This window comes from Hevea brasiliensis, chromosome 13, assembly GCF_030052815.1.
Source record: "Hevea brasiliensis isolate MT/VB/25A 57/8 chromosome 13, ASM3005281v1, whole genome shotgun sequence".
In the NCBI taxonomy this organism is placed as follows: Eukaryota; Viridiplantae; Streptophyta; class Magnoliopsida; order Malpighiales; family Euphorbiaceae; genus Hevea; species Hevea brasiliensis.
Genome location: NC_079505.1, coordinates 9,822,473 through 9,894,561, shown reverse-complemented (window position 1 = coordinate 9,894,561; position 72,089 = coordinate 9,822,473). Strand labels below are relative to the sequence as shown.

The following is a 72,089-nucleotide window of genomic DNA, read 5'->3' as shown; positions in this document are numbered from 1 at the left end:
ACTCACAGTACCTCGAGATGACTCTGCTCTACTACCACTTCTCCCCCGACTAGGAGCAGGTGCGTGACTCTCTACTTCCTCCTCTATCGGTCCTGGAGGTCCGTGCTCTGAAGGATCAGATGCCATCGATCCTATAAAACAGACAAAGAAACAGATCTGCATTAGTGTCACCTCGACTCTATTTAAAGGCCCATGCATGTGATGCACTCTATCTATTTCTAACTATTTAGGTCTAGGACCGCCTAAACCTCTGCTCTGATACCACTAAATGTGACGCCCCTTACCCATCCACTGTATAGCCGAGCAAGAAGTGCCACATTCGGTGCCGAAGCACCCTATCTTGTTTTATCATATCTATTGTAAGCTTTTAATATCATTTAAAAGTAGTAATCCATGTGTAAATTTTTTTTTTTTCTAACTTATTTCTGTGAAGACCCGGACAGAGCCTCCCCTGTTTTATTAGCATCTGACGGGTTCCACTAATCGCCTGTTAACATGTCCATATTCATTTCACACATTTCCATATCATATTCTCTTGTATCATATCATTTACAATTATTTATGAGATCTAAAATTGAAGTATCATCTATTGCATTCATATAGAAATTCATAGCTAATAAATTACAAGTTTTCATTTCAATCTCAAAGTTTAATTACAAGTCCAAAATGAAATACATCATGACTAGACATAATGAACCAAAATACTAGTCTATACATGGGCCCTATCAAAATATAAAAGACCTGTGAGGTGACTCTGGACAGTGGCAGATCTGGTCAGAGCTCTGTCAGTGCACTACTGGTGCTGCTGCTACGGCTGCTAGGACTGATCTCTAGTACCTATGCGATGGAAAACTAACACGCTAAGCATAAGGCTTAGTGATGCATAATTTATAATAACAATAATTTAACAATTGAAATAATATCTGTAAATCATAATTTCTGGGTCTTTTACATTTTATTGCTCTTTGAAAGCAATTAACATTATCGGGATCTTTTATGATTACTTATTATATTTTAAGTCTTAATTAATTTTTATCAGTGCCCAAGAAACCTATAACAAATTATAAAAGCTGGATGCACAGGTGTATACTGGTTAGATGGCCATATGTCTATCCAGTATACGTCTGTTAGGCACGAGGCCAGCTGTCGGGTACGAGGCCAGCTGTCGGGTACGAGACCAGCTGTCAGACTTGTAAAGCCAGAAATAAAGTAGGCACAATGGCCAGTAAGTAGGCATATAGCTTGTAGAACAATCATATCAGACATATATTGTCAGTTCATGATTTTCTCGATAGGCAGTACTGCTATCTGTAGTCACTAATTGGTATACCAATTTATCCAAACTAAATAAATAAGTCTAGGTATACTATGGGCAATTTAACATTTTTAATTATTTTAGCACTATTCACTATTACTATTTTCTGGTACTGTTCATTGGTACCATTAATTTCATATTAATAAGACATTAGTCCCAATTTATATATTCATATCATTTTTAATATTTAATTATCCTTATGAGTATTTTAATTATCATATATAGCTTTTTTTGCCATGAGCCTTTCTTTAGGTTCATTTTGATGTGTTATCTTTATCTAGGAATTTGACTAGGTTATGATGTCTATTTGATCACACTTCCTTCATAACAAATGCTCCTCTATGTTTAAACTTGAATTTCAGTTTTTGAATAACTAAATTTGGGGTTATAGAACTCAAGTTATGGTCAAAATACCATAACTGGTCCCTTTGCCTCTAAGCTGTCCAGAATTTATAATTTATGGTCAATAAACTTTGACTAGTCATTTGATCATTTAATGGTCCTTTTTAGACTTAGGTTCCTCCATAAGATATGTTCCTCTATGTCTTAGGGACTCCCAGGTATAATTTCATAATTTTTCAAGCTTGGTATAGTGAGTTATAGTCAATGTATTAACCTGGACTCTCAATCCTATAAGGGCAATAATCAACTTCAGGGCAGTATGTTTGACCCTCTTTTTAGGGTCTTTACGCTTAGAATTTGGCAAAGGTGTCTAAATCAATGTTGTAGCCCTAATTATCATGTTTCCAGATCATAATGGCACATCTCAAATGGAATTTCCTAATGGGAGTTATGGCCAAATGAACACACGGGTATCAAATGGCATTCTAGGTTCAACTTAACATTTTCCAGATTTCAATTCCTAAATTTGGCTAATATTTTCCCTAGGATGCAATGGTTTCTAGAACTTGGTCAAAACATAAAAATTTTTGTGCTATGTCTTATAAAACTTTTGGCACTAGCTTCACTCAATTTTCAGCTTTGGAGACCAAGTTATGGCATTTTTGCCAAAACTGGTTAAGCATACCAAAGGAACAGTATTTTAGACAATTTCTGGGTTAGCAGTTTTAGTTACTCAAATTGTGCTAATAATTTGATTTTGTTAAAGGCAAAACTGGGTCAAGTGGTCTTCATGAAAAGTGTAGCCTTATGTCTAAGCTTTCCATTGATATAAATTTTAGGTCATTTGGACCAATATAGAGAGAGTTATGACCAAATGAACACGTACTGTTCATTTAGTCATTTTCTGGGTTTCAGTGTTTAGTCATCCGGGTTTGGGCAGAGAATTGGTAATGATTTTGGCAAAATTTGGGCATGGTATCTGCATGAAAAATGGGCTATTTTGAGTTTATTTTCACCTTAAATTGGCCTTATATCAATTGGAGTCACACATTTTCAGTTATGGGTCAATAAACCCACTAGACTCATTGAGTCCAAACCTACAGAAAATTGAACACTCTCAATATCTCAATTCCTTCAACTTCCTTACTTCAATTTGCATGCAATACACTTCTGTAAGCAACAATCTCAACTCAATAGGTCAATTTCAACATTTACACCAAGTCCTCAAGTATTTACACAAACCCTAGTTTTTAAAGTTTTAAATTTTCACAAACACTACACAATCAAACACCCAAATATTTTAGCTCATCACACATTCTCATGGAACCATTTTTCATCACTTAAAAGCAACAAACATCAAGTTCCATGGCTGCCACAAATTCAAGAGTTCTTTCCTCAAGATTTTTTTTAATGATATTTATGCTTGGCTAAACATGCTTTTCATGTTTAATAAAGAGAAGAAGAGGGATTAGTACACTAACCTTACTTGAGCTTCCCTAACTTCAAATTTCTTGCTTTCAATGGGTGTCTATAGCTTTCTTAGAGTGTGGAGAGTATTTTTTGTGAAGTGGGCTATGGGTTTTAGTGTGTGAAAGCTTGGGAAATCAAGCTTGAAAGCTTGACAACAATGGAGAAAATGAGAGACAATGGTAGACGGCAAAGAGAGAGGGAAAAGATGGAGAAGATGACTTTAGTTGGTGAGTTTTGTCTCTTATGCTTTATATTTATATATTTATATGTGTACTCTATTTTTTTTTTTAAATTTCCCTAAGTCATTTTCTTTTCTTTTCTTTTCTTTTCTTTTCTTTTCTTTTCCTTTCTTTTCTTTTCTTTTCTTTTCTCTTCTCATTTTTCTAATTTATTTCATAAATTTTAATTTATGTAAATTATTTTATTCTCTAAATTTTAATTTGACATTTAGATCAAAATTCACCTCTGAGGGTGAAATGACCAAAATGCCCTTCATAATGCATATCGGGTCATTTTTATTATTTTATACAAATTAATAAATTCTCTAAATTTTTTTTTATTTTTCTCTACATTTTTCCTATATTTTCTTAACATTTATTTCTTCAATTTACGCCTCCTCACTATAGTTTAGGTGTAGTTCTAGACATTTTGACTGTCCGAACAGACATGAGTCGTCGAAACAGTAAAATGTACAGACTACCTATGGTGAGGGCGTTACAGGCGCCTAGGTATATTGCATAACTAGAAACAGGCTTGCCATCTTCTGGATTTGAAGCCCAGTCTGCATCAGCGTAAGCACTAAGTTGAGGAGTGGAAGATTTACGAAGGAACAAACCGTAGTGCTGAGTATGCTTTGAATAACGCATGATGCGTCCAGTGATTTTCAGTTTGCTCATGGAGAAATTGAGAGAGACGGTGGACAGCATAAGAGACATGAGGTCTGGTCAAGGATAAATACTAAATTCCGCCAACTATGGTGCGATATAAATAAGGATCAGTTGCTTGTAAGCGTAACTTGGTTTTGGGACACATTGGAGTAGCGATACCATTGCAATTTGCCATATTTGCTTTTACCAGGAGATCATCAATATATTTACTCTAAGTGAGTAAAAGACCTGATGCCAAATGATGAACTTCTATCCCAAGAAAATAGTCTAACTAGCCCATATCTTTTAACATGTATACAAATTTAATTTCTATTTTGTTACAACTCCATTGATAATTAGAAAAATGTGTGGTTCATTTTTAATTTTCATTGTTATTTCGGCAATTTCTTGTAGTTTCCCTTTAAAGCCACAGCAGACAATTATAGGTTAGATTTTACACATTATCCATAAACTTAGGGTATTGTAACAGTGCAATAGTTGAACTTCAGTTTGCAACAAATAAAAACCATTAAACTTAAATTCAGTGAACTATAAGCTCCTTTTGATCTATTATAATTGGTTTTCCAGTTATCTTTCTGATGTGGCAGAAATTTAGGGAAAAAATAAAATTACTATTTTACCCTCAAATAAAAACCCTCAAATCAAACCTTCTACTACTTACTTGATATTAACTTAGATTCATAACCTTACCTCCCAATACAAAATTATGAATCAAACCATTCAAGTATCAAATATAGAAACTTAAAAGTATTAAGTTCAAATAGCAAGCAAATGCATTAATAAAGAAAATTAAACAAAGTATAAGCTACATTAGATACCCTAGTGAAAGACATTAGTTCCTCATCATCTTAGATTCAAACAAAACCACACTTACATAAAAACCCAAAATCATATTTGCTAATATGTCTAAAATAGTAAAATTAGAAAGAACAAGAGAAGGGAAAGATAAAACTCTAATCGATGAAGAAACTTATGAAAGTCCCAGCTCCAACTCCTCTGCAGATATGAGACACGGAGACTAATGGCAAGGCTACCAAGCAACAAGCAATAGAATTTGAGATAGTTGAAGGCCTTTAACGAGCGGAAACAGGCTTAAATTGGTTGATTTTCTTCTACATCGGGACTATAATTTTCTTCTTCAGTGGGACTATGATTTTCTTCTTCAATGAGACTCTAATCTTTTCAAACAAACGTCGAAGCTTCAAATATGGTGACCACATCAAATTAGGGTGAAAGAATAAGAAACGTGACCAGATTCCGCCAATCATCCACGAGCTTCAATAGTGAATAAAAAATTAGAATCGTGAAAAATTAACAAAATTAAAGTTACATATAAGAAAACTACTTACAAAATTTCCTTTTGAACATCCTCATCATCACTATCATATGAAATGATGAGTCTAAGGAAACTGCAGGTCACCCTTGTCATGGAATAAGTTAGGAAGAAGAAGAAGAAGAAGCTCAATCCAAAGACGCAAACGACATACCCTAAGGATCGTGTTAGAACTGCGTAAGTGCCTGTCACAAATGTAATCATCATTGCTACCATAGCATAGAAAAGGAAGTTGAAGGCAAATCTTATTAACCAATAGCATCTTTCCTGATATCCTATGATCACCAGCATAAGGTGGATAAAGACAGAACAAGTAAATAAAACCAAAGCTATAATATCTGATATCATAAATGCTTTTAAAGACAAAATTTTGCTTAGGATAGGTGTCCCAGCCTTCCCCATGTCTTTTTCATCACTTACACAACCGCCGGGTAAGGTGAAAGCTGCCGCAAAGGTTACTGTTGCTATAAGTGCTGCAGCAACCAAATGAGAGTCCTTGACTTTTTCAAGTTGAAGTATCTTATTTTCTGTTCTCTTTCCTCTTTTTTCTTTCTGAATTTCCCCTATTGGTCCATTGCCAACATCTTTCATCCATTCTAAATTGTCATTCTGCAACGAATATCAGTTACTTGAAAATTAATTAAAAAAAAAATCATTTCTTTTGCATTAGTTCTCAAATTCGAATCATCCCAAATAATATATATATATATATATATATATATATATATATATATATATATATATATATATATATATATATATATTATTTAATTAATATTTAATAAAAATAAAAAAAAATCGATGAATACAATTACTTGGAATATATTCTAGATACAAGGCATGATAAAAAGAAATTTTAAAAGTTAGAATATGCAACTATGGCCAACTGATCTAAACAATATATATACATAAATAATTTGAACAAATAGAATTTATTAATAAAAAAGGTTCTAATTAATTTAGAAGTACTTTTCCAAAAAGTTAGAATGGGATTATTTAAAAAAAGTTGGCAATATTTTATTTTATGTTTTCGAAATTTATAGCTTGATTACATTTTTTTTGAAATTAAAATTTGTAGTATTATAAATAGCATAAAAGATGAAGGGTATTTGCTAATAAGGGCTCAAGTCTTAACAATTTTTACATTTTTTAAGTAGTATTTAATTATTGGCATTCACTAATGTTGTGCAGTTCTAACTATTATAGTATTAAAAGAAGAAAAGAGAAAAACCATATTCTGCTCCAAGATGAGCCAACAAGTAATATATATATATATATATGTTAAGATAGATGTTAGTTGGCTTACCTTCTTTGAGGAAGAGTATCCTGCGATTTGAATTTCTTTGTGCAGTTTTTTCCAGAAGAAGAACATATTAGAATCTCCTTCTATGAAAGAAGGCGAATCGGAATGATAAGCATTATATAGATGGACAGGCGTATTCTCTTTAGCATCTTTCCCATTTAAAAGGTAAATCAATGATGAATGTTGGAGCAATGCTTTTAGTACTTCATCACTTTTGCTAATCACTGCATAGTGAAGAACATTCCAGCCTCTAATATCAGTAAGTTCGCAGCAACCTGGGCATTTAGAAATGATCATTTCCACTCCGTCTTTGAAGTCTCGACAGGCTGCAATGTGAAGAGCAGTTCTCTTCCCATCTTTATCGGCAATATAAGCTGTAGATATATCCTTATCTAATAGCTTTTGGACTGCACGTGTTCTACATTTATACACAGCATAGTGGAGTGGAGTCCAACCTTTGTCATCTGTTTGTTTGGCCAAGCTACTCCATTTGTCCAACAGCGCGTCTATCATACATGGATAACAGTCTACAAAACCAAAATCATAATTTTTAATATCAAGATCCTTAATTTATTATCAAAGTTTTTAAAGATGATGGGAAATTGACAATTAATTATTTCTCTTTATTTTATAAAAAAATTAGAATTTCCACTACAATAAATATTGAATTTAATGATACAACTGTCATGCAAATTTATTTATTTAATGCAAAAGATCAGAAATTTAAAATTAATACTTTTTCATTAAAATTTTTTTCTATATAAAGTAAAAATACATATTATCTTAGCCTGATCACCCCAAGTTAGTAGAAAGTTAAAAAATTAAAGGTTAAATATTACCTTTATAAAGTTTTTTTAATCTTTATAAAGGATAATTATTAACTTAAACCGTCTAAAATTAATATTTAACCTCCCAAAAAAGTATAAATATTAATGAGTTAAAAAATCAACTTAATCTCTTTTAACTATTCAAACAACATTAATAAGGATTAAAAGTTATAAGAATAACAATTATCTTATCAACGCATTCTTACTGTATTTTTTAATCTATTTTTAAAAAAAAATTCAAATATAACAAATAAAAGTGGATGGAAGGAATATCATTTTAATCACAGGTGCACTCTATTGATATGGGAAACATGCATTTATCATTAAAATTAGAGTTTATTATACTAATGGAATGTATTAAATGGATATTAATAGATGCGAAATAAACCTTAATGGGTTTATCATTAATAATATTGATTAAATGGTCGATGTTTCCTACATATTATCTCTATTAAAAAAATTTAAAAAGGAAAAAAAAAAAAGAAGTTGCATAGAAAGATATTCGCAACTCACGTCTTCTTGATATACATGAACTTTTGGAGTAGCGGCGGTGCATTGTTGCCGCATGTAATGCCGTTTTACCATTGGGGCCGCCATACTCCGGTGACTGTGAATTGCTTCTATTCAATAACTCAAGAACTATCTTTTCACATCCATTTTGAGCAGCCAGGTAAAGCGGAGTTTCCCCATAATTATTGGCAGAATATGAATACAAAGGATCTTCATTACTCAATATTGCTTCCACGACACCCAGACTTTTTTCATTTCGTGCAGCTTCATGTAAGGCCGTCTCTCCATTTCTATTTTTCACTCTTAACAACTCCCTTACTGCTACAATTTCCCTCTCTCTTGGCCCTTCTCCGCTCTCTATAGCAATTTCATTATGCATTGAAGCCTTTGCCCATTTGATTAGCTCTTCCGCTACATCAGCATGCCCGTACCTTGCTGCAATGTGCAACGGAGTATCACCGTGGACATTTACATCCCGTAACAGTGACGTACAATTGCGAAGTACCTTTTTTATAAACTTGGTGGATCTTTTATCTGAAGAGGTAAGGTAGATATGCAATATTGTGTTTTTATTTGAGGTGAGTAGGCTAGGAAGAGTCCTTCGATAATCCTTGAATGGTTTAAAATTGCCTTCTGCTGCCGCCTTCTGCAAGTGATCATCAATGTGTGTGTAAACTTCCATATTTGCTGCTGCTGGTGGTGGTTACTGTTATCAGCATTTGACACAAGAAAGTGAATATATAATGTGGAATGTGGTTTCAGGAGAAATTTAATTCGGGAAAGGTCAAAAAAAAAAAAAAGTAGATATACCAACCATAGCCTTGGCTTTTCTGCGATAGCTAGCTGTGAATCAAATTAATTAAAGCGCCCTGAAGATGAGAGAGAAACCCATACGTACGTGACGGATGAGAGCATTTCATTCAAAATGAATGCACTACAACACAGTCAATATTTTTCTCAATATCATGAATTACTTAAATTTTAATTAATAAGTCAAGTTAGTTTTTTAAGATTTGTTAAAATTTATAATTTAATTTATTATTTTCAATTTGAAATAAATGTTTTAAAGTAATAAAAATTAATTAGATTAAATAATTTCACTTGTAAGATTTTGAAGAGAATTTGCTCAAGTAATCAGTTTAGTGAAGCGCAATAATGCCATAGTCATTGTTAATGAGGTGTTTTCTTCTTTTGAACCTCATCAATGTAAATATAATTAAAAGCGAGCGAGATTTTTTTCCTCTTATTCATGATTAAATTAGTAGAGGAAGGTGAGGGTACATGCCTTCAACACATCAATTATTTATTGATACGAAAATGAAAATTAATTAAGTCCAACCTACCAAAGATATAACGCATCAATTATTTTTTATTTAGAATATATATATATATATATTAAAGCTAAGCTTTGAAAAAAAAAACTTTATAAAAGCGTACTACATATATAAATAAATATTCTTGAAAATTTTGAAAGAGCGGAAGCATGAAAAATATAAGTTTAGATCATTGAATTCAAAAATTTTTCTTCTAGGGTCACATGCATCATGCAAGATTCATTTTTATCTATTTGATTTCAATGATAAATAGCATATTAAAACTCTTTTAGTATATTTTTGAATCTACATTTGTTATTTAAGATTTTAGAATTAACATATTGATTCATTAGAACCCTAGATTAGATCAAGAATAAGTGCACTAACCTTTTGATGCACTGCAGTTGTGTTTGGCACCTTTGAGATGTGCCTAGGATACCAGATGTTGTCCCTCTAGCTTATCTATACCAAGATCACCAATGGCAGCCCCTTGAACAGCTTCTAAAACCTTTCCAATCAATTAGAAAATCAGGTTTTGCCTTTTGAGAGATTACAGATGTATACAGGATACTAGAAACGATTTCTAGTATTTGTAATTCAAGAGAATGTTGGCAATTCTCTTTGAATTGATGAGAGATGAAGAAAAAGAGAAGGAAGAGATGTTTTGGGTGGCGGCACCAATGAAACAAATAGCAGCTTGTCTTTTTTTCTTTTCATCATTTCTCTTATATAGTTAGGTCACCACTTAAAACTCTTGCCACATGTCACATTTTGATTGGCTCTAGGTTTAATTGACCCAATCACATTGTGCCAAGTGTCAAACCTAGATTTAATCTTGACTTTGATCATCTTACATTATTAAAAGACAATTGGCAAGCTTATGTGTAGTGCCATGTGTCATTATCTCATTGTGCCACATGTCACCCTGTAAAATAACCAAAATACCCTTGTGTCTTAATTTTGAGTTCTCAACCCAAAATAATTATTTCTCTTCTTCTAATCAATTTATATCAAATATAAATAAATAAATTAATCTCTATTAATTAATTTCTCATAATTAAATTCATATTTAAACACTTTAAATATAAATTTAACTTATACTATACATCCAATAACCTAGATTTGGTTTCAAGCCATGCTAGGGACTTTGCAATCTAATTGCAAACCAAACATATTTAATTAATCAATTAAACTCTTCAATTAATTAATTAAATCACATTTAACTTGGTGATTACTTGTGTATGTGTGTGACTTACTAAGCTCATCACTAATTGGCAATGAGATATGATATAAACTCTTAATATCATCAGAACTCTGTCTTACCATAAATGATTTTTCTAAATCATTTTAGGCAGCTCATAGACTATGGTTAACACTTAGCATAGCATGCCATAGCCACCCAACTAGTAATAAGATTTACCTTAAATGAACCTATAATCATATGTTACCATGCACTAGAATCTCTCGGTTACAAAATCCTAATTCGAGCTGTCTTTTAATTCCAGTTCTTGATTAAAAAGATTTTCTCATCAGAAACTCTTTTCTGATTAAATATATCTGTCCTAACCAGGAACTTGAAACATCAAGAATAATTAAATGAACATAGGATTTTATCCCTATTTACTTAGGGTAACAGATTCCATCTTGATCAATACCTACCTCCATATATAACTAGTAGGAGCCAACACATGCCCATATACCCATACACAATACAAGCATGAAAGCAGTATCAAACTCAAACCACCTATATACAAGATAACTGTGTTATCTAAAGTCTAAAGATTATATGCATTGACAAGAGTAAACTCCATGTGGTTGTCATAAATGTCACTGGTTCGACCTACTTATCATGTATAAGTGCCTATCATGTTTGTTATATGGCATGAGACTCACAATTCCATCTTATTTATATCTCATATAAATAACTTGGGAACAAACATCATTACAATCTTTCTGGATAAGTCATGTCCTTATTGTGAAGTATTCTCAATTGTGAACCAATTTATGATACTCTGTGCTAGAAATACTGTCACTCATATTCTTAACAACTTAAGAATAAAATTTCTAATAAAATATCAATGGACCTTTTCTATTACACATAAATATATTATGTAAACGAAAAAGTGAAAATGCCTTTTATTAATAAAACATGTACAAGATACATACTAAATGATATGCTCTAGGGCATACTACTAACAAAATTATCATGTAACACCTCTTTTAGTATAGAGGGTGCCACATAAGTTAATAAGTATGCTTAAAAAATTATCATATGGCACTTCTTTTATTATCTTTATTTTTAAATTTATTTATAAAAATTAGTTTGCCATGTTAAATATTAGTTTTATCTAAATATTTTAAATCTCAACTATTAAAATTTAAAATTATATTTAGTCTATTTTTTTAAGTATTTTAAAATTTTCTTAAATTTATAACTTCAAACATTATAAAATTATATTCAACGTATTATATGTTTCTAAATAAATTATTTAAAAAATATGAATTACTTTATATATATATATATATATATATATATATATATATATATATATATATATATATATATATATAATTATTCACTAAAAATTGTTTAAAAATGTAAAAATATAATATAATTATAAAAATATAAAATTATATTAAATTATATTATAAAAAATAAAATAGTAAATCTTTCGCACAACATGCATCAACATTACTATAAAAAAATAATCAGTTTTACAATCAGTTATATATTGCAACATATTAAAATTAGTTGCTATTAAAAATTAATTTTGCAATCGATTAATGATTTCATTTTTTTTAAGTAAAATAGTCCATTTTTTAAAAATTTAGCAACTGGTTCAAGAATCAATTGCTAAATCGATTATTATTAACAATCAATTTTATAATTGATGGCTAAAATCGATTATTATTAGCAACTAATTTATAAATGGTTGCTAAGTCAATTATTAATTAATATTAGAAAAACTTTAAATATGAAATTAGCAGAAACCGATTTTAAAATTAATTGCTATTAGCAACTGATTAAGAAATCGATTGCTAAAATTTATTACTAAAATCTATTACTAACAACAATCAAGAATCGATTGCAAATTTTAAAAATTGTTTTAATTTGTTTCAAAATCAGCAGCCGATTGCAAATCGGTTACTAAAATTGATTATTATTTGTAATCGATTCCTTATCAATTGCTAATAGCAACCGATTTTTGCAACTAATTATAAATCAATTGCCACATTTTTTCTTATAAAAATTTTTGCTCAATTTTTTTTATTTGCAACCAATTTGGGAATTAGCTAATAACAATTAATTTTTATAACCGATTTTATTTCCCCAAAAAAATTCCCCCTAATTTTTTTTTAATTTACAATTAATTTGTAAATCAATTGCTGTTAACAACTAATTTTTGAAACTGATTAAAATTGGTTATTAATAGTAATCAATTTTACAATCGATTTTTTCATCTCCAAAATTTCTCAACCATTTTTTGTAACCTATTAAAATTGGTTAACGCATGCTCCCTCTATACAAAATCATGCATCGTATTCCTTATTAACATGAAAAAAAATATATATTATGTCTGAAAGAGCATTAAAATCCGATATATTCCATAATATGCTTGTTATCATTACTAACATTTCACAATATTTGTGCAACTCAAGGATACGAAAATGACAATTAATTAAGTGCAATATGCTAAAGATATAATGCATCAATTATTTTTACTTAGAATAAATTATTATTTAATTCTTATACCTTATTATAATTAATGAGTCAATTTCCGTGATTTGTAGTTTGAATTAATTAATATTTAACTGAATATTTAATTTTATTGTAACGGTCGGGCTCTAACAATTAGAGGAATTGTCTGCTTTGACCATAAGCCTCACGGTTTTGTCCCATAGATGGAATGGAGAACTTCTCAGGAGGTCACCCATCCTAGGATTTCTCTCAAGCGAGCACGCTTAACCCTGGAGTTCTTCCAACTCTCCAAGTCATTCCACAAAAAGGCACCTCTAGTGATTAGTTCCCCCATTTTATATATCATTACTTTTTGAACCCAAAACTATCTCCGTGCTTTGCCGATGTGGAATTTGCCTAAGGGACCATTCCCCCCCCCCCCTTTCGGGACTCAGCATCCTCGCTGAAGTTTGCCCCACCATCGCCCAAGAAGACACACGAGCGGCTCTGATAGCAACAGATGATACTTCATTTTGAGATCTCATAAATAGTTGTGAATGATATGATAAAAGAGAATATGATATGAAAATATGTGAGATGACTATGAATATGTTAACAGGTGATAGTGGAACCCCAGATGCTAATAAAACAGGGGAGGCTCTGTCCGGGTCTTCATAGAAATAAGTCATAAAAAAAAAAAAATTCTACACATAGAATACATGTTTTAAATGACATCAAAAGTTTACAATAGATATGATAAAACAAGATAAGGTGCTCCGACACTGGATGTGGCACTTTTTGCTCGGCTATACAGTAGACAGGTAAGGGGCATCACATTTATAGATTATTTGAATTTTAATCATTTTAAATTCTTTATGAAATAAAATAGATTATGAATTCATTTCAATTAAATGAGTTCAAATCAGATAAAAATTAATAAATTATAAACTCAATTCAAAATAAACAAAGCCTTTAATCTTACATATGCGAGTCTTTCTCTCTAATGGCTACACTTCTTTTTCATTTGCTAGGTTCTTTTCCTCACATACTTAATCTTTAATTTTTAAAATTTTTTAAGGTAATATTGCAGTATAATGTGGTACTTCATTATCATTTAGTGGCATTCTTAAAAATTGAGCTGGCTCAAGAGGAAAGGAATGCCCAGGGACATATAAGGGGGCACATTACCCTATCACAAACCAATGTGAGATCTTAACACACCTTTCTCGTGCCTAAGACCAAGCACTCGAAGTGTGAAACACTTATGGGAGACCCAAACATTGGTTAGGGAGTCTCAAAAACCATTAATAATTTAATTGATTTTTTTATCAATTTTATATTTGGAATGAAATAATTTAATTTTTTTAAAATTATAAAATTTTTATTTAAAAAAAATAAATATAATTATATAAAATTTTAATTAAATTCCTTTGATGCAAATGATTTATTTCAAATGAAATCAATACTCTCAACTGTTCATAGGTATTTAGCCCGTTCCACTTGCTTATACTGAGTAAAAATGCAAATGTAATGTACTCATAAATTCCAAAAAATTTGCATGTCTTGTTAATTATATGACCCAACAGCCAACAATTGTTGCATGCCTAACAATTGTGTGACCCAACTACATCATAAATTTTATGAATAAATAATTATAAATCTTCATCTTTATTTTTTCGACTTTCAAACCTATTTATATTTTATCAATTTCCAAGTCTCTTTAGGTTGCTAATCATCACCAATTTGCCATGGATAATGAGAAGGGAGAAATCAGTGTCGGAGGTAATGGCACGCAGAAGATAATGTCCGAAGACGAAGCTAAAGCTCTAAAAAAGTGTTGGGAGGAAAATAAAGGAGACCATAATAAATGCAAGTCCAAGATTGATTCTTTCCATTCTTCCTCTTCTCTTTCCCGTCCAAGAGAACAATGGCCACCTTTAAGGCTCAGGAGTGGTTTATTGACTGACATCTGAAGCAAGTAGTGGTAACAATTTTCATTTTTTTCTTTAAATGTTTCTATTAATCTATGAAATGATGTTACTGATGATATCTGAAGCAAGTAGTAGTGGTTCTCTTTTATCTCTATGGGTCAGATTTTTTTTTTTTTTAATTTTTATTTTGAAGTATGACAAAATTGTTAAACTCAGCCTTTATAAAATCATATAAAGAACAAATTGCATATGTCACTGAATTAATATATGCGCATCACACATCTCCCACCTAAAAAGAAAAATTAGAAATGGAATATTTTAAAAAATGAATTAGTAGTGGAAAATTTTTATTTCTAATTTGGTATTAATGATGACTATAAAATGATTTTTTTTTCTTTTTTAAAATAGAAATGAAAAAAATTCGTTTCTAATTAGGAAAAAAAATAAAAATAAAATAATTCTGCTTTTAATGAGAGGAAGAGATTAGTCGGTTTCGAATTAGAGGTTAACTTTTTTTTATTTTTAATAATAAGGAAATTTTTAAACATAAATTATATTTAAATATAGATTTTTTTTTTGTGTGTGTTTCTAAGTCAAGGCAAAAAAAGAATAAATGTTATTCAGTATAAAATCATTTAGAAATGGAAAAAGTAAATTTTGAATAAAATAATAAATTACAAATAAAAATTAATTACTACTAAAAAGTACTATAGAAATATTTTTACCGATACCTTAAAAAATAAATATAAAAATATTAAAAACAAACTACTATAAAAAAAATTACTAATAAAAAATTATCATTAATCTATTATAATAAAAAATAAATCAATAAATAGTATTATTAATAAATTAATAACAAAATAATTTAATAATAGAAAATAATATAAAATTATTATTAAAAACAAATTACTAATAAAAATAAATTAACCAAAAAATTACCATAAATATAATATAATAAAAAATTACTAATGGGACTAAAATGGAAGAAAGTATTAAAAAAAAGAAAAAGATATGAGGAAAATAAAAAGAAACATATAAGAAAGAAAATAAAAAAAAATGGAAGAAAGAGTGAAATGAGAGAAAAATGAAATAAAAAATATATATTAATAAAAAAAAGATGAGAGGAAAATGAAATGAAAAGAAAATATATTAATAAAAAAAGATGAGAGGAAAATGAAATGAAATACAAAATGAATAAAATGAAAGGGAATAGAAAAAAAAAGACTAAAATGAGAGAAAAGAAAATGAAAAAATGAGCGAAAAAAGAAAAGAGAAGGCTTTTTATATTCGATTTAGAAATAGATTGCAGAGCCTGATTCTAATAGAAAAAATATAGAACTTATACCTACATAAATTAAAAACAGAATTTTGAATCTGATTCTAAATTAGAGATAGATTTTCATATTTATTTTTAATTTTTTTTTATAAAAAAGTAGAATATTTTCCTCATAATTTTTAAGATCTATGGTTTAGAAATAGATATCAAAATCCATTTCTAAACTTAATAGTTCGTTTCTAAATTAAAAAAGGCAAGCTATTTGTCTTCACAATTTTTAACCTTTACAGTTTATAAACTGATTCCAGTCCATTTCTAAATTTTGAATTTTATATTTTTGAATTCCATAGTTTTAAAATGGAATCAGTGCCCATTTCTAATTTATAAACAAATTTTGGAATCTATTTTTAAATTTTAAGGCTTTTCTTTTTTTTTTTTAATTCCACAATTTAAAATGTGACTCCAAGTTTGTTTCTAATTTAAAGATTTTTGAGTCTATATATTGTGGAGCCTCTTTCTAATGAAATTCAATTTCATTTCTAATTAGCTTCTAAATTTAGAAATGAATTTCAATCCATTACTAAATTGTGGAGCTTGAGAAAAAAGCCCCACAATATAGAGATTTGGCGCATAAATTGGAAATGAAATTGTTTTTTGTTACTAATTTTCATTTTAAATTTACGCTAAAATTAGCAACAAATTTTAATTTCTATTATGTTTTAACTCCTTTTGTGAATTAGAAACAATCGCAGATCATTTTTAATTTCTATTGCTATTTTAGCAATTTCTTACAGTTTCCCTTCTAAAGCCATAGCAGACAATTATAGGACCATGATTTCAAGGGTTAAATTTTACATGTTGTCCTTGGGCAATGTAACAATACTTGAACTTTAATTTGTAACATATAAAACCTCTTAAACTTTAATTCAGTGAAGAATAAACTCCTTATGACTTATTATGATTAGTTTTTCAACTATCTTTTTGATGTGACGGAAATTTAAAAAAAAAAATTACTATCTTACCTTCGAATAAAAATCCCAACAATTACAAGTTAGGGAGATTGAGAGAGATAGAGAGAGAAGGAGAGGGAGGAAGATACAAAGAAATAATTATAGAGACAGTGTTTCGAAAAGAGATACAAAGAAAGTATTAACAAAATTAAAGTTATATATAAGAAAACTACTTACAAATTTCCTTTTGAACATCCCTGTTAGAGATTTGGGGAGCTCAAAGCACTTTGGGAAAATCCTTATGGATGGATCTTATGAAAGAACACACTCATGATCTTGATACCATATCCAACTCAAAACCTTAAGGCAATGAGTCAATGGGTCCTTCTCACTTATATGTCTCTCACTCATCCCATCTTTTTCCTATGTGGAAATTCTACACTTATATATTCCCAACAATCTCCCCCTCAAGTGTGAATTTCTTCTACATTGGGCTTACTGGGCCTGCTCCCCCTTAAATGAAAGCCTTTTTTTCTTAACTCAAGTATTACTGTATCACCAAGAGCCTCAATTACTCCACCAAACCTACTCGAGCATGCACCTCTAAGAGACATGCCAGAGCCATCACATGTTCCACCATCACGTGTACCGAGAGTTCCCACTCCATCGACCTGCTCTTCTTCAGAAGAGTGCCCTCCTGCTCCATTAGGCCTACTAGGAGTCACCTGACTCTTTCATCCACGTGTCAGAGCATCACGAGAATCAATGACCACCGATTTTATACTCGTCCCTTGCCAAACCAAGGCTCTAATACTAGTTTGTTATAATAGGCACACAAATCTAAGGTAAACACACAAATCGTATAATCACATAGTATAGAAAAGAGAAGAAAAATAACACAAGATTTAACGTGATTCAACCGTAAGGTTTACGTCTACGGGCAAAACAAGAGAAAATGTTCCTTTATGATGAAAAGAGCAAGATATAATCACTCAGACTCTCAAAACTTAACCCCAGTGTGTTTTTCGAATATCTCACAACTCTATCGCAAAGGGTAGAATATTATAATATTTATACTGGTCTATACCGGGGGGGGGGGGGGGATCGGCCCAAGCCCGAAGCCCACCATTGATCTCACTTTTTATCCTAATTGAATCACAGCACGAAACTTTCAAGTCAGGTTACAATTTGGATTCATAAAAATATATCCAAAATTCAAGCCAGATAAAAAAAAATAACAATTCTTCCCCTTGGCTTGAATTCCCTCAATCATTAACAAAATAATTACAAAACACTCTGTCTTGCCATATGCCTTCGCAAGGGCATTACTGAGCACTACAAACACTAACCAAGTCTAGGCAATACCTAAACTTGCTGATTGGGCCTGCCTTGATCATAATATCTGTTGGATTATCATGTGTAGAGACTTTCTGCACAACTACAGTCCCGTGAGATACAATGTCTCGAATGAAGTGATATCTGACATCAATGTGCTTAGTTCGCTCATGGTACATTTAATTCTTTATGAGATGTATTGTACTCTGGCTGTCACAAAACACTGTAGCTTGCAGTATTGCCTTCCAACTGATAGCACTTCTAAAGAGAGTAAACAAATAGCCTGTCAATGATCTCCTTTTGTTTAAGTCCCCTGCAAAATTTGAATCCACATAGCCAATAATTGAATCACTCATCTTGGCCCTGTCAAATGTCAGACTAACATCTGTAGTACCCTTCAAATACCTTAGAATCCATTTCACTGCCTGCCAATGCCCTTTCCTAGGACACGCCATGTATCTACTTACAACACTAACTGCATGTGAAATGTCAGGTCGGGTGCATACCATAGCATACATGATGCTACCAACAGCACTTGAATAGGGAACACTGGACATGTGCTCCATCTCCTCATCTATTTTTGGTAACATGTTTATAGATAACTTTAAATGGGCAGCAAACGGAACAGTCACAGGCTTAACATTATTCATGTTGAAACGGTTGAGCACTTTCTCAACATAAGCCTGTTGAGATAAGAAAAACTTCCCAACACTTCTATTCCTAGTAATTTCTATTCTCAATATCTTCTTTGCAACACACAAATCCTTCATCTCAAACTCCTCACTCAACTATTTTTTCATAATGTTAATTTGTGACATGCTTTTAGCAGCAATAAGCATGTCATCCACATACAACAGCAAATAAACAAAGGAATCATTTGAAAGCTTCTTATGATACACACAACTATCATATGAACTACGATTAAAGCCATTACAAACCATGAATATATCAAATCTTTTGTACTACTGCCTAGGAGATTGTTTCAGACCATATAAAGATTTCTTAAGCAAGCAAACATGGTTTTCCATACCTGGAATGACAAATCCCTCAGGCTGACTCATATAAATTTGCTCTAACTCACCATGCAAAAATACTGTCTTCACATCTATTTGCTCAAGCTCTAGATCATAAAGAGCAACCATAGCAAGTAAGACTCTGATAAAACTGTGCTTCACAACAGGAAAAAACACTTTATTAAAGTCAATCCCCTCCCTTTGAGTAAAGCCTTTTGCTACCAACTATACCTTATATCGAGGTGCTTTAACCCCTGGAGTGCCTTCCTTTTTCTTGAACACCCATTTACACCCTACCACTTTCTGTCCATTAGGCAATGTTACAAGCTTCTAAGTCTGATTCTTGTGAAGAGATTCAATTTTTTCACTCATAGCACCGACCCACTGATCTGCATCTGAATAAGAAATAACTTCTCTATAATTGCTGGGTTCATGCACATCAGCTATCTCAGCAACTGACAAGGCAAATGCAACTAGATCTGCATATGCATATCTCTGTAGTGGTCTAATCTATCTTCTCTCTCTAGCAATTACAATGCTATATGGTTTCTATTGCTGTTGCTCAGGTGCATCCTCTTGTTGATCAGGATCTTGCACCTCATCCTCTGAATCACTGGACTGAACTGCTGAAGTATCAATATCAAGCTCCACTTATTCTCTGACACCGTGATCTGATTCTGCTATTGACTTCTCCCTATAACTATCTAATGAAGCAGACTCATTAAATGTCACATCCCTGCTGATAATTAATCCTAGAGACTTTGGATTATTGAACCATAACCTATAGCCTTTTACTCTAGATACATACCTTAGAAATATGCATTTTCTTGCCCTTGGCTCAAGCTTACCATCTCTCACATAAGCACAAGCAGGGCAACCAAACACTTTCAAGTGAGAGTAATTAACAGCTGAACCAAACCAGATCTCAAAATGAGTTTTGCACTCAATAGCTATAGATGGAGATCTATTAACTAAAAAATAAGCTGTATTAATTGCTTCAGCCCAGAAATCCTTTCCCAATCCTAAATGTAAGAGCATGCTTCATGCTTTGTCACAAAGCGTTCTGTTCATGCATTCTGCAATACCATTCTATTGTGGTGTCCTTGCACAAGTCCGGTGTCTCACTATACCTTTATTACTACAGAATGCATCGAACTCACGATTGCAAAATTCCAACCCGTTATCAGTTCTAAGATGCTTGACCTTCTTTTCTGTCTGCTTCTCAATCATCGTCTTTCACTTTACAAAGGTTGAAAATGCCTCATCTTTTGTTTTTAGAAAATACACCCACACCATCCAAAAGTAATCATCAATCAAAGTCATGAAGTACCTGGCACCGCTCTTGAAAGGGATTTTGTTAGGATCCCATAGATCTGAGTGGATATAATCCACCATTCCTCTGGTCTTGTGCACTGCCTTTTTATCAAACTTCACCCTGGTCTGTTTGCTAAACACATAGTGTTCACAAAAGTCCACAGATTCTATTTTCTGCCCGTTCAACAAATCCCGTTTGCTTAACACAGATAATCCTCTTTCACTCATATGACCAAAACGCAGATGCCACAATTGAGTCTGATTCTGATTATTGCTTCCGGATGCTACTGTAGCTTCCCCGAACTGCATTAGCTCAAGAAAATACAACACTGAAACCAATTGCTTTTCATGAGTACCATAGAGCCCTTACACATTTTGAGAACTCCATTCTCTGTATGGTATCTAAATCCATGAGAGTCAAGTGTCCCAAGAGAAATCAGGTTCCTCTTTAGTCCTGGAACATTCCAACACTCTATAGTTCTGACGACACCATCAAACATCCTCAATCTAATGTTACCAATTCCTTCCACAGATAATGCATGATCATTGCCTAGAAACACCTTGCCACTCATCTGTTTGTAAGTGACAAATTAATTTCTGTGTGGACACATGTTGTAACACCCTCACTGTAGCAACTCCGTACATTCTACTATTCCGGTGACCGGTGTCGGTCCGGACAGCTAGAACGTCCGGAAAAATATTTAAACTAAAGTCAGGAACTATAATTAACTCAAATATTAATAAGAAAAATTTAGTAAAAATTTTAGAAATAAAATACAACCAAGTTAAGCAGTAGGTGCCTAGCGAGGGGTAACTCAGAGGGAAGTTGCGGTTCTCGCAACGAGGAGCCCTAGACCCGGGGAAAAATTCATAAAATAATTTTTGGGACTCCAGAGAAGGGTCATTGAGGTTCCTATGGCATTAGAATGCCAAGAAAATATTTAGAAAAAATTTTCAATCGGTACAGACAATTTTGACCCGTTAAGCCAAACGGAGGGCATTTTGGTCATTTCGCCTTCAGAGGCAATTTTTGGCCGACTTGTCCAGTTGAGTAAATAATTATTATGACATAAAATATGAATTAATGTTGATGAAAAATTAATTCAAAGTTAGTAGAAAAGAAAAGAAAAGAAATCAAGGTAAATTTGATTTATTAAGTAAGCATGAGGTCATAAAAAAACTCTAGGCCAATCATAAAGCAACAAGGCTCATTATAAAAGTTAAAAAGGGATTTAATTAACCTAAATTCTGCTCCTTCTCCTTTGTTTCTCACCATGGCCGAATTCCCTTCACCATGCTCCTCCATTTTTGGTTCTTGAAAGCTTCAAATTTCCATGCTTTCCTCACCCTAAAACCCATAAGTCCCTTCATCAAAAATTAATCCCACACCTAGACAAAGCAATTGACAGCCAAGAAAAGAGGAAACAAGGAGGTTTTCACAAGTCCAAGAAGTGTCCCTTAAAGGTTAGTGCACTAAAACCTTTTCTTTCAATTTTAGGTGTAGTATGCATGCCAAATTAAGTGGGAAATTCAAGAAATTGAAAGAATTAGTTAAGGAATTAAACATCCCTAATTCAGCAACCTTGGGAACCTTATGGGGTTTGATGAATTCCTGCATATATACATGATTAGTGATGATGATTGATGAGGTTATATGCATGAGAAGTGATAGGAATTTAATTGATTAAGTTTTGAAATTTGAAATTAGGGTTTTGGGAGTGAAGAATTGGACTTGGTTTATGAAGTGATAAATGGACATTTTAATGGTCAATTAGTGACCATTTAAGGTAAGTTAATCATAATTTGAAGTGAGTTAATGCATGGCAAATTGAAATGGGAAGGCTGCCTAAAGACAGCAGAAATGAGGCTGTGAGTCCAGCCTGTTTGGACTGCCATATCCTTGGCTGTGTAGGTCCAATTGGTGTTTGGCCAATTGGTCATGAAACTAGACTTATAATGGCACATTTTTGCTGAAGAAACCATGCCCAAAAGACCAAAGCAAGTGGACCAAAAGTTGGCCCCAATCCGGATACCCTGCAAACAGCCCCTGCAGAAATGACCAAATGAACAGTAAGCCATAACTCACTGTAGAATGGTCAAATTGACCTGAAATTTTTACAGTAACAAGATATGATATAGACAAACAACTTTCATGAAGAACATCACCCAAATTATGCCATTAACCCATTCAAATTATTGAGCAAAGTTAAGTTATCAAACCTGCAACTCTGCAGATTTTCATTTGAGCAGTAATGTTTGGATGACTATAACTCCCTCTAGAAAACTCGGATTTAGGCGATTCTTGAACCGATGGAAACCTAAGGTATGGTAGAGCATTTCATATGAAGAAAGTTAGACCAAATTATGAACTTAACTTGATCAAATTACTGACCCAAGTTGGACCAAAAATCTGCCAGACCCAAAATTTCAGCATGAACAGTACACGTGAATAGTAAACTTATTTTGGCCATAACTTGAGCTACAAAACTCCAAATGGAGTGATTCAAAAAAAGAAATTCAACTAGACAAAATAAGGAACAACTTTCATGTTTACCATTTCCTCAAATTCCCACTGTAACAGTACTTAATGGAATAGTAAAGTTAAGTTTCAAAAACTGAAAATTTTGTTTCCCTTGGTTTAAGCCTAGAAATGGTAATGGTGAACACTTCCAACAAGTTTTAAATGAAAAATGTGGTATGTTTGAAGTGCCAAAGTCAATGTACCTACTTTCTATGCAAAAGTCAACTTTTTGTTGACCAATGAAATGAATAGTGACACAAAAAGTTGAAATTCAAAGATTAAAGAATTTTAAAGTATCAAATGCCCTAGTATACCTAACAAGATTGGTTTGGATAGTTTGGCATGCCAATAGGGTATTGTTTTAGCAGTACTGCGAAAGGCTTTATGCCTGTATTCATGGCTTTTATGCCCGTATTCATGGCTTTTATGCCCGTATGCATGGCTTTTATGCCCGATTATGTGATATCATGGCTTTTAGCCATACCGATCGCATACATGGTTGGCGTTCTGCGTCCCATGGTATGATGACCGAGACACCGCGGTGTCGGTGCCAACGACCCGTTATCGATCGATCGTCCAAAGATAGGTTACTTGGGCATGGAAAAGTATAACTGTAATTGAACTGATTGTTAAAGAAAATACGAAAATTAAATATCAGGAATGATTATGATAGAATACAAAGAAACTCAAGATCATGAAGAAAATAATTAACAAAATGCATGAAGAAGTTAATATCATAAAACGTAATTAGCCCTCGACTAAACATTAAGTTGGTAATTATTCAGTTCTTATGAACACAATGGCTAAGAAATTATGATTTTTATTTGCATATTATTTCTTTCTATTTTATTATTTGCACCACTAAGCTTTATGCTTAGCGCCGCTTTGCAACGCGTGAGGTATCAAGATCTTGATCGAGAGCCGTGAGACCACAGATTAGGTAAGTCCATCCTGCAGCTCTGCATAGTGTCCGTGTCACCTCACCTTCTACACTGCATTGGTAGGACACTAGGCTTCATTTTGGTATTTTGTAATTGATTTTTATTTTCCTTTGTGTAAATGAAACTTATGTAATGTATTTGGATATTCATGTAAATAATGAGAATTGTGGTTGTAAATGGAAAAGTGAATGTTTATCTGTGATTTATGTATGACATCACATGATATGAAAGATTGAGAAATGGAATTGAAAAATGTTGAGATTTTGAGAAATAGAGTTGTGATGATTGAATATAATCATAGGAAGTGTTTTTCACAGGTTCCGAAGAACTGCTTTCTCCATTTTTAGCCGGTACTCTGCCGGATTTTCTATAAAATTTTCGGAACCTCAAATAAATAATAATTTCAATAAATGGCTTAAATATATTATATTTCACAAGTTATATTCAAAACTACGATAAAAATGAATTAAGATAAAATAGAGTGCTCCGGCACACTGAGTGGCATAACTTGCTCGGCTACACTGTAGCCGGGTAAGGGGTGTCACACATGTTATAAGTAGCACCAGTATCAAGAATCCAGAAATTTTGTCCATGATCTGAACTCACAGATAAAATTTCCCCAGTACTATCATCACCATCAAAATCGATAAAACTATTAACTACATTCGCAGAACTTTTTGGTTGCTTTCCCTTTTATTTTTCAACTTGGGACAGTCTCTCCTGTAGTGACCTTGCTCCTCGCACTTAAAATAGTTGGCCTTTTTCATTCTTAACTTAGATCTGGGCTTAGATTTCTTTCTGCTGGAAGAACCCTCTCTTGAATGTGTTCTTCTCCTACTAATCAAACCTTCCCCCTCAAATATTTCTCTATTATCTGGAAAATTCTTTTTCAACTCCTTCAATTTTAGAGAATTACTAAAATCGTCTAGTGAAATACTATCTTACCCATACAACAGAGTATCAACAAAAGTCTCATAAGAGGGTGGCAAAGAACATAACACAATAAGGGCCTGATCCTCACTATCTATATCAATATCAATATTCTTTAGGTCCATAATGATTGAATTAAATTCATCCAGATATTCTTTAATGGGCGTACCTTTACTAATTCTCAGATTGTAAAGTCTTTTCTTCAGCTATAGGCGTTTGGTCAGTTTCACCAGCAATCTCGCATAGGACATTATAAGTTACGTAAACTTCTCCATCTCATACTTCCTTGAAAACGATGTCATCTGTAAACCCTTGATTTTGTGCACAAAGCTCTGATACCACTTGTTAGAGATATGGGGAGCCCAAAGCACATGGGGAGAATCCTTCTTGATGGGTCTTATGAAAGAACACACTCATGGGCTTGATACCATATCCAACCCAAAACCTTAAGGCAATGAGTCTATGGGCCCTTCCCACTTATATGTCTCTCACTCATCCCATCTTTTTTCGATGTGGGAATTCCTCACTTGTATATTCCTAACAATCCCCATCATCACTATCACATGAAATGATGAGTCTAAGGAAACTCCATGTAACCCTTGTGATGGAATAAGTGAGGAAGAAGAAGAATAAGCTCAATCCAAAGACACAAATGACATACCCTAAGGATGGTGCTAGAAATGCATAAGTGCCTGTCACAAATATAATCATCATTGCTACATAGCATAGAAAAGGAAGTTGAAGGCAAATCTTATTAAATAATAGTATCTTTCATGATATCCTATGATCACCAGCATAAGGTGGATAAAGACAGAACAAGTAAATAAAACCAAAGCTATAATATCTGATATCATAAATGCTTTTAAAGACAAAATTTTGCCTAGGATAGGAGTCCCAGCCTTCTTCATGTCATTTTCATCACTTACATAATCGTCGGGCAAAGGTTACCATTGCTGTAAGTGCTGCAACTACCAAATGAAAGTCTTTGAACACTGCCAACATCCTTCATTCATTCTACATTGTCTTTCTGCACATTTAAAATATTAGTTACTTTGAAAATTAATTTTAAAAAAATATATCATTTCTTTTATATATATATACACACCTATGGCCATCTGATCTAAACAATATATTTACATAAATAAATTTGAACCGATAGAATTTATTAATAAAAAGGTTCTACTTAATTTATAAGTATTTTTCCAAAAAGTTGGAATGGGATTATTTAAAAAAAAAAAAGTGAATAGAATTTTTTTTCCTCTTATTTTCACGTTGGCAATATTTTTATTTTATGTTTTTGAAATTTATAGCTTGATTACATTTTGTTTTGAAATTAAAATTTCTAGTATTATAAATAGCATAAAAGATGAAGGATATTTTGTTTCTTTCCCTCTTAAAGAAACAGTTTGTAAAGATTACAGGATTACAATAATTTTTTATACGGACTACAATTACCTAGGACTTGGGGCTCTCACTCTCTCTGAGTTTGTATTATTTCAGGCAGAACAAAGTGCTGGAAGTTTGAAGGAAGAACTTCAAAGAATTCTACCACAACTTGAGGAGATGCAGAAGAGGAAACTAGATAAAAGAAATCAGTTCCTTGAAGTTTTAGAGGAGATACAGAATATTTTGAATGAGATATGTGGGTCTGTTGCTAATATATTTGTTGATGAAACTGATTTGTCATTGAAAAAACTTGAAGAGTTGCATAGACAGCTGCATGCACTTCAAAAAGAGGAGGTTTGGGTTTGTTTTCCTTTCTTCTCTGCATTCTACTTTAATTTATTACTTTTAACAATCACTAATTGATCTTTTTCTTTTTGCAGAGTGATCGCTTGAAGCTGGTTCAGGAGCATCTTGATACTTTAAACTCACTTTGCTTAGTGCTTGGTATGGATTTCAAGCACACAATTACTGAATTTCATCTAAGTTTTGGTGATACTGAAGGATCAAGGAACATAAATAATGATACAATTTAGCATTTGGCTACTGCAATACTCAAATTGCGAGAGATTAAAATAAAAAGAATACAAAAGGTAATATTTGTGTAAATATGAGTTTACTTTTCATCTAAAAAGTTTTGTTATTGATCAACATTTTGCCATAAGTGATGACAGCTCCAAGATCTTGCAACTATAATTTTGGAGCTATGGAATTTGATGGATACTCCAATGGAAGAATAACAAATGTTCCAGAATGTCACCTGTAACATAGTTACTTTAGAATATGAAATCATTGAGCCAAACACCCTATTTGAATTGTTTTTTCCTCTGATTAGTATTATTGCCATTTTAATCTTAGTTTGAGTTCTCATAGAAGTTATTTACAAGAATTTAAATTGCAGGTTGAGGCAGAAGTCTCTTGATTGGAAGAGTTGAAATCAAGCAAGATGAAAGATCTTGTTATGAAGAAGAGGTCAGAGTTGGAAGAGATATGTAGAAAGATGCATACTATTCCAGAAGTAAATACTGTAATAGATTATGCCATGGAAGCCATAAAGTCTGGTATTTGTCTTGATGAAATTATATCATTATAAATTTTAAGGCTAGAAGAATTTTAGCACTTATTATCCATACTATTGCAGAAAATGTGGACCCTGCTATCTTCCTTGAGCAGATTGAACTTCATATAGGTAATGTCAAGGAATAAGCCTTTAGCAGGAAGGAAATCCTTGAAAAGGTTGAGAAACGGTTGACTGCATGTGAGGAAGAGTGCTAGCTTGAGGAGTATAACAGGTTAAGTGTCCAAATCATCTCTTTATATGCTTACTTCATATCATAATTTCTTAATTTCATTGCGTAATTGTCACTTGGTGGCATTATGCAGAATGACAACTGATACAATGCTAGAAAGGAACTCATCTTACTCTAAAGCGTGCTAAAAATGCTTATTTTTCGGTTAATAAATTCCAGGTAAATGCCCTTCCTGTAGTTGACAAACTACTTCTGAAAAATATAATAGAATCAGCTAGCTTTTATTTTGAGACATTAGACTTGGCTTATGTTGGGAATATACAAGTGTGGAATTCCCACATCAGAAAAAAGATGGGATGAGTGAGAGACATATAAGTATAAAGGACCCATAGACTCATTGCCTTAAGGTTTTGGGTTGGATGTGGTGTCAAGCCCATGAGTGTGTTCTTTCACAAGACCCATCATGAAGGATTCTTTCTAGGTGCTTTAGGCTTCCTAGATCTCTAACAAGTGGTATCAGAGCCTTGGTTTGGTAAGGGACGAGTATGAAAACGGTGGTCATTGATTCTCGTGATGCTCTGACATGTGGATGAAAGAGTCAGGTGACTCCTGGTAGGCCCAATGGAGTAGGAAGACACTCTTCTAGAGAAAAGCATATCGATGGGGTGGGAACTCTTCAGTACACGTGATGGTGGAACACGTGATGGCTCTAGCATGGCTCTTAGAGGTGCATACTCGAGTGGATTTGGTAGAGTAATTGGGACTCTTGGTGATACCGTAATACTTGAGTTAAGAAAAAAGACTTTCGTTTAAGGGGGAGCAGGCCCAGTAAGTCCAATGTAGAATAAATTCACACTTGAGGGGGAGATTGTTGGGAATATACAATTGTGGAATTCCCACATCGAAAAAAGATAGGATGAGTGAGAGACATATAAGTAGGAAGGACCCATAGACTTATTGCCTTAAGGTTTTGGGTTAGATGTGGTGTCAAGCCTATGAGTGTGTTCTTTCATAAGACCCATCATGAAGGATTCTCTTAGGTGCTTCGGGCTCCCTAGATCTCTGACAGCTTCATTTATCAAATTTTCATCCTTAAACTTTTGTATTGGTTGCTTTTACATTTAATATGTTTTACCAGGATTAGATACAATTGAGCTTCTATTGATTTGATTGTTGTGGCCCTCTCATTAAAGAGCTTTCTATACCTTGCAACACCATCATCATGATCATTATTTTATATAGTTTGATTCACAATTCATAGTAAGTTGCTCTTTCCATGTGTTACAGGTATGGTGGAGGCATTAGCTTCAAAAACGATAGCATGGGAAAAGGAAAGGGGCATTGAGTTCTTTTATGATGGTGCAAGTTACTTTCTCAACTTTTAGATCATGGTTGCTGGGTTTCACCCATTTCTCTTGTGCATATAGTCACTTGCTTTTATGCAGAAATTTTGGCTAATCACTTGCTAATAAATTTTCGAGATTCGCTTTCTTTGACAGTTTCAGAAAGAAAGAAACTTATTAATATTGCAAAGATTGGATATTTGGCAGGATGGTTACTGGTAACAAGGATGTCTGCTATTTGTTAGGCATGCTTTAAGTTTATATATATTTTATGTCATTTTCTTTTGGCTGTTAAATAGGTAGGAGAGTGTTGGATATTATTGGTCTTCTTGCAAAAATAAATTCCTTCAGAACTTCAAATGCTCATGAACCAGATTCACCAATGCTGCGGAAATGTTTCTCACCTATTTCTTCCACAGGATCATCAAAAGCCAACATCTTAGAAAATGAGATCACAGAACATACTGAGACGTGTGAGAGGACACTTGCAGCTAATGACTGTCCTTTACTGTTGCTACCCCTTCAAAAACTTATGTTGCAGATGAAGAGAGTAGGACTCCTAAGGCATTGTCAATCTCTATGCCAACAACCCCTTCAACATTATCTGTTCCTATGCAGACAGTTATGACCCCAGCCCCTCAGCCAGTTTCATATGGTGCTAGTCCAGTAGAAGAGGTTCCTAAACAAATCGAGTATTCTTTCGAGGATGTTGTTATGTCTCAGGAACTAATTGCATTTTTTTATTGCTAAAGTTGAGTCCTGGTCTTTAGGAAATTTGTTTTATTTTTCCATTATGAAAATAAATATTATGGTTGTTGCTATTTCTCAGTAATGTTAGCATATTTTTAGCATTTTATTTTGGAATTTAGTTCTCCTGCACTTGTATTTATTTGAAGTTGAAGTTCGATAAAACTAGACTTTTCCTAGTCAATTTTCTTGCTTCTAGTATTTTAAAACAACATTGGTATCAAAGCCCTTTTTTCTTAAGGGACTTGTGAGAGACTTGTGAGGTTATTTAACTGAGTGTTCACCAAAAAAAAAAATAAATAAAGCAACCAAAACTGCTTCTGCAAAAGACCATTAAAACAATGGAAGGTGAAAGTTCTTTTTCAGTTATGGCTCCGCTAGTGTTTGATGGAGAAAACTACCAAGTCTAGACAGTGAGAATGGAAGCTTATTTGGATGCGTGTGATTTGTGGGAGGCTGTAGAGGAAGATTATGAAGTACCTCCTTTACCAGGAAATCCAACCATGGCTCAGATCAAAACCCACAAGGAAAAGAAGATAAGAAAATCCAAAGCTAAGGCCTGCCTCTTTGCTGCAGTTTCTCCAACCATTTTCAGTAGAATCATGACATGTAGCTAAACTAAAACCATATGAGATTTCCTCAAGAATGAGTATCAAGGAGATGAAAGAATCAAAGGAATGAAGGTGCTAAATTTGGTTAGAGAATTTGAAATGCAGCATGTGAAGGAATCAGAAACTATAAAAGATTACTCAGATAGATTGATTGGCATTGCAAATAATGTAAGAATACTTGGAACTGAGCTCACTAACAGTAGAATAATTCAAAAAATACTTGTATCCTTACCTGAGAGATTTGAGGCAACTATTGCTTCTTTGGAAAATTCTAAAGATCTGTCAAAGATTAGTTTGGTAGAATTGTTAAGTGCACTGCAGGCATAGGAACAAATAAGGATGATAAGACAAGAGGGAACTACTGAAGGAGCTTTGCAAGCCAAGTTGCAGCTGAATTCTGGAGGTAGAAGCAAGAAATGGAAAGGAAAGAAAGGGAGTGCTAGCAACTCTGAAACTACAAGAACTGAGAATAACACCAACACTATAAGTAGCAACAAAGGGGGAAAATATCCTCCTTGTCAACATTATGGTAAGAAGAATCATCCTCACTACAAGTGTTGGAGAAAGCCTGATATGAGATGTAGAAGATGTCAAAAACTTGGGCATGCATAAATTATTTATAAGGAAAAGGAGCCACAACAGCTCTTTGTTACAAATCAACAAGAGGCAGAATAGCTCTTTGTTGCATCATACTTTGCATCGAGTATCCCAAGTGACAGCTGGCTCATTGATAGTGGTTGTACAAACCACATGACCAATGATGAAAAGCTCTTTAGAGAGCTTGACAGATCAGCAACATCAAGGGTCAGAATTGGAAATGGAAACTACATCTCAGTAAAAGGAAAGGGGACTGTAGCCATTGAGAGTTTTGCAGGTACAAAACTAATTTATGAGGTTTTGTATGTTCCTGAAATTGATCAAAATTTGCTAAGTGTTGGACAATTGCTAGAAAAAGAGTTCAAATTATTATTTGAAGACAAAATATGTTGATCATTAATCCCAGTGGTCAGGAATTATTCAAAATTAAGATGCAGGGCAAAAGTTTTTCTTTGAATCCATTAGAGGCGGAGTAGGTGGCATTTCCTAGTCAACTCATCATTGTAAAAACTTGGCACAAGAGGCTAGGACACTTTCATCACAAAGCTCTGCTATTTATGCAAAGAAATGAAATGGTAAAAGGTCTACCAGACTTGGATGAGCATCTCTCAAGCTGCAAGGCTTGTCTACTTGGCAAGCGAACCTGATTTCCATTCAAAAGGTCTATATGGAGAGCTACAGAGAAGTTACAATTGATCCATACTGATCTTTGTGGTCCACAGTCGATTCCATCGTTAAATGGCAACAGGTATTATATAGTTTTCATTGATGATCTAATAAGAATTTGTTGGATTTATTTTATGAGATTTAAGTAATAATTGCTGGAGTTTTCTTGAAGTTCAAAAATTGGATTAAAAATCAGAGTGGTTGCAAGATTCAGGTCATTGGATCAGATAATGGAACTGAATATACATCAGACAAATTTAACTCCTTTTGTGAAGAAGCTAGAATTGAGCACCAGCTCACTGTCCCTTACTCTCCACAGCAAAATGGGGTCAGTGAGAGGAAGAATAAAACAATTATAGTGATGACTAGATGTTTGCTGCATGAGAAAAATCTACCAAAGAAATTCTAGGCAGAAGCAACAAACACAATTGTTTTCTTACTGAATAGACTACCTACAAAGGCTGTGAAAAAGAAGACTCCATATAAGGCCTGACATGGTGTTAAACATACTTTAAAAAATCTCAAAACATTTGGATGTTTATGTTTTTCTTATGTTCCATAAGTTAAAAGAGACAAGCTAGATGAGAAGGCTAAACCGGGGATTTTTATTGGCTACAGTTTGGTTTCTAAAGCTTATAGAATTTTTCAACCTTAGTCAAGGAAGATAGTGACAAGCAGAGATGTTCAATTCCTTGAACATAAGCAATGGGACTGGAATGAGGAGTCTCAAGTTAAACATCAGATTGTGCCACTAGATCCTAATGAATTAGAAGACAAACAGCCTATCAGGGGAACAAGATCACTCTCAGATATTTATCAAAGATGCAATTTTGCTGTTTTTAAACCTGCAGGATATGAGGAAACAAAAGCAGATCAAAGATGGATAGATGCAATGAAGGAGGAGTTGGCCATGACAGAAAAGAACCAGACCTGGAAGCTAGTAGAGAGGCCCCAAGATAGAAAAGTAATTGGGGTTAAATGGGTTTTCAGGACAAAGCTAAATCCTGATGGCTCAATGAACAAGCACAAAGCTAGATTAGTGGTGAAAGGCTATGCACAAGTTTGGGGAGTAGATTTCTCTGAGATTTTTGCCCCAGTAGCCAGATTGGATACAATTAAAATGCTTTTGTTTTGGTAGCACATAAAGGGTGGAAGATTTTTCAAATGGATGTGAAGTCTGCCTTCTTGAATGGTTTACTACAAGAAGAAATTTTTGTTGAGCAGCCAGAGGGTTTCAGCATACCAGGACATGAAGAAAAAGTCTATTTATTGAAGAAAGCTCTCTATGGATTGAAGTAAGATCCTAGAGCTTGGTACAGCAAGATGGATGAACATTTGCTAAACTTAGGCTTTGAGAAAAGCTTAAGTGAATCAACTCTTTATGTTAAGAAAGTTGGCTCTAACATTGTTATCATTTCTCTTTATGTGGATGATTTACTTATGACAGGAAATAATGCTGTGCAGATTGAAGAATTCAAGAAGGAGATGATAAAGGTCTTTGAGATGACAGACCTTGGTGAGATGACTTATTTTCTAGAAATGGAGATTAAGCAAACTCATAATGAAGTCTTTATCTACCAAAAGAAATATTTGAAGGAAATTCTAAAAAGTTTTTGAATGGAAGAATGCAAGAGTGTGAGTACTCCAATGAATCAAAAAGAAAAGCTACAGAAAGAGGATGGAGCTAAACTAGTTGATGGAGCGTATAGAAGCTTAATTGGATGTTTGATGTATCTCACAGCAACAAGGCCTGACATCTTGTTTCCTGTGAGTGTTTTATCCAGATTTTTAAATTGTGCTAGTGAGTTACACGTGATGGCTACCAAAAGAGTGGTTAGATATCTTAAAGGAACTCTAACTTATGGCATCAAATTCAGCAAATGTCAGAATTTCAAGCTCTATGGATATTCTGACAGTGATTGGGCCAAGCCAATTAATGATATGAAAAGCACTTCTGGATAATGTTTCACTTTTGAATCCTGTTTCACTTTTGAATCTGGGTGTTTTTCATGGTGCTCAAAGAAACAAGAAGTGGTGGCACAATCAATTGCTGAAGTAGAGTTTGTAGCAGCAACAACTGCTATTAGTCAAGCATTGTGGCTAAGGAAAATTATGTTAGATCTGCAGCTAGAGCAAGAAGAAAGCACTGAGATTTTTGTGGACAATCAAGCTTCCATACCTACTATATCTCAAAATCTAGTGTTTCATGAAAAAACTAAGCATTTTAATATCGAGTTTTATTTCTTGAGAGAAGTGTAGAAAAATGGTGAAGTGATGTTAGTTTACTACAAAACAGAAAACCGGGTGGCAGACATTTTTACTAAATCATTTCATGTTAATATATTTGAATTTCACATAGTAAAGTTGGGAGCTTGCAGCTCCTGATCCAGGAGGAGATGTTGCTATATCTCAGGAGCTGATTGTATTTTTTTGTTGTTAAAGTTGAGTCCTGATTTTTAGGAAATTTATTTTATTTTTCTATTATGAAAATAGCTATTATGGTTGTTGCTATTTTTGAGTCATGTTAGCATATTTTTAGTATTTTATTTTGAAAATTAGTTACGCTGCACTTGTATTTATTTGAAGTTGAAATTCAATAAAAATCAGACTTTTCTTAGTCAATTTTCTTGCTTCTAGTATTTTAAAACAACAGAGGAAATGAGAGCTAAACATTGCATATAGATTGTTAAAATTATGCATTTGAAATGAACATAATTTTGAATGTGTTTCAAGTAGAAAATTATAAAATGTTTAATAAACCATTAAATTTAAATATTTCTCTAATCCATACACTTTTAAGGTCTAGGAAAACCAATAAGACTATCTTGATTGGCTTAATTGAAATAGTATTGATATGCTCTTTCATAATAATTACAAATAATTTGAAGTTTTTAGTATTATTTCCGCTTATAAAAAATATATATATATAAGTCAAATAGTATTAAACATTATTTTAAACTAATTTTAATATATTTTAATTATAATAATTTAAAATAATTACATATATTATTATTATTTTTTAAAATAATTTTTTACACAAATTTTATTGAAAATTATTGTTTTTCGAACTCTATTGAAAATTAATCAATGTATAAAAATTAAAATTTTTTTGACGGATATAAAAATTTAAATTAGATAGAATTCTAAATGATATATAAAGAAAAGATTTACATAAACACTCCAGTTTTTGGATTTGCGGGTTGTAATGGAGAAAGAAGCAGCAGCGACGAATGAAAACACCTCTCTGTTCCCTTTGTTTGCGGCCTCCACCGGCACTCAGCAAATTTCCTCGACCACCGCCGCCACCACTACCACAGTTTCTCCCCCCGAGTGGCTTTGCAACACCAGCTTCACCACCAACCTCTCTGTCATTAACGATACGGTTTCCTCTCTCCAAAAGGACCACACCCGAACAGAATCAGACCAAGAAGAAGATGATTCAAGTCCACAAAGGCCCCAACTAAAGCCGCCACCATCATCCGCTTCTTATGAGTTACTTGAAGAAGAAGAAGAAGAAGTATATTCTCATTCCGATTCTGATGTTGATAGTGGTAGTGAGAGAAAGACGAAGAAGAGAAAGGAAAAACCCTACAAGAAAAAGAAAAATAGGAGGAAGAGATCCAGAGGTGAGGATGCTGATGTTCATGTCGGTTCCAGAAAGTCGAATGTTAGGGCTTGGGCCGATTCCCATACTAAACCTGCTAAAGATTATTACTTTGATTCTCATGGAGATGCTGATAATTTGGTCTACGGCTCTCTTTACAGGTAACTTGTTTTCTCGCTTTGTGCTTGTCTATAATCAAGTTAAATAGCTTCGATACGATCACTCGAGTGGATTTGTTTTTTTTCTTGAATTTCAATTAAATCCTAGGTTTGTCATTTCTGTTTTAGAATTTACAATCCTCTTATTTTGTTCCTTGAATACGATGCAGAATGGATGTTCCCCGCTATAAACCTTATAATCACACAAAACTATCTGCTATGGATTTTCATGGTCTGTACCGGTTCAATAGGAGGAGTGCTATGTTCGATAGAGATGATGATATTGATGCATTGGACGTTAAACTAAAATCAAATGGTCGTTATTGGTCTGGAAAGTATGCAGCTCTGGAATTCCAAAAGAACTTAAAGCGCCTTCGGCTTGTTGCACCCAAGCAGCATGTGCTCGATGGTTCGGATGATTACATTCCTTTTTCAGATACCAAATTATCCCAAGAAGGTGTTCATCGTGGTTCAATCTCAAAAGCTTCACTTGTTGAAGAATCTTGGGAAGATGAAGTGCTACGCAAGAGCCGGGAGTTTAACCAGTTAACCAGGGAGAACCCTCATGATGAAAAAGTGTGGTTAGATTTTGCAGAGTTTCAAGACAGGGTTGCAAAAATGCAACCCCAGAAAGGTGCTCGCTTGCAGATGCTTGAGAAGAAGATTAGCATATTGGAAAAGGCTGTTGAGCTTAACCCGGATAATGAGGAACTGTTACTTTGCCTTCTGAAGGCTTACCAGAGCAGGGACAGCACTGATATGCTAATTGGCCGATGGGAAAAGGTACTTATGGGTCATTCAGGCAGTTCCAAGTTGTGGAAGGAGTATTTGCATGTTGTTCAAGGGGAATTCTCCAGATTTAAGGTTTCAAATATGAGAAAAATTTATGCACATGCAATTCAAGCTCTATCAACTGCATGCAGCAAGCAGTTTAGGCAGGTTCTAATTCAATTTACCTTGTAGTGTTGGCGACTGTGATCATCTTTATTTGATTTAAGGCAATAGCATCTTATTTCCACTTACATTTGCAAATTGTTTAAAATTCACAGTTTCTTTATTTTGACTTTTACCTACATTTTTAAATATCATGGCATTGAACATCTTTAATATCAAAACTTGTACATTCGGGTGTCTTCTGGATTCTGTGACTCAATTAAAACGGGTTTAAAAATCCAACTATCAAATACATATGGTTTACCATCTTAAAAGAGGTTTAATATATTAGATAGTACTGAACAGAAGTTTGACAAAAGAACCATTAATCTTTGCCTTTTTGTCTTATTTTCATTTATCTGACATGGATATGGATTTAAATGTGTACATGTTATTTCAATAATATGCTTTAACTTCTTATTTATTTATTTATTTATTTATTTTTTAATACAGGTTTATCAAAATGCAAAAGCTTCTTCTCTGGATCCTGCTATAGTTCAGCTAGAACTGGGTCTGGTTGATGTATTTCTTAGTCTTTGTAGGTTTGAATGGCAGGCTGGATACCAGGAGTTGGCCACTGCTTTATTTCAGGCTGAAATTGAATTTAGTTTGTTTTGTCCTTCATTACTACTAAGTGAACATAGTAAACTGAGATTGTTTGAGCACTTTTGGAATGGCAATGGCCCAAGGGTTGGAGAAGAAGGGGCTGTTGGTTGGTCCTCTTGGTTGGAGAAAGAGGAAGAAACTAGGCAAAAGACACTGAAAGAGGAGGAGACTTTGCATGACGATGAGAGAGGTGGTTGGACTGGCTGGTCTGAACCACTGCCGAAATTCACCGAAACTGATAAAAGCCCAGCAAATGCAACTGATGATAATGTAGCCTCTGAGGAATTGCAAGATGAATTTGAGAACGAAGAAATAAAGCAGGAAGATGACACTGAGGCATTGCTAAAACAACTTGGCATTGATGTGGACACTGGGCCTAACAGTGATATTAAAAACACTTCAACCTGGATTAGATGGTCTGAAGAAGAGTCCTTGCGAGATTGTAAACAATGGATGCCTGTTCACGGAGAATCTGGTGTTTTCTCTTTCTCTGTGTTTGTGTTTGTTTGTGATGTGTGTTTTTGTGTTTCTAGCAAAATCTTACTCTTTTAAGGTGTGATTGTAGTTAAAAATTGTGAATGTGCTAACAAAAATTGTAGTTTATGCAATTTTGCTATTTTTGATATCTTGTCACTCATGCAGCTAACAACAATTGTCTAAACAGATGGGATATCTCAGAGTATTGGGACACCAGATAGAGAAGACGATGAACAATTTTTGAGAGTCATATTATTTGAAGATGTCAGTGAATACCTGTTTTCATTAAGATCAGAAGAGGCGCGCTTATCTCTAATATGTCAGTTTATTGAATTCTTTGGTGGGGACGTGTCCAAGTGGTAAGCTTTTCTGAAAACTGCTCTAGCCAGATCATCTGTTTGTGCTAAAGCTATCTATTTTATTTCTTATTCTAAGCAAAAGAGGCTGACTTCAATTATATGGGATTACAAATTATGTGAAACAAATTGTCATTTATCTGGCTCTTACGTTTTATGATTTTGAAGTTTATTGGTTTGGATCTGACATGATTCGATTAGCTTGTGGGACTAATTATTCAATTTTAATTTTGGATTGATTTGAGAGAGACAAACTTATTAATTGTGGCTTTTAGTTATTCTTGCTAATAAAATCTAGTTTGATACCTAAGGAAACAGCACTTGTGTCAGTATCAAACTGGACTTATTAGCAAGAATAGCTAGATGCCATAGTTGTTAAAAGCAGAAGCCTCTACCAGGTAAAGGCAGGCGACCTGTAGAATACAGTGAAAATGAAATGGTAAAATAAACGTGAATATTCATTTTTTATTGGATTTGAGATTAGCATAAGCTAAGAATAGTACTGTATGCTTAATAAAAGATATATTGATGCCATAAATTGACTGTTTTAAATTATAAGAATCAAGAAGATCAGGAGATATACTAAAAATGACCTTGTGAGCGGAATTGAGATAAATGTAATCATTTAATAATTAAAAACAATTAAAATGAAATAAAATTTTAAAGTTAGGTATTGCAAAAAAAAAAAGATAAAAATTGAAAGGGTTCAACTAATTGAAATAAGGAAAAAAAAAAAAAGAATAAAAACACATAATAAAAATTTTACAATATTGTTGTTGGAATGGTAACGCAAAATTGAGTTTTAATATATATATGTGTGTGTGTGTGTGTGTGTGTGTGTGTGTGTGTGTTACATATTATAGAAAAGGAGAAGGAATGTTAATAAGTAGTAGTGTTAGTTTTGGGTCGTTGGGTAGTTGGAGAGGAAAGTTGTGTAACTTCTTTTGGAGGGAAATACCTAAAATAGTTCAAGTCTGTTAGAGTAAGTTTTAGATATCTAATCTGTTAGAGAGCAGTTACTACTATGTGTATAAAGGGTGGGTTCATACCTGTATGGATTCATTTAAAATTCAATTCAATAATATACTCTCCTCTTCTTTGAATCTCTATTCTCTTCTCATCCCATTTCTCTATTCTTTTCTCATCTCATCTCATCTCATCTTTCTTCTCTGTTCTGAGATCTAATCTCTGTTCCAGAGATTGTATCAGATCTGATGCATAACAGTGTGTATGAAATTAATTCTATAATACTATAATTTGCACTATTTTTTAATGAAAATAGTATAAATTATTTTTAGTTTATTGTCAATTAAAAAAATTATATTTTATAAATTCATATTTTGATGTATTAATTTATGAAAAAAATTAAAAATGCCTTGTACATTCAATTTATAATTCAATTGTTAAAATTACATATTATTCTGAATTTTTTTTTAGAAAGTTCTTTTAAAAAAAATTAATATAAAATTTCCTAAAATTTCATTAAAAAGCTCATGATGAATGGTTAAGGGGGAAAAAAGTTATTTGTTAAATTTTTTATGCCAGATAACCTACACTGACACTGGGACTGGATGTCATTTTTCAAAGAATTTTGGATTTAAAAAAAGAAAGAAAGAAAGAAGTGGCTTTTTGCTTTTGACACTTGACATAGACTTTAGTTGTAGAATTTGAACATCATGTCTCATTGAAGTGTGTGTGGGACTGTGATTCTCAAAGGAGCAGAATACAGCACGGATATGGGTCTACCAGATTGCTATACCACTCACTGACACACATTAGGAATATGCAAAGAAGTGAAAGAAGGGCAAGTTAGTATTTTTACTATTCTTAGGAATAGGAAAAGTACGCTCTGTTTTAGTAATATATAATAATGAATTAAGAATTTATATAGATTTAAAAATTTTAAGAATTGAAATTAATCCTTATCCATATTATAAAATTTAATTAATAATTGGTGCATTGGGTCACTGTTAATGTTTTCTAATCCAATTAAAATTTTCACCCTCATAATGCATCTTGGCTAGTATGGGATGCATGGTGAAGGCATACTTGTTGAGTAATATAAGGAATAGTAATTAGATGGATTGATGTTTTTATTGAGCTTAGAAGAGTTTAGGCTTGGCATGCTTATATTTAATTAGAGTTGAGCATGTCTCGTTTATCAAGTTTGTGAGCTCGCCTCTCATTTAGCTCATTTACCAAGCTTCCGAGCTTAATTAGCCAAATTACTCAAAAAATGTTTTATTAGTTATTATCTTAAATGCATTTAATGATATGCCCAATAAATCATAATGATTAAATTAATAATTATAATGACACCATTAGTTAATTATAATGGCTGTAAATTGTATATTATATAGTTACATTATTTTGTAAGTTAATTATCCTATAATTGTTTAGTGCTTGAATTTTGAATTTTTTTCTTTTTGATTTGAAGTCAAATTTCTTTGTTTCCTGACAACCATAAAGTTAGTGGGAGATATCCCTAAGCTCATCACAACTACAACTTTTATTTGAGACCAAAGGTTGATTGCCTAAAAGGTTACTTTGTTGACTGTGTAGCCACAACGCATGAACTATTGTCAATAATATGCATCTAGTAGCATAAACAATTGATGTAGATAATCGTACTAGTAATTTAACTGGAGTAGCTCTTGGTGATAAAACTGAAAAAAAAAAGTTAAAAACTTAAAAGACCTAATTGCAAAAATTAGAACTTTGGGATAGAATTGAAAAACCTGCCTATGTTTGAGATTTTTTTTTTTTTTGAAACTATCCTTGTTGATCTAGTTATTAAAGGCGCACCTCAAGTTCAAGGCTCACTAGATTTCAATCCTAGCGCCTCCACAGAAGAAAGGCGGGTGATATTCACCAGGCCCTCGCCTTATACGCCTAAGTATGCACCTTGTTCCAAGCATAAGGCTCTAGAAAGGCGCACCTTCTTTATTTTTACCTTTGGCGAGCACTTTCATTGTCAAAAAATATTATCACTCAACTTGAAATTTGTCAATATACTAAAATCCAATATTGACGCGCTAGGAAGTTTTTGAAATTAGTATTGCCAGTGATAACTAGTCGTCAAAATCTCGTCAAAATCTCATCAAACCACTACACCTAAGATCACAAACCTCTCACATTTCTATTTTCAATACTATCACTCTCGTATTATCTTTTCCAAAAACAAAAATGTTACATCTACACTTATTTCAAGATCTATGCCAAAAGAAAAAGGAAACAATATCAACTAACGTGAGAACTAAATAATACTCCTTTAGTTCTTAAAGATGAGGAAGATGATGATGATATTGATTTTGAAGATGAGTATTAAGAGGATGAAGGTGTAGAAGAAGATTATGATGCTACTCTTGATGAAGATTGAAGAGTAGTTATTCTATAATTGCTTGACTTTAGTTTTGAGACATTAAAAGATTATTCAAGTTTTAATATATTAGTATTTGAATATTTATTAGTTAATGTTATTCTTACTTTTATGTTATTTGAAGTTTGATGGAATATTTAAATTTATTTGACTTTTATTTATTATTATTATTATTATTATTATTTTGGCCTCACCTCGCTCTGCGCCTTGCGTGTAGGCTCTAGGACCCCTTGGTACCTTAGTACGCCTTGAGCCTTTAATAACTATGCTTTTCAGTTATTTTATTAAAAATTCAACTCAACTCAATTAAACTTTTATCCCCAAAATTTATTTGGGGTCGACTATATGGATTCTCTTTTTCCACCCTAAACGATTTTGGGTTAAATCCTAGGAAATGTGTAACGCTTCTAGGTCATATTGTACTACTCTCCTCCAAGTCAGTTTGAGTCTACCCCTTCTTTTCTTTCTATCCTCTAACCCAATGTGCTGTATTTGTCTAACTGGAGCCTCTGTATGTCTACGCTTCACATAACCAAATCACTTCAATTTTCCCTCTCTCAACTTATCCTCAATTGGCACCACTCTTACATTTTCTCTAATACTCTTATTACGGACTTTATCTAGTCTAGTATGGCCACTCATCCACCTTAACATTCTCATCGTCGCAACTCTTATCTTAGACACATATGGCTCATTTATTGCCTAACACTCATTACCATATAACATGGCCGGTCGTATCGCTGTACGGTAAAATTTTTCTTTCAACTTATTGGCAATCTTGCGATCATATAAAACTCCCGTGGCACGTCTCCATTTTAACCATCCGGCTTTAATCCTATGACTAACATCCTCCTCACATCCTCCATCTACTTGAAGAATTGAGCCGAGATATTTAAAGTGATTACTTTGAGGCAATATTACTCCATTCAAACTAACTTCTTCCCTATCACCAATTCGGCCTTCACTGAACTTGCAATGCATGTATTCTGTCTTCGTTCTACTTAACTTAAAGCCATTTGACTCTAGAGTACTTCTCCAAAATTCTAGCTTTCTATTGACTTGTTCTCTTGTCTTATCTATCAGAACTATATTATCCGCAAACATCATGTACCAAGGGATATTCTTTTGTATATGTTTCGTCAATTCATTTAGAACTAATGTAAAATGGTAAGGGCTCACAGCTGAATCTTGGTATAATCCAACTGAGATAGGAAAATCTCGTGTACCTTCCCACTGTGTGCATAATAGTAGTTGCTTCTTCATACATATTTTTCAACACTTGTATGTACCTAATAGATATCCTCTTTTGTTCTAACACTCTCCATAAGACATCTCTTAGAATACTATCATAAGCCTTCTCCAAATCGATAAAAACCATATGTAGATTTTTCTTCACATCTCTATATTTCTCCATTAAGTTTCTAATGAGAAAGATTGCTTCTATAGTTGAACGACGGGGCATGAAGCCAAATTGATTGGGAGAGATAGAAGTGTTATGACGTAGTCGATATTCCACAACTCTCTCCTACAACTTCATAGTATGGCTCATGAGTTTAATTCCCCTATACTTTGAGCAACTCTGTATGTCTTCCTTGTTTTTAAAAATACATACTAAAATACTCCTCCTCTATTCATCAGGTAATTTTTTTTAATTTAGAATCTTACTAAACAATTTAGTTAACTATGCTACTCCCACATCTCTCAAATACTTCCACACTTAATTGGTATTCCATCGGGTTCACAGGCTTTACCCACTTTCATTCTCTTAAGTGCTTCCTTTACTTCTGAAGATCTAATCCTTCTAGTGTAATTCACATTCTTTTCTATTGTTCTATAGTATATATTCACGTTATAACCACTTTGACTATTATTAAAGAGATTATCAAAATAATTTTTCTATCTTTCTTTAATGTTCTCATCTTTTATCAACACTTTTCCTTTTGTTCTTAATGCACCTAACTTGATTGAGATTTTGACATTTTTTTTCTCTTTTCCTTGCTAATCTATAAATATCTTCTCCCCTTCTAAGTTTCAAGTTTCTCATGTAACTTTTCAAAGGCTTGCGCTCTTACTTGATTAACCGCCTTTTTTGCCTCTTTTTTTGCTATGTTGTACTGTTCATAAGCCTCATTATTATCACACTTACATAATTTCTTATACCATTCCATTTTTCTCTTCACTGCCTTTTGTACTTCCTCATTCCATCACCATCTCTCTTTTGAGGGTGGTTCATGTTCTCTAGACTCTCTAAGTACTTTTCTAACTACTTCTCTATTATTTGATGCCATCTGTATCCACATACCATTGGCCTTCACATCCAGTTTTCATATTTTGGACTCGAGAAGCTCATTTTTGAACTTCACTTGCTTTACTCCTTTGAACTCCCACCATTTTGTTCAAGCTACAATATTTTTTCTAGCCTTACTTGAATTGTTCCTAAACTTGACATCCAAGACCACTAACAGATGTTGACTTGTTAAAGCCTCTCCGGAATAACCTTGCAATCCTTGCATAGACCTTTATTGGTCTTTCTGGTTAAGGGGAAGTTAATTTAGCTTCTATGTTGTTTACTTTTGAAAGTCACTAAATGTTACTCCCTTTTTATAAAGTAGTTATTTGTTAGTATTAGGTCATACATCATGGCAAAGTCCGGGATGCTTTTCCCCTCCTCATTTTGGCTACCAAAACCAAAACTTCCATGAATATTCTCATAACCTTGCTCGTCATGTCTTACATGTTCATTCAAATCTCCACCGATAAGAACATTCTCTTCATTCGGTACGCTTTGCATTAGATCATCCATATGTTCTCAAAACCTTTGTTTACTCTCACTATCTAGTCCTATTTGTGGTGCATAAGCACTAACTACATTTGTTGTTTCTCTTTCTAGTACTAACTTTACTAGTATAATTCTATCTCCTACTCTTTTCACAGCTATTACGGCATCTTTCAATCTTTTCAGTTATTTTATCAATCATGTAATTTTTTTCTCTGTTCAAATATTGTTCTCACCATCTGTAATTTTTTACATATTATATTTATATAGATTATGGCTATGGATATACTCTTAAGAACTAAGGTGTTTCCTTTTCTTTTTCATTTTTTAGATGAACAACCAAGTGTTCTAGTCCTTAAAGAAGCTTCTGGCTAACCTGTGAGAGCTACTTACTAACCAGTTTGTGCATAAAACTCCAAAATGGCTCAAATGTCTTTTAAACTGGAGATAAATTGTCAAGCCTGATAAATGCAACCTAACCAAGGTTCCTACCTTTGCTTTACTAAAAAAACTGATGGTCCGCATACATTTTTTTTTTATTCCGGACGTTTTGCTCCACTATGAATCTAATTACCACATATATGTTGTATTGATATGTGTTATCTGTTGCTTCTTGTTTGGTTATTGGTAGATGTATGATCTAAGGGCGTTATGATTTGCTTTATACATATGCAGTTACTTGCTGGCAATTTTTGCTTAATGTTCACTTAACTGTTGTGATTAACATGCTCTTTGTGTGTTATTTTAGTATATGTTGTTATCTATTAAATAAATTAATCCTTTTTCGTTTGTTTTCCTTTTAGGATTTGCACAAACAGTTCAAGTTGTACTGAGCAAATCCTTAGCATGGAAGTGTTGCCAAATTCAATAGTTCGGAATCTGAGTTTAACTGGTAATGGTTTGGTCTTCCTTTTGGGCAACACTAGTGACCATTCCAAGCAGACTGATGTTATGAAGTTTCTTCGCAATGCTATCTTGCTTTGCTTAACTGCTTTTCCTCGGAACCACATATTGGAAGAAGCTGCTCTTGTTGCTGAAGAGTTATCTGTTACGAGAATGGATTCTTCTACTCCATGTCGAGCTCTGGCAAAGTATCTCTTAAAAAGTGATAGACAGGTAGTACTCTTTGTATTTTACTTGTAATGGCACAAGATTCGTATTCTATTTTTATGGTTTGTGCAATGTGTTTCTTTTATATAAAATTTTGCTATGTGTTTTAATTTTCTGACGCTAACAGGGAGTCAAAGAAGCAGCAAATTTCTAAATTATGTTTTCAGTTTTTCATTGAAATTGCATATGTTGAAACTACACCGTTAACAATAATGGAGTGTCATGTTTTAAGGATGTAAACATATTGTTGATAAGTACTTCATATCACGTGATAGTATGAATGTAATTTAAATTCAAGTTTTAAAAAAATTTATTCTCGATTTTTATATCACATATTCTATTTTAACACCAAGAAATGAAGTGGTTTCTAGAGAAGTCTTTTGTTAAATTCATTTGTAAAGAGTCGAGCCTTTCATTGCCAAAAAATTTCTGTCATACCTAAATTTAGAATTTTTTTTTTCCCATTGCTACAATTAGGGCTCTAATAGGATCTGGAATGGAAAAAAGGTACAGAATGAGAAAAAGTGGGATGATCCTGAATTCTTGCATTTGTACAATAATTCAATATGGCATTAACATGAATTAGTTTTGTTTTATCACATTATGAGTTTAATGTTTTGTAAGAAAATGTGAGACTCGTAAATTAGTTTAATGACTTTTTCGTCAAATTAAGCATTTGAGTAAAAAAAAAAAAAATCTTATAATTAGATTTCAAGACTAATAATCTTTGTATGGATAATGAGAAACATTATTTTAAGGTGTAATGATAAAAGAATTCCAATGATTACATGCCTTTTCAAACCCAATGGGATGGTACGGTGTTGATAGTCTTTGGCTTTTTCTATTACTGGGTGATCATGTAAATCCTAGTTGTATTAGGAACCCTGAATGTATAAGGATCAGGTCAATATAAACTAGGCTGTATTATTCTCATTCTCAAATCTCAATAGTGAAAAAGCAAGCGATGTAGGCACACTTGCTGAACTATGTAAAATTCTTGTGTTCGTTTTTCTCTCTTTATTCCTTATCTGCGCATGTGTGTGTTCAATGGTGTTTTCCGTGAACACTTGTAATATTCTCCTTAATACCAAAAAACTACAAGTGGCTCTTTGTGGATGTAAACACATTTTGTGTATTTTATTTATTTTTTACTTTCTGTGATCATTTAATTTTTCAGCGCTTTCATGATAGAAAAAAACAATTGTATTCATATAATTGTAACAAAAACCATCATTAATTGCTGTTTATGAGAACTATTTGATCATTTTCAAACACATGGCCAATTCACGTAAAATTATTGTTGTTTTTGTTGTTGTTGTTATTATTATTATTATTTTAACTTTTTATGATCGTTATTCCGTGTGTTGCAAGAAATTTTTCAACACTTTCATGATAAAATTAAAACAATTATATTCACATAATTGTAACAAAATCATCATTAATGGCCATTTACAAGAACTATTCAATCATTTTCACAAAAATTGAGTTCTCTTCACTACTGCCATACAAAATGTGAATTTTTGTCCGTGTTTGCTAAGCAATATTAATATTAGGATGCATATAATATGTGTTATGTATAAAATATACTAATCAAAGTGCAAATAGATATAACTAAACATTTTATCTTAAAAACTTAACTAACATATTGAATGGGCTGCAAATAATATTCTTAAATGGACATATGAAAATGTTCTAATCAGTTAAGCCCAATATTCAAATAGGTCATTATTAAAAAAATAGAAGTGCTTTTGTTGTTTTGATTTTCTAGTAATAGAGAAGAATGAATGCAAGTATAACATTCTTCATATTATTAGCAACTATCATGGAAAAAGTATGGAACATTTGGACTTATGTTTGTCCATTAGTCAGATTTTAGGCAGCTGAATGCCTGTTAAGGATACATGCTGTGATCAATGTTAACTTTCTCTAAAAAGAATATGTGATTTCTGAGTTCTATGTTAGGAAACTATTGGATGTTCTTGGATTTTCATAAGGACCAAGAAAGAGAAGGAGCTTCTAACGTTGATCTAATTTGTGCTTTTTATAGGATTTGTTGCTATGTGGAGTTTATGCACAACGAGAAGCTGCTTCTGGTAATATTGACCATGCAAGAAGAGTTTTTGATATGGCATTGTCATCAATTGATGGGCTTCCATTGGTAAATCTCTATATTTTATTGAGATATGTTCTCCATTTAATCAAATTAAGTGCCAAAATTTGGTGACACTAATAAGTGTGCATTTCTGCTCATGTATGTTCTCTTATTTTGCTTCAATTCTTGTGAATCATCTTTCATGTATATCATTATTCTTTATTTTCATTTTATTTTGGTCCCATAATGAATTATTCACTAAAATTAACAGGACTTTACTTTGTAAAAATGTGTTTTTAAGGATGCAACATTTTATTTTCAATGTGTTTTCTTAACAGAGCATATCTTTCTACTAAGAAGATCAATTGAAATTTATTGGGAGAGGAAGAAGGATCTCCATATGATATTCAATGATCTAGAGAAGACGTATGATAAAGTATAGAGACAAGTTCTTTGGTGGATGCTAGAGAAGATAGGAGTCCATCTCAAATATATAAATTTCATTAAAGACATATATGAGGGGTGGTCACAAGTGTAAGAACAGTGGGAGGGGATACAAATGAGTTTCCTGTAATGATGGGTTTACATCAGTGATCAGTGTTGAGTTCATACCCATTTACCTTAGTTATAGATGGGCTAACCAATCACATTCAAGATGATGTCTCATGATGCATGTTATTTGTAAAGGGTGTTGTCTTGGTGTATAAAACTAGTTAAGGAGTAAAGCAAAAGTTGGAGTTGTGAAGAATAACTCTTGAGAGTAAGGGTTATATACTAAGTAGAAGTAAGACAAAATACATGTATTATGAGTTAACCTCTTATAGAAAAAATTGAAGGGAGGTTCGATTAGATAGAGTTTTAGTGCCAAAATGTAACCAATTCAAGTCTTTAGGTTTTATCAACAAGAATAATGGAGTAATAAATGAGGATGTAATACATATGGTCAAAACAAGATGGACAAAATGGATGAACGCAACGGGTGTTCCATGCGATTGGAGGATCCCTAACAAAATGAAAGGTAAGTTCTATAGAACTGTAGTCTAACCAGCTATGTTGTATGGGATGAATGTTAGGGATGAAAGGCAAAACATACCTATAAAATGAGTGGTAGAAATGTGGATATTAAGATGGATGTCCGGTAACATAATAATGGACAAAATTAGGATGACGTGCACGTAGCACACATTGAGAATAAAATGATAGAATGTCCCATTAAGGAGTGTGAGGAGTTAGTGATAGTAGGAGTGAGAAAGCTAAGGGACATCTAAAATGACATGGAGGGAAATATTATCAAAAAATTTACAATTTTTAGATATTTACACAAAATTATTTTCAAATAGAGTTGAATAGCAAAAAGATCCATATAGCCAATCCCAACTAGTTTGGGATTAAGGCTTAGTTGTTATTGTTGTATTTTGCTTGTATTTGATGAGGATGACTGATACTTGAATGTACAGAAATTTAAAATGAGAATTTGTTTAATTAAGTCTTTCCCTTGAGTTTTTGTTTTCATTTGTGTCTGTTGGTGTTTGTGGCATCAGGATATCATATTAAATTTGATTTGTTAGTGCTTGCAGTATCAGGATATTTGCTGGACTTTTATAGGTTTCTGTGAATTTGGGCAGCATTATCATTTGTTGCATTTGCTGGGCTTTTATAAGTGTCTCTGAATTTGGGTAGCGGTTCTGACCAGCGGTCCAACCACCTCTCTCATCGTCATGCGAAGTCTCCTCTTTCAGAGTCCTTTGCCTAGTTTGTTCCTCTTTCTCCAACCAAGATGACCAACTGATAGCCCCTTCTCTCCAACCCTTGGGTCATTGCCATTCCAAAAGTGCTCAAACAATCTCAGTTGACTATGTTCACTTAGTAGTAGTGAAGGACAAAACAAACTAAATTCAATTTCAGCCTGAAATAAAGCAGTGGCCAACTCCTGGTATCCAGCCTCCCATTCAAACCTACAAAGACTAAGAAATACATCAACCAGACCAAGTTCTAGCTGAACTACAGCAGCATCTAGAAAAATTTAAAATGAGAATTTGTTTAATCAAGTCTTTCCCTTGAGTTTTTGTTTTGATTTGTCTGTTGGTGTTTGTGGCATCAGGATATCATATTAAATTTGATTTTTCAGTGCTTGCGGTATCAGGATATCATATTAACTTATTTTGTTTTATCCTGCAGCATTTACAATCTAATGCTCCCCTTTTATATTTCTGGTATGCTGAGGCAGAACTTGCCAACAGTTATGGGAATACTCAAGAATCGTCACCTAGAGCATTGCACATTCTATCCTGCTTAGGAACTGGACCAAAGTATTATCCATTTGAGCACAAACCATCAGGCCTGCAATTACTGAGAGCACACCAAGGGTTTAAAGAAAAAATGAGAACAGTTCAATCAGCATGGGTACGTGGTGTTGTGGATGATCAGTCTATTGCTCTAATTTGTTCAGCAGCTTTATTTGAAGAGTTGACAACCGGGTGGGCTGCAGGCATTGGAGTTGTAGATGAAGCATTGACTATGGTGCTTCCAGGTTCATAAGCCTTTACATGATTTTCCTTTGCTTCCTCTTTTTTTTCTATTGCATTTTATTTTGGGGGGTGCAAAGGTGTTTCATTGACAAGCTAATCCTTTTAGATTGAATTAATGAAATAATTATGGCTCTTGTAGTATCAGAGTCAGCATTCATCTTTGTAATTCTAGAGAAATGTTTCATTTATTACTATTTGTGTGGTCCGTGAGAAGTACAAACTGAAACGTAAAACAGGGACACAAATATGGAGATTCATGATGGTTGCATGACAGTGGGAAGGGATTTTGTTTGTCTATTTCAATTGCATATCTTTTTAGTTCACATTTTAGTTTAATTATCTTGGTGAAGGCAGTGATTGTGGTTCTCTTAGCTTTGTTTAGATATAAGAAAGAGATATTTTGGGGTCTTCTATTTTGGGGTCTTCCTTGTCTCATTTTTTTGTTCATCTGTGCAATTCAGAATTGATGAAGCATTTATTATTGCTATGAATGTTTTTCTTTGTCAACTGACCATTCATGTATGAACTGGTTAGGCAAAAAACCTAGAAGGGAAGTTCTTATTCAGTGGACAGGGCACAAGGGTCGAGGCGTTTTACAATGTTAATTGATTCATTTTTAGTTGTTCTTGTGACATACAATGTTTCTAATCTGCAGAAAGGAGGCGGCACAGTTACCAACTTGAATTTTTGTTCAATTATTATATGAGGATGCTTTTAAGACATCATAAGCAATCAAGCTCATCGAAACTCTGGGAGTCCATCTCTCAGGGGCTGCAAGTATATCCTTGCAGTCCTGAACTCTTCAGGGCCTTAGTGGAGATCAGCCATCGTTATGCAACACCCAATAAATTGCGGTGGATGTTCGATGATTACTGTTACAAGTAAGATGATCATTTGTCTCTCTTTACAGTAATTAGTATCAGCATGTATGATTGTTTTTTAAATTTGTATGTGCATGTGCTGATTAATTTGGATGATTATGCTTTTGATGTTCTCAGGAAACCTTCTGTTATTGTTTGGATTTTTGCATTGTCTTTTGAGATGAGCAGAGGAGGCTCCCATCACAGAATCCATAGGTTATTTGAAAGAGCATTGGCAAATGAGAGCTTGCGTAAATCGGTCATACTTTGGCGTACTTACATTGCTTATGAAATTGACATAGCATGCAATCCTTCTGCTGCTAGGCGAATTTTCTTCCGAGCTATTCATGCCTGTCCATGGTAAGAGATTGATGATGACATGATGTTATGGATGTAGACTTTTTTTTGTTTTTCAAAACTTCTTTTTAATTAGTCGAAGAAGGCAGCCAATGCTGCTATATTTCTTGTTTACTTTTTCATCTGTTCAAATTTTAAATGGTAATTTACTAAAAGAGTGACCTGAATTTGCTAATGCGATAATGCACTGAATCCTGGATAACTAAGGTTCCATTTGGTTAGCTTGTTTCTTACTTCCTAAAATGTTATCCATATGAATTTTTATTTTGCTTGAAACAAAAAAAAAAGTAATACTTAAAATAAATAAGTATACTTGATAAATATATGAATTTTGCTTTAAGTAATTACAATAAGGAATTAAAATTTGTTTTTCATGAGATGTAACTTTTTTTGCCTTTGAAATACTGTTTTCTTTGTCTAGCCAGGCATTGCATTTTACTTTTCGCATTCAAAATAGCAAAATGCGAAGTAAATTAGCCAAATTTTAATGCAGTAAAATTTTTTCATTTGAAATTGTACTGTATTTAAAATTTTTTCATTTGAAATTGTACTGTATTTCTTCTGATATTTGTCATTTAGAAATGAATTTCTAACAAAGCCTTGCATGAGGTATGAGGTTTAGGTGGAAAAGACGTGATAATTATAGTAGTTTATATTGTAATTAAGAATTTAATCAAGATAATTTCTAAAATTCTTTCTCTTGGTGGTCTACAATCTACATCATAATAACTAATATAACATACTAAAAATAATTAAAGTTTTGAAGTAACTCAATAAAAATTATTAGATATATGCATTTATATATCTGGAATGCTGAAATAGGCTGGTATTGAAATATCTTTTATTAGTATATTCAGATTAGGCAGTGAAACAATATTGGGTCAGCTACAAGAAAACCCCTATTATGGAGTTGATTATGTATACCCCATTGTTTAGAACTATTAGTTTCTGACTAGTAAGTTGGTAGGTTTAATGGCTCAATCATGTCAAGAATGCATCACTCTTTTTGGGGGTTGAATAAGTAAAACTGCTGGAATTTTTATAACTTACTCATTCTTGGTTCTTTTCAATTGAAATGTTGCATTGATTTGTTTTCACTGCTAGTGGACCCTAATTCTAATTGGACTCTAGATAAGATGTTTCTAAAACATGTAAGAATTCGTACTTTTCTCAAAGAAGAAATTTTCTAAGTAGAATAAGCAAAATTTGAAAAAGAAAAAAAGGATATCCTAAAGAAAATTATTAAAAGCCAATAATTAGATGAGGAGGAAAGCTAAATCTTTTTTACTTATCTGTATCACAATCACTGACCTGTCTGCAACTGAATGGCTTGGATTGAACTTTATGTTTTGTCTCAGTGATTACTGATTTCAAACTGAGAATTGGTTGGGTGTATACTGGGTGCTTAAGGACTTCCACATTCTATCTTGAGTCACTTGTTAATTTAATCAACTGGCTTGACCTCATTTTCTTCAAAAATTTCAGGTCCAAAAAACTGTGGCTTGATGGTTTTTTAAAATTGAATTCCGTCCTATCTGCGAAGGAGCTGTCTGATCTCCAAGAAGTAATGCGGGATAAGGAATTGAATCTGAGGACAGATATTTATGAGATTCTCTTGCAAGATGAGCTTGTATCATGATAATTGCTGTTACATTTAACTGAATAGAATTTGATTATGCTTGTAAAGGCATCAATCAGAATTGTAGATATTGCCGTTGGAGATGTACAATTGGTGTGAAATGACTTCGTTTGGTGGAGGAGCTTGCGTGCTAGTAATGAGAAAGGTATTGCTATGCATAGCTTGTCAACTATGAAGGTAAAATTAGGAATGGTTGAATCCATATAGAAGTTTCACCCTGCTCCATCCTGCTAAAGCGCATGGTTCTCGGCTTCTCTGTTTTGTGAAGATTTTAGTTTTCTAGTGATATACATGTGCAAAGGAGATGTTTGTTGTGATAACGTGTATTGGGGATGGTTACTTGGCTCATTCATAAGTTTTCCCGAAAGTCATACAACTGTTTATTAAAGTTTAGAATGGTTTATTTCAGTATAACATTTTACTATTTTGCATTTTGAGCCACTTCGAAATCTAGATTTGCATGTTGCAGGAAAAAAGATTTGCAAATGAGAAGCAAAGAAAAATTTGTATAGGCCATAAGTTGTTCCAAACGTTATTTAATATCCCAAGTTAGCACTTCTGTTAATTGAAATAACCGAAGAATTATATTTATGTTGACCCAATAAAAAGGTTACTTTTGAGAGGCAGAAATTTCAAATGAAAAGATTATGGCATTCCAAGACATAACATAAGAAGAGTGTATTTTGGTTCTGTTCATGTTGGAGTTATGTTAAAATTGCAGGTTTGTGGTCTCTGCCGCAGTTATTTGAACAGCATGTACAGCGTTGTAGCTTCCTTTTGCTGAATTATGTATGTACTGGAAAGAGAATGATGCGCATTGAATGCTGATTCGACTTTTATGAAGACGAGGTCCAACTACTCACTAAAACATAGAAGCTTATATTCCTGCAAATTGTTCGAAACAATTTCAAGTTAAAATGACTTTCTTGACAGGTGATCAGCTTCTTTCTTGCCACTGGTCTTGGTGCTGGTTTTGCTGTCAGTTTTGAGTTTTGAAGTCCCTTCTCAATTATTTATTTGCTGCTATTGAAGACCCCACTGTTCCAGAGATACAAGAATCCAAAGCTAGTTATAATAAATACCTGAACAAAGGATTATTGCTACTGCTGTTTTATCTCTGGGATTCCTTTGCATGGCTATGGTTTCAGTACTTTCATCCATCAACCGGACTGTAAGAAAGGTTTTCTTCAACTGATCTTTTCAGAAACCATACTGATCTTTTCAGAAACCATACAAATACATGTATCTTTACATCCATTACTAATTACTTCACAGTTCATTTCGTCACACCAAACATGGCGTTAGAGTGCTCATTGGTTTCTCCTTCCCAAGAATTCACTGGATGAAGATGATTTCCCTGATTTTCTCTTTGGTCTTGAATTTAATCTTGTAGTATGTTCTACCTCAGGATAAAAAAGCAAGAGTTGAGAGACATTTTCTATGGATTTTCTATTTCACCCACAACAATTAAGATAATTACACCAAAATAAAGTGCATATTGATTATCTTCAAAATATAGTGCATATTCACTTTCAGCAACTACAACCATGAAATTAATTATACACAACATGATATATTTCCTCACATTGATGATATTACAAACAAGTTGACCTTACTATTGCAAACGACAAGAACAGAAGTCCTTATTAGATGCCTAGCACACTCCAATTCTCTTGCCATCCGCAAGTCGCCTCCAATACCGAGTGATCTCTTCCTGCATCTCCCTCTCACTCTTTTTAACTACCTTCTTTCCTTCAGTGTTCTCCAGTTCTTCCCTAACAGTAGCAGTTGTGGTGGAAACATGGACAGGAAGAGAGTCCATTTCCTTCAAAACTTGCTCGATATGCGAGACGAGTCTTTCTGCCAGACTGCGGCTGAAATCCTCCCTGACCACAACCCGAAGAACAGCAATGTGCTGGGCATCTGCCGGCATTGTGTATGCTGGAATAATCCAGCCAAACCTTCTCAAATTCTCAGATATATCAAACACACTGTATTTACTGCTGTCTTTGAAAGAGAAGGCAACAAGAGGCACACCAACATCTTTGGAGACAATGTCAAATCGCCCTGTTTTCTCTAGTCCTTCTTTCAGCACCCTTGTATTTTTCATACAGTTTTCAATGACTCTCTTATAACCCTTGTACAAGACCAAAGTAAAATCAGAACAAAAAAAAGAAAAAAAAAAAAAAGAGAGAAAGAAAGATGAAGCACCCTAAATTGCAAATGCATTTCATAAAAGCAGCATTTCCTCTCTCTCTCTCTTTATTTGCATAGTCTTTGCCCAAAGCATCTTCTTCAAATGGATGGTTTTCAAGATTTCAATTTACAGGCCATTTGCAGCAATAAAAGATAACATGCCGCAAGACAATGTGAGAGAATTGAAGCCATCACAGCTATTAGTTGATTGATATTACTCCTTATGTTCAACATACTCGAAAGAAAGATTTAATCAAGAGATCTTACATAACAAAATCTTGATTATCTGAAGGAATAAAGTGATATCAAATGATCAATATTTCTGCTATCAGAAAATAACCCCTCGGTCCCCAAGAAAATAGGCTTATTTAGTTTTTTCCTAATATACCTCCGTTCATATTGCTCCATTAAAAATCAAATAACTTATGTTACTAAATTATTTTTGGAATTAATAGATTTTACATTTTCAATGCTTATTAAATAAGGGCATATTAATAAACTAATAAATAAATTATTTTTTTTCAAAAAAAAAAAGAAAAGTGGGCTAAAATTTGAGACAAATAATTAAAAAAAAAAAAAGAAAGTGAGCCTATCGGGACAGAGGGAGTATAAAATATGTAAGTTTTGATCTTGAAAAATCCTCTTATGCACAAACATAGCCCTCAGCCTCTGAATCATCATCCACACCCCCCACCCCCCCAACCCCTTCTCCCCCCCCGCCCCCCCCCCCCCCCCTCTCTCTCTCCACTTGCTCAACAGTGAGACTAAATATAGACCTATCACTTGATTGTGTTGATCTAATTTGTATAAATATTGTTCCTACGTACGGTAATGTAGCATACTGATATATCTTTGCATTAGCAATTATTAAAAATTGAAGGAAAAAGAAAAGGAAAGAAAATATTAAAAATTGTAATAGATGCTACAGATGTTGACACACACACATCTACTTTTTAATAAATACTTAAAGACACATGTTTGTTTTTAAGTCACAGAACATGTTAATGTGTCGGGTGTCTAAATAAAAGTTGAATGCAAAAGATAGCTAAACAAACTTGACATCAATGCCTTAAAGTTGAGGATATAATTGGTATAATTGACAAGATTGGCTAAGATCTCCATAATTTTTGTGTTTTTTTAAGCTGATTGGCCAACTTAAATTATTAGGTGAGAGTACATGGAGTAGATTTTCATATCTAACTAAACATCTTTCCAAGTGTACCGACTTCTAGGATGAATTTAGTTTTACAATATGTTTGAGGGAAGTGTATTTACTTGATTGATGCTACTCAATATATGTTCTTCGCACAATGTGCCATCCATAATATCAACAACACGCATTGTATTCCGTATCTGTTTTTAGGATTTAAATCTCCCATCTTAAAATGGGAATCAAACTGCATTGCTAGATACCTGCTATTTTTCATCTTGAACAAGTGGGAAAATATAATGGGATCTTGGAAAGTAAAAAATGCAGATCAATTTGCATACAAATGATATTAAAAAAATAAAAATAAATAATACAATTAGATTTGAGTCAACTCTGAACTTGTATCTCTTTTCAGGTATAATATTAAGAGTTTACCTCAAAACCAAGCCTTATAAACTGATAATATTGAGCAATAATTTGACTAGAGCCTGCCAAAATGAGGAAACCAAAATGGAGTTAATAAAATGAAAAAGCTACTAAAAGAACAAAGGCACAAATGGTTCATCTTTTAGAAAAAGAGGAGAGGGACACCCAGAAGAAGTGAGAGAAAACCTTAGTTAATGAAGGCCAGGGGGAAGATGAGCTTATCTAATTTCAATAATGCAAGTAAAACATGAATCTAGAAGACGATTCAATAAGCTTATCTAATTTCAATAATGCAAGTAAAACATGAATCTAGAAGACGATTCAATAAAAGATGCGACATATATATAACATCTTAAATGAAGTTCTAGGCAGGCCAGGCCACTATTCAAGGCTATATCTCTAACCAAATCCATCCCCATATAATAAAAACATATCAATATTTTACTAATCAGGTAGTCTGAAACAGGTCAGGACTTATAAATGCACATCTCAAGCCTGCCTACCTTAGGAAGCCCTCAAATCAGGAAAAGAAAAACTTTGTTGGCAGCAAAATATTGGAAAGATAAACCACAGGCACTTCATGAAAGCAGTCATATAGAAAAAGGAAAGATATCACTTATGATCTATGACTGATTAAGCTCTAATTAGTTTTGTTGGTTTACATATTAGGGGGAGAGGAACTCGACCTGGGACATTACCCTAGCTGAGAGATTCACCTAGTATCAAGCTAAGCTTGTGGGTGTATCATGCTCTAATTTCAGTTCTTATAGTCAATATCTCACTTTTAAAACCAGAAGGAAATCAAGAATGTGGAACAAACTTAAACCAAAAGACAAGCACAAATGTGGTAAGCTTATTCTTTTTCTTTCCCCTTTATTTTTCTGAATCGTTTTTCCTCTCATGCTTACCAAATACCTTTTGAGAAGTTGAGAGTGAAAGTGGGTTGATCAGATCCAAGGTAGTTAATGTGAAATATAAGCTCCTCCGGCAAGTCTTCTTTAGCTCTCCAGATGACCCAACCAACACCAGCATAAACAAGGCCATACTTATGCCCACTTACATTAATACTCTTCACCAATGGCAAACGGAAGTCCCATAGAAGATCTGGGCAAACAAAAGGAGCAATGAAGCCTCCACTGGCAGCATCAACATGAATTGGGGTGTTCCATCCGGTCTCCTTATTCTTTTTAGTGAGTAGTTCGTTAAGAAGCTTCACATCTTCAAACTCTCCTGTCAGGGTTGATCCCAAAATGGCTGCAACACAGATTGTATTCTCATCCACCATCTCAACTGCCTTCACAGGGTCCATCACATAATATCCCTCTGTCAGCTTCACCTCCTTCAGTTCAACTTCAAAGTACCTTGCAAATTTCTCCCAGCAGACCTGTGTAACATAATTTGTGGAGCATTTAACAAAATGCGACAAATGACTGAAATTCTAAATAAAAATCAATAGCTACAATAAGTAAAATGGCAATAAAGTTCACGCTAGGGTGATCCCCCATTCACCCTTCTCTACCAGAGTAAAGTTAGAAAAGTAGGAGAACAAAATAGATTTTTTTTAACCTTTATAGATTAATTGAAGAGGTTTTTGACTATTTAAAGTGGACGTATCAAATCCAAAATAGAATGGTAACCATTTAATCTTGTGTATCATACAAAACTTGGAAGCACACAAAGATTCCAATATCATCACAAAGAAACAAGTGAGGGAAGTATTGGAATGCCAAGCTCCAATAGCAAATTTTGGAGCCAAACTAGTAATAAAGCTGTAGCAGAAATGCTGCTGTTCTTCGCTTTAGTGGATTAATGAGCACAAGCACACAAATCTAAAACATACACAATAAAGAGAAACGAAGAAGAATGGATACAAGATTTATGTGATTTCACAGGTAAGATAAAAGAAAAAGTTTCACTATGATAACTTTCATACCCTAGTGAAAGGAAGAAATTACAATATATTTGCTTTAGAATTTACCAAGACATGCTCAAGAAGAAAATGACTCAGTTCCTAGTACCACATGCAAGGAGTTTGGTTTTCCAAATTTTAAATAGCTCAGTGAGGTCAACAAAAAAAAAATGATGTCGCAAAGTAGAGTCAACAACTCCAAATGATTGAGCCACATACAATTCCTCAAATATAGTTAGAATGTTAGATGACCACATTGTTCACATTTAAGCGGCTCGTGAAATAAAGCATTAAGTGGAGATTTGAGATGCCATAGAAAATCAAAAACACAATTGATTAGATAGATTATTGCTTGAAATGCAAAAGAAAAAAAAAAGGGAGAGAAGCATGATGAAGTAACATTAAGCTGTTTCAACAATGTGCTTGTCTTTTCTCTACCATCACACAGTGTCTAGCGAAATCAGAAATTACATGCTTGGATAAAAAAGTTTCAACTTTAATGTATCCCCTGACAAATTAAATAGAGATAAAAGGCGTATTGAAGTATGTTATTGCTTTGAGAATGTAGGAGATAGGACTAAAATACCTAATTTATTCTCATAGGATAGAGGAGATATACTTGGTAAAATGTTGGATGAAATATATTCTGAGATTCAAAAGAAAATATAGGAGTAGGAGTGGGACCCCAGATTAAATGAAGAAACTAATGTTGTAATAGGACCCCAGTTTTTTGAACCAGATGAAGTGAAGTTTAGTAGAAAAATGGTGAACCTAATGGTAGACATAAAGGTAAACATTACAAAATGGAAACACTGAAATGAGCTCACCAAGAAAATATTTTATGTTGCTTGCAGGAAAAAATGCTACTGGTAGCATCACTACTGCAATATATGGAAAAACCTGTCAATCAATGTCTTAACTTCAAAACTCTCTCTCTCTTTCTCTCTCTCTCTCTCTCTCTCTATGCATAACCAGATTGCACTTCTAAAACTAAGCAGAATAACAAGTCGAAAAACAATTTAAAACTCACTTGCACATTAGCTCCAGTCACAATGTTGGGCTTATCATATGGTTTGCCCTCTGCCTTTCTCTTGTTCTGCCACTTCCTTTTAAAAGCTAATCCAGCCAGCATTATTGCCTCTGATGATCCCACAGTCCCCACGCCGATTGCAGTTTCATCATCTCCAACAGGAGCATGGAGCAGGTGAGCTATCATATTCACACACCGATTCTGCAGGGCCAAAATTACAATGCGACGAACAGATCTCGTATCTTCAAAGAAATTAAGCCTTGCCCATAAAATTACTAATTGCAATAAAATTTATCACATAATGAAAACTCAGAAAGAAGAAATTTTGCCAGAATTACTTTTGTTGGATTAAGGCCCTGCCACCGTTTCTCTTTTCTCAGACTGTGTATTACCCCATAACTATAGGTATATCAACTTCTTTAAATAACCAAAAAAATAAGGGATTGTGACCATGGCTATTACAAAGCTGGCAACAATTCTTTACACAAATGGCATGATCTTTGTCATAGATATTTCAGATTAAACACATGCATACACAAGGAGTAGGGGGAAGGAACATTTACATTACACAGAAACCAAAACTTCCCAAATAGATATTCTCAATTACATAATTTACAAGTAAAAATAGTAGTGAACGTGTTTCGACTGAGACATGTGCAGAACTCCAATCATATTTGCAAAGTGAAACTCAAGTTTGCAACAAACAAAGCAATAAGCCAATAGAACTTTAGTTTAAATATAGGAAAACATTTGTACACAAAATACACATGCTTCATTTTCATTTATTCTTATTTGATTGTTGGTTTGGCTACTGGAGTTGATTCTTGGGCAGCTTGACCCATTTCACTTTCACACAACAAAAAGAAAAAAAATTTCTATACTGTTTAGTGTACATAATAAATAATTACAGAATGAATAAAAAAAGGTCTAAATAAATAAACCTGGAGCTCAGTGGTAACAGGGTACTCATCCATATCAACATAATTCTTGTTCATAGAAGCCATAATAAGATCATTGCACTCAGGCTCCATCCAAGTGGTGACAAAAGAAGCCAAGTTAAGCCTTGGATTCCCATCCAGCATCAGCTCATCATTGATCACCTGATACGCTGCTTCCTTGGGCATCGACTTCTCTGGCATCTTAAACCTGCATATATATTATAAGACTGAGAAGAGGAAATTATTGGAAGGAAGAAAGTGAAAATAATGAAGGGTACCTTGGAACAGGAGCGCGAACATATCTGGAAGCAAAAGTGGAGTGCAGAAGCGCATCGGAGTCGGCAGCAATGGTGCTAGCGATGACCATCCTTGTTGAGTTATTCTTATGAGAATGAGGAGTGGATTAATATGCACAAGTATTCCTGAGAAGACAAGATATATAAAGAAGAAGCAACTGTTACTGATGGTGGTGGAAGAGGCTAATGATGAGTTGCTTTCCAAAAGTGAAGGCTCATCGACATGATGATGAACCGATAGACACGTGGTGCGGTCCAGGCTCCATTGCCTGCCACATCAACCTCATCACTGTTGGCTGGAACTTACGAGATGAAATTTCTTACCAAGTGTGAATATTTGATTAATAGAAAATCATTTAATTTTTTTAAATTGTTATGCATATTTTTTATTTTAAAATTATTATCTAATTTTTAAATTGTTATGCATATTAATTCTTATTTTAAAATTTTATTTAAATTATAACATATAAAATAAATTTTATAATGCAACCATTATAAGTTCCACCTTGAATACAGATAGATTTGTTAACTTTTGGTTTGGCTCTATTATCATATCAAGTGTCATTAATATAAAGAGTTAATTTGACAATAATAGAAGGCTTTGTAGCGTAATAGTATGAACCTATATTAATGCTTAGTTTTATTATATTTACAAGAAAATTTTCCTTTTTTTTATACATTGTTAATAATAATTTTAATTTCTATATTTTTTAAATTTAATATGTAAAAATATAATAATGTTTTAAATTAATTCTTAATTATTTTATATTTTATTTTTATTATTTTGATATAAATTAAAGTTTTTTCTTCAAATTTTTTAATAAAAATTTCATAATAAAAATAAAAAATATGAAAATATAATAAAAATATTAATTAAAATATATAATAGTTTAAAGTTGATTAAATTATTTAAATATTTTCATCATTTTAAAATATAACTTTGTTTTATTTTTTTTAATATAACAAAGAATTATATTATCTTTATTTAATAATATTAACATTATTCTAAAAAGTAATATTAATAATCTAAAAAGTATTAAAATAGTGAAAAAAAAAATTATACATATATGTATGTATAATATGATATTGATTATTTAATTATAATTTAAATCAATCAAATAATTAATTAATAAAAAATAAAATTAAAAAAATTAAAAAAAAAAACTATATTTTATAAATAATTATCACTTACCATAATTTTATATCCTTACGTAACAACACCAAAATATTTTTTTTCAATACAGAAAGTAAGTGATTTATTTATTAAAATAGAGAAATTAAATAATAATTTTTTAAATTAATTTTAATTAGTAAGCAACCGTGGTAAGAAAACGTATTAATTATTATAATATTAATTAAATTAATATTATTGAATTCATTCTCTTAGTCTAAAACATATGTATATTGTTAATACACATAAAATATAATAACTTCTCTTTCTAAAACTCTAAAATTCTCTATTTATAGAAACTCTATGAACTCACAATCAAGTTTAAGGGAGAGATTGCTTCTTATTACTGTCAATCCTTCCTTTCCTCCTTTAAAAATTTTTTCTTTTATCTTTTTTTTTTTTATATTTTTATTTTTCCACATTTTTTATATTTTTAATAATCGCTTCTAGAGTCGGATATTGGAATTCAAAATGACAAAACGCATCAATATTTCATCATTTTAATCTGTTAAATCGTTAGACACATTAATTTGCAGCTCCATGTGAATTGTATTAAGGGTTTTGTATTTGTATCATTAAACAGACCATTATTATATAGATATAGGTTTATATATATATATATATATATATATATATATATGTGTGTGTGATTCAATCTTATCTGCATTATTTTATGCATTTTAAAGGATATTAGTTAAAAAAATTGTTTAATTATTTTAAATTTTTATGATTTAAAATATATTCACTTTACTTAAAATTAATTTTTAATAATTTTCAATTAATACAATAAAAATAAGGAAAATTACGTAGGAACTGCTCCTAGATAGTTCATTCTATAACATCTTTACTGAGAGAGATGAAGCATCCTCCCAAGCAAAGGTTTTCAGATTCAATTCCATCTGAGAATGAGTGAAAGTAAGGATTAAGGGTTTGAAATTTAACTTCCATCTAATTGAAATATTATTTATTGTTAATAATATTTAATAAATATTAAATTTATATTATATAAATAATAATTTTATAAATTAATATTAATATTAAATTATTATTAAATTGAATAAATGAATTATTAATATATTAAATTAATAATGATAATATCTTATAAATTAATTTTAATATATTAGTTTATATATTAAAAATATGTTTATTTAACTAAACAAGAGATTGTTTAAAATTTTAAATATTTATAAATTTAAATTATCTTATAAGCATTATAATTTTATTTTTATAAGATAAATCAAATACATTTTAATTTAATTATATGTTTTTATATTAAAATAATAATAGATAAATTTATCAATTATTTATAATTATCTTTAAATTATAGATAATATATTGTGATATTATTAAATTTGTCTACAATCACATGATACGCTAAATTCATATAACATTTCTTTTAATTTAATTCGTTATTTAATCAACTAATTTAAATAAACATTAAGAGCTAATAATCAACTATGCCAATTGCCTTATCACTCTCTAATTGCTCCTTTATTTTTCTCTATCACTAATATATTTATTGGCTAGCATATCTTATTATAGCCTGAATTATCAATAAATAAATATAGATAGTGTACATTTTTTAATTAAAATTGGAAGTTAAATTTAATAATGGTACAATATTACTCTAACAAAACTCATTATTATAAATAAAGAAATAAAATTCCAAATTTCCAGACAAATCGGCAAGATATTTTAATAAAATAATGAACGGATAACAACGAGGGAAAGCCATAGGAAAGGATAAGGGAGTCATCAATTATGCAAGAGTTTCGTTCAAATGAAAAGGATCGAAGTGATGGACGCATGTCCATGTCCCGCACACAGGATGCCGTCCTTCGCGCACACAGGTGTAGAAATGAGCATTTCATCCAAATCGAATCAAAATTAAATCATATATTCTAAAAATCAGATTAAATTAAAATAAATAAAAAATTAAATTGAATCGAATTATTTTATTTTGATTTAATTCATTTCAATTTGATTGGATTCAAATCGATTAGTTTTAATTTTTAATTAATTTTTTAATTTAGACTTAATTTTTAAGTTATTTGATCTAATTTTAATTTTGATTTAAACCTAATAACTATTAATTAATGAAATTAAACAATTTATATATATATAATTAAATATAATTTATAATTTCCTATAAAAATAAATCAAATCGGCTTGATTTGATTCGATTTGAATATATAAAATTACTATTCAGTTCGCTTCGATTTAATTGATTTTTTCTCTTTAAAACCGAATCGAACCGAAATAACCGAAATTTTTATAATATAAAACCGAACCTAACCGATTGAATTTTAAAACCGAACTGATTGAATTGAATTGATTAGATTTGATTTGATTTTTCAATTTGAACTGAAATCTGTTCACCCCTACACAGGTCTACTTTTGGTTAAGGTTCTTTAACTGTGTTGGACAGTGGAGATTCAAATCTAAATATATTAAATGATTAAATTTTGAATTAAATTAATTTTTTTAAAGTAAGATAAAATGATAAGGTCCTTTCTTCTTTAATTAATAATCTCGGACTTAAACTTTAGATATGAAGTACTTTTAAAATTTGGAATGGAGCGCTTTACCACTCTTCGTGAGCCTGTCCAATATGAATTCAAATTAGTCGAATTAGTATATTTAAGATACTAGGTGATTTCTAAAAAATAAAAATTGTACTAATTCAGACAAGATGATTAATATATTTGTAACATTACATGACTTTATGTGCTTTAATATGTTAACTAATTTTACTTAATTATTTATTAAAATATTTTTTTTTCTAAATTTAAAACTTATTTAACATTAAAATTGAAATCTCCATTTTAAAAATGTTTTATTATTTTAAAATTTTTTAATTAAAATATATTAAATTTAATATAAATATATTTAAAATAATATTTTCTCAGTCATAACTCATATAATAATATCATACAAACCCTTAGTAATGAACAAATGATATAGTGTAATGCATTGTCTTGAGTCAAATAGAGATAAATGATATCGAGAATTCCATCTACTAAATTAATAGATTAAGCTTTAATCATTATCGATATCTTATTTAATTGAATGAAGATATAGTTATATAAGATTTTCTACATTTATATTTAACTAGTTCTATTAAAAACGTAAGTACATTTTTATAATTTAATTAGTAATTTTTTATTAAAATTATAAGTTTTATTTACAATATGAATATTTTTAATTTATTTAAATTTATTACTAAACTAAAAAATAACATTAATAAATTTAATAATACTTAAATTACATTATTTAATTTTAGTTTTTATAAGTATATATTATTTTGACAATAAGTATAATTGAATAAATTATTGAATTTTAATTTAATTATAAAATATATAAATTAATTTATTAAAAATAAAATAACAATAAAACATATGATTTATTTAATTAAACATTTATGTGAAAAATTTATTTATAATAATTCAAAACTTCAAAACTTAAAAGGATTATTAGGTAGAAAATATGGGAATATAGGATAAATAAATATGCCTTAATAAAACTGTTGCTTAGTTCAAAGATCTTTCAAAATTATTTTAGTGCATTTGATTTGAAAAATCTTGTTATTAACATAATTTATTTAAATTACTATATATTCACTATAATAAAGGGTAAAATTATACTTATAAAAAAATAAATATTAGAATTAGTAATAAAAATTTTGTAGCAATATTAATTTTATTGCTTATAAAATTAATATTAAGCAGCAATATAAATAATTGATACTAATAATACATAAAAAAATATATGGCAACAATTGTTATTGTCACTAAAAATTTTTGGCAAAAATAATAATAATATTTTTTTTACAACAATCACAATTTTATTATAAAATACCCATAGTCACAGTAACATGTAAAATTTATATATTGTTACTGTAAATTTATAACAATAAATTTTATATATTTAATAATAAAAATCATTACCGTTGAATCTAACATTTCTTGTAGTAATTACATGAGCATTAAAAATAAGGTAGTCATTATTTTATTAAATTTATCAAATAAAAAAGAATAAACAACAAAAACTATATATTAAACATTTACCATCAAGACACATTTATTCATCTAATTAAAATATTTCATGTTTCATAATAATTGTTTGAATTTGACTCAAATCTAAATTATAATAATTAAAATATAATGCTAATAAAGGTGATAAGAAAAATAACAATTAGAAAATAATAAAATTATTGAAAGAATTTAAAATTTAAAATTATACCTTACAAAATAGATTGTTAATAATGAATTTTAATTTTTATATTATGATTGTTTGAGAAAAATATAGAAAATAGTTTAAAAAATTATATAATTTTTTACAATTAATTAATTCCAAATTAAAATATAATCAACAATTTAGGAAATTACTAGAAAATAGGATTTCACTTAATTTAGAAATTTATTTTTTATTATCTTTTTAATAGTAGAAAACTATTTACAAAAAGATACAGAGAAAAACTCTCCTAAGATTTATTATTCTTTAATTGAATAATATTTAAATTTAAATAAAAAATTAATCTAATCAACAAAATCAGGAAAATTTATCATTATTAAATTCAACAATATATTTTTTTTTCCATCCCATTATTCTCCCTTCATTCCCGATATATATATATATTTGTTACAAGAACATGAAAATATAAAGAAAATAAATATAAATTGAAAATGAATATATAAAAAATAAAGAATAAGATGTCAACAAAATGTTTATAAATAAATTTTTGTAAGATGAAAATTATTTTAGTGATTTGTGTAAAATATTTTTCATTTTCTTGTAATACTTTAGTTACTAAAATATCATTTGATAGGTTAAAAGAGAAAATTTTGATTAGACATTATATCTTCTATTTGTATTATATTCGAAAGTGGTTAATTTGATATATGATATTAATTTATATAACTGTTAAATTTTTTTTATTATTAATTAAATTATAATTATTGTCATAATTTTTCTATTATAAGAAATTAAGTATATGATTTTATAATTATTTTAGACAATGAAAATGTGACTTTCATTTATATAGCTAATTACTATGATTCTTAGTTTTCTAGTGTCAATTATAATATAACTATTTTCTAGAATTTCTTTTCATCATAAGAAATTATGTGGATTTTACAATTATAATGAACAATAAAAATTTGACTTATAGATTTGTATTTTGGTTAGTAATTAGTTTCACATAACATTTAATTTTAATTTATAATAGATGATCGACTCCAAAAAACACAAGGTAAATTATATTGATGTTAAATAGTACATCTAATAAGGAGGAAGAGCACTAAAATAATAAGAGGATAAATGAGATGGGGATTGACGAGGGACACAATGGATAAATGAAAATATATATATAAGAGAGAGAGAGAGAGAGAGAGAGAGAGGTGGCAAATGAATAAAATGCTAATCGTCGCTTTACGTGAAATTATTTTGAAAACCAGCTTTATTATACTATATTTATATAGATACAATCTTATGATGAACCAGAGAATAGATAAAAATAAGCACATAGTTTTAATGCACCAATAAGAGACAAGATAGTATTATATACAAAGCTGGCTTTCTTTCTCTAGAACATTTTTCCAATTCCATCGTTCCTTGGAACTGACTCATCAACATCCATTCGAGACCAGTTTTTCACCAATGAAGCCATCTGGTCTACCTTGTCATACAATCCAAGAAGCCCACCGGTGTGTATGAATAGGATCTTTCTTCCCTCCCACTTCTTTGGATTCTCTTTCATGTCTTTCATCATTCCATAAGCTGCTTTCCCACTACAAAGATTAAATTAACTGTTAAACTCAAGGGGACTTTCAGACTTTATGATCAAGAAAATGAATGCCTAGCTGATTTGGTGTTAAAATCACGACCATGCTAAGTATCTAGATTAAATTTGACGTAAGCCATTTAACCATTACATTCTCTCTTCTAGTAGGCTACCAGATACCAGTAATGGTCCTTGTTAATGCTAATACCTTGGATTGTATCGCATAGATGACTAACCATTCAGCATTCACAACCTCAATTGACTTGTCACAGTACGATACAAAATCATGCTAACTATTGCAGAATGAATTACAGGAATGTGACGGAAAAACTTGGGAGTTATGATAGAATGTGCTACCTTACCTGTAAACAGGATCTAGAACAACACCAGTAGCTGTAGCAACTTCCTGGACAAACTGAAGCTCATCAGAGGCATTCATTGCATAGCCCAGACCTTTGGCCTACAGGAGGTAAGAAAATGACGGACAAGAATAGGATTACTTCATGTTCCATAGTCAAAATCAATTGCAGACACATTCCATGGAAGCATTATACTAAGCATGCCAGTGGTTTATTGGATGATCACAATCCATGGAACTTCTGCAACATGATTAAAACTTTCACTCCTGAAGTTTAACAAAATGGAATGATAATTGAATTAACCATTTCAACCATAAATTTCTTAGACAGAGAAACTAGATGATTTTTAAGCACAATGTCAACACATAAATATCGTCTTAACATAAATATCGTCTTACAGGTGTAGGAATGCAATGACATGCACAAATTGAACACAATTCAAACTTGCGGTCTCTCTCTCTCTCTCTCTCTCTCTCTCTCTCTCTCTCTCTCTCTAAGAGTGAAAAGGCAAGCAGCTCTCTTTCATGGATATGTCTATGGCCAGTGAGCCACAATCTGTCTGCTCTAGTAGCACGATCTCCATCCATCATCTATGTGCAACAACATGCGGACTCTAACTTAGCATTACAGTATTTTCACATACCAATATCATGACACCAAAAGGGGAGATAAAGAAAGGATTCTCTGCTAGTGTGATGAAACACTCACATTTTGAATGTGTACAATGTCACGTGAGTTAACGCCTGCTTTGAGTCCCTCAATAAGGGCTTGAACAAAGTCATAAAAGTAATCAGGGTCATCACAGACAGAGAACGCATGAACCTATAATATAAGAATATGGGAGTAGAGTTAATTGACATGTAAAAGACAGAAACTGAATTTTGAAAAACAGAAGACATACTTTTGCCTTCAAAGCACCGAAACATGATCCTAGTGACAGACCAGCAATCGTTCCTCCACTTGAATCAACACCCAAAAAAATTACAATATTAATTTTATAATTTGCTGGAAAGGGATTCTTTCTGCATTATACGTATAGATTGATAACATTCTGATGACTAAATGCCATGATTGTTATCCGACATTCATAAGTAGTTGAAGTCCATATGTCATACATAAACTTAGATCTCATTCAATAAATTCATGTGCAAGACATCAAAATCATCATGGTTAAATTATTAACTTGTATCAATAGAGTAATATCTCTCAAAATGAGAGTTTAAAGCCTCTCACTAGGAATCCCTTTTTCAAATTAACAAAAGAAAAAGAAGTAAGTCAAGCGGTGTTTAACCATCAATTTCAAGAGGTTCATCTTCCCACCTAAATGAGAACACAAGGGGTAACAATATGAATTTAAATTCTCTCTTTACTAATTCTCAAGGGAAGTAGGAAAGACTTGTGATTTATGATGTTCAAGTCTCAATTTTCAACTTTTCTTGGTCTTAAAGTGCGTATTGTGCATTTCAAATTTCAAATTTCAATCAATAAAAGTTTCAGCAGTTATGCCTCTCTGAAGTGTAGAAGATTTTACCTTATTCCTTATATTCACAGCAATCAGATCTGAAAATCTGCTAATAATTGTGTATTTGAGTTCTACCTATTCTTAGTATTTAAATTACTCAAAGTCCATCCTAGAAATATAACTTGCTGACATCCAAGATAGAGGAAGGAAATAGAAAAGAAACAGCATACTTTCAAAATTTAAGAGACAGTGTAGATAAGAACCTGCCACATGCTACAACAATATCATCAAATTTTAATCTGCCAGAACTAGCCTGAACTTGTTGCTCAATTTCCCTTATTGCTTCAATATAACCCCTGAATGGAATTCAAACATATAAATTAGATTATTAATATAATGATATAGAAAAGACAAAACAATTAAAATAAACTAGCAAATAAAAAACTAGAGAACTTTGATCTTAAAAAATAACAAAAGAAGCAAGGTGCACAGTACAAAAGCACACAAATACATAATAAATTTCCCTAAAAGGGTGGTTTTTGGCTTGGTTTGAGCAGATATGAAAATAAAATTGAAGAAAAAGCCTAGCCAATCAAGCTTGAAGAAAAGGCCATATCAGGAAAGTATTTCACGAAGAAATGCCCAATACATTATTAGGGAAACCTTTCCCATTGAGAGAAGAAAAAATAGTATAATCAACTCTTTCCTTCTCTACAGGGGTGAATCTAGGGTCATGGCCCAAACTTGTTGAAGGAATAGCAGACCTATCTCCTTCCATTTCGTACCAAACTTCTTGCATACTTCTTGTATTTGTTCTCTACAATGACAGATAATATAGATGCAAATATTGATCAACATTTTCTTAAGTTGGCCAACATCAGAGGAAGCAATTGAATGTTGGGAGACTTTCAGTTAAGGCCATATGAAGATAAGCCAATCTCTTCAAGTGGCTATTATGAAGAGGGAGTGAATTACAACCCCCTAGATGGAAATGTCCCATATTTATATTCATGAATGAATCGTCATAATCAGCTATAAGAGATCAGTACAATAATATGTAAGAGTCTAAAACAGTACACAACTAAAGTAGTTACATCAACCGCTTCGCTAAATAGTTGAGTGCTTTCAAAGGACTGCAGAGATACACTGCTCTTAATAATTGCGAAGGAAGGAGAGAAAAATGAAGAGAAGGGAGAGAAAGTGGCAGTGACACAGCAATGACTGCAGTGAGGCCTTGTCTATGTTTATATTAATTTATATCAATTCATTCTATATTTCAACATTTTTTTTATTATAAATGTTAGATTATTTAGTACTGAAAATGGATGCTACCTAAGTGCAACTGGTGCAAGGTACCTTGCCTTTAGCAGTTGGATCCTTGATAAAGGAAGTGGAATGGGAAAGGCTCTGTGCTCTGACCTCTGAGCCTATAAACTTGCCTTTGCAAGTTGCTCAGTATGTTTTCCTCTCTATTCCATCTTTCCAAATATTTCTCTGTAGCTTTTTCCCTTCTTCTCCCTAACATTAGATATTGTGATAAACAAAAACAAAATGCAACACAACTAACCCCACCTCTCTTCACTTTTTGCTATGTATCTCTTTTCCTCTTACTTAACTACCTCAAATCTTTGAATCTAAACACAATTTTCCACCAACCCTCAAACCTGAGGATTTCTTTCCCTCTACAAGAATTTTTGTACTTTCTCCTACAGTTGTTCATCATTTCCAAATCAAATTTCAACATTCTTTTCCAATGGCTTGATTAAAGAATAGAATTGCAACCTGTAAATATCACCTCGGCAACTCTATTTATACATCAGATAATTAAAAGGATTTCAGAGTCACATAAAAAAGCTGATTTTTGTTGACTTGGTAAATGTATTTTGTTTTGGAGCATTTTGGATCCTTGCATCAGAAATATTTTGAGACACTCCAGAGGATTGATATAGAATACAGCTTAACCAGTCTCACATGATGAAATACTGATCAGTTTATGAGGATGAATAATGCAATTGCAAACCTAAAACTGACATATCAAACAAGATATAAATTATTCACTTGAACTCACCAAGTTCCTATGGGGTTTGATCCACCAACGGGAATAACATATGGTTTTCTCCCTTCCTTCAGCAACTTTTCTTTTAAGATATTAGTGAGAGTCTGACAACAAAGGTTGAACAAAGACAATGAAACCTATCAATTAAATATGATCTAAAAACACATGCAGGTACCAATTCAAGTGAAGAAAGGGAGGGAGGTTGCATGGGGAGAAACACAACAGAATTTGTGAAATAAAATATTGGTAGAACCATCCAGAACATTTGACAACCATAATTTTAATGTAACCATTTAAAAGGAATGTTAGAGACTACTTCAAAGCAAAGGAAAATAACAGTTTACAGAACTTGAAAATAAGCTAAATGATGGATACATACAATGTGTTACATTCTAAAAAAAGTATTTCACATTCTGCAACCCCCAAAAATCATAATCTGGGAGTACAGTCACGTGCACCTCTGAAACAAAGTTCAAAGAACAAAATATAGCATATAATTGCATGTCTCTTTCTTGTCAAAACAACACATTGTCGAGTCCCAAACAAGATAAGAAAATATTCATTCAGGTGTGAGGAATGTGACCATCATTTA

General features: G+C 32.2%; 4 protein-coding genes and 1 pseudogene across 6 annotated transcripts in view; 2 read left to right on the top strand and 3 right to left on the bottom strand.

Annotated features, from left to right (window-relative positions):
* Positions 1-5,359: 5,359 nt before the first annotated feature.
* On the bottom strand, positions 5,360-8,710 carry LOC131172045 (ankyrin repeat-containing protein At5g02620-like). The gene is made up of 3 exons (XM_058132989.1): positions 8,012-8,710; positions 6,654-7,177; positions 5,360-5,956 (listed from the first exon to the last, which is right to left on the bottom strand). Exons 1-3 carry the CDS (start codon positions 8,667-8,669, stop codon positions 5,360-5,362), a joined length of 1,779 nt encoding a protein of 592 aa, XP_057988972.1. The 5' UTR covers positions 8,670-8,710.
* Positions 8,711-26,366: 17,656 nt separating this feature from the next.
* On the top strand, positions 26,367-30,090 carry LOC110647679 (65-kDa microtubule-associated protein 3-like; annotated as a pseudogene).
* Positions 30,091-35,023: 4,933 nt separating this feature from the next.
* LOC110647675 (uncharacterized) lies at positions 35,024-53,153 on the top strand. The gene is made up of 10 exons (XM_021801620.2): positions 35,024-35,612; positions 35,780-36,548; positions 36,996-37,623; positions 37,813-37,984; positions 44,940-45,252; positions 47,294-47,404; positions 49,517-49,868; positions 50,522-50,747; positions 50,865-51,086; positions 52,569-53,153. Exons 1-10 carry the CDS (start codon positions 35,053-35,055, stop codon positions 52,720-52,722), a joined length of 3,507 nt encoding a protein of 1,168 aa, XP_021657312.2. The 5' UTR covers positions 35,024-35,052; the 3' UTR covers positions 52,723-53,153.
* A 1,045-nt stretch (positions 53,154-54,198) lies between these two features.
* Positions 54,199-60,837, bottom strand: LOC110647678 (glutamate decarboxylase-like). The gene is made up of 6 exons (XM_058131771.1): positions 60,650-60,837; positions 60,375-60,579; positions 59,434-59,634; positions 57,410-57,878; positions 56,504-56,556; positions 54,199-54,859 (listed from the first exon to the last, which is right to left on the bottom strand). Exons 1-6 carry the CDS (start codon positions 60,736-60,738, stop codon positions 54,377-54,379), a joined length of 1,500 nt encoding a protein of 499 aa, XP_057987754.1. The 5' UTR covers positions 60,739-60,837; the 3' UTR covers positions 54,199-54,376.
* A 6,430-nt stretch (positions 60,838-67,267) lies between these two features.
* The window catches only part of LOC110642367 (bifunctional D-cysteine desulfhydrase/1-aminocyclopropane-1-carboxylate deaminase, mitochondrial), a 15,624-nt gene continuing 10,802 nt past the window's right edge, over positions 67,268-72,089 (bottom strand). For all 3 annotated transcript variants that reach the window (XM_058131768.1, XM_058131770.1, XM_058131769.1), the window contains 6 exons: positions 71,510-71,601; positions 69,705-69,797; positions 68,881-68,938; positions 68,688-68,801; positions 67,983-68,080; positions 67,268-67,627 (listed from right to left, as the gene is read on the bottom strand). In XM_058131768.1, the coding sequence (XP_057987751.1) occupies positions 67,423-67,627; positions 67,983-68,080; positions 68,688-68,801; positions 68,881-68,938; positions 69,705-69,797; positions 71,510-71,601 (660 nt within the window). In that variant the 3' untranslated portion in view covers positions 67,268-67,422. The remainder of the gene's footprint in view (positions 67,628-67,982; positions 68,081-68,687; positions 68,802-68,880; positions 68,939-69,704; positions 69,798-71,509; positions 71,602-72,089) is intronic.

What these genes read in the sequence shown, in the direction of transcription:
- LOC131172045 (XM_058132989.1), bottom strand. Translation starts at nt 8,669, where the DNA reads ATGGAAGTTTACACACACATTGATGATCACTTGCAGAAGGCGGCAGCA. An exon ending in GCACCGCCGCTACTCCAAAA is followed by an intron (nt 7,178 to 8,011) that starts GTTCATGTATAT and finishes TTGGTTTTGTAG; the next exon opens with ACTGTTATCCATGTATGATA. An exon ending in GATACTCTTCCTCAAAGAAG is followed by an intron (nt 5,957 to 6,653) that starts GTAAGCCAACTA and finishes TATTCGTTGCAG; the next exon opens with AATGACAATTTAGAATGGAT.
- LOC110647675 (XM_021801620.2), top strand. Translation starts at nt 35,053, where the DNA reads ATGGAGAAAGAAGCAGCAGCGACGAATGAAAACACCTCTCTGTTCCCT. An exon ending in GCCTGTTCACGGAGAATCTG is followed by an intron (nt 37,624 to 37,812) that starts GTGTTTTCTCTT and finishes TTGTCTAAACAG; the next exon opens with ATGGGATATCTCAGAGTATT. An exon ending in GCTATTCATGCCTGTCCATG is followed by an intron (nt 51,087 to 52,568) that starts GTAAGAGATTGA and finishes CAAAAATTTCAG; the next exon opens with GTCCAAAAAACTGTGGCTTG.
- LOC110647678 (XM_058131771.1), bottom strand. Translation starts at nt 60,738, where the DNA reads ATGGTCATCGCTAGCACCATTGCTGCCGACTCCGATGCGCTTCTGCAC. An exon ending in GTTCGCGCTCCTGTTCCAAG is followed by an intron (nt 60,580 to 60,649) that starts GTACCCTTCATT and finishes ATATATATGCAG; the next exon opens with GTTTAAGATGCCAGAGAAGT. An exon ending in CACTCTCAACTTCTCAAAAG is followed by an intron (nt 56,557 to 57,409) that starts GTATTTGGTAAG and finishes TCATTTTGGCAG; the next exon opens with GCTCTAGTCAAATTATTGCT.